Source organism: Dromaius novaehollandiae, chromosome 1 (assembly GCF_036370855.1).
Source record: "Dromaius novaehollandiae isolate bDroNov1 chromosome 1, bDroNov1.hap1, whole genome shotgun sequence".
In the NCBI taxonomy this organism is placed as follows: Eukaryota; Metazoa; Chordata; class Aves; order Casuariiformes; family Dromaiidae; genus Dromaius; species Dromaius novaehollandiae.
Genome location: NC_088098.1, coordinates 171,151,724 through 171,223,812, shown reverse-complemented (window position 1 = coordinate 171,223,812; position 72,089 = coordinate 171,151,724). Strand labels below are relative to the sequence as shown.

Genomic DNA, 72,089 nt, shown 5'->3' with positions numbered 1-72,089 from the left:
ATTTTTTCTCCTGATTGAAGAATTGATTGTAACTTTTTAGTGACATGACTTTCCATATTGCATTTCAAATTGACAAGTTAGCAATCAATAATTTCAAGTATTCAATTAATTTCAAGGTATTCAATTTTTTTCATCCCCTAAGCAGAATTATATCTGCTGTATAAAAGTATAGGAAAATTAATATAGTACTGTTAAAATTATTTTTCATAGGGAAAGGAAAACATTAGAAGAGTGAAACAGAAAAATTAAATCAAAAGGACTTGGAATGATGAATGATAATACTTCTGTAACTAAAGTGAACTACTTAATATCAAATAGAAAAAAAACTTTAATAGCATAGATATAAGGCTGAGAAAGGAAGGAGAAAATAAAAAAGAGAGAGAGACTAAGAAAACAAACGAGAAATCAAACATAGGTATATAAAAGCAGAAAATGCTATTTCTTTAAGACACGTGAACTTTAACCACACATTTTACGACTATGATGACATGCATGAATTGTTGAATATTATAAAACTCTATAACCAGGTTAAATTTGTCTAAACTTAAAATGAAAGAAAACAGGTAGTAGAAACACAAAGCATCTGCTTGAAAAGGTATAGCATCTGAAATGAAGACCTGAAAGACAAGAAATCTCCACTAACAGAAAGAAAGAGAGCAATTAAAAGAGAACTGCCGAAACATACCTTTTCCTGTCCCCACTAAATAAATGTTTAATCAACGTAGAGGGGACAAAAAGCTCACAGTCTACATAACAAATATAGTATATTCAAAGAGAATTTCTGAGTATTCACTCTGGTGTAGTTAATAAACTCAATACTGTTTACTTCCTTTTGTTTTCTCTTAGCCCTTTCATCTTCTCGACAGAGGCATTACACAAGCACTTATGCAAGGACAGTTTCAGGCTAAAATTTTTGGGGAGGTAGAAATTTTAGCAGATATAGTGAGCCTTTAGGATAATATGTAACCCAACATCATCCCATTTCCCACTTAGATTATAAGCAATTGGGAATTACTAAGCATTGCTCCAGAATTATTGAAACAAAGGATCATGTTCAGAAGCTGTTACCTATCCCTAAGAAGATAATTGGGAATAAAGCAAAACAAAAAATGTCTGTTTCTGCTAAGAAAAAGACTAGGGATGGCCTCAGATACATCTGTAACGGTGAACTAAACTGACCAGGAGATAAGTAGGAAGACAGAATATGATCCCCTACAGCACTGAATTATTAGGATCACCAAAAAATCACAAGGAATCATCAAAAAATAGCATGGAAAATGGACCACTCCCAATATGCAGTTTAGTAATGGCTGATCTGTTTTGGAGGGTGACAGAATTCATTATTATGGATATAAGCAATTCTACAACACCTGGTCTCAGTGGCAGGAAATAGTACAGGACATATCCAATTTACTGGAAAGGGCTGATGAGAAACTGATCAGAACATCCTGGAAGAATATGGCTGCAAAGTTTCAAGAGAAAAGCTAAGAACAGAAATTACTTGGGATAAAGATGTCACAGGTGTCTTCAGGGCTCAGGACTGGAACTCTTAGAATACAATACTGATATGTTACTTTAACTGAGGAGAATATTTTTCTATGGAACAAGATTTCCAAAAGTAGATAGCTCCTTTATGGGAAAATAAGAACTACGACTTAAATGGGATTTGTGGACCATTGTGTACAGCTGCTTCATCTCACAGCCGAACTCTGTAGAAAATCCTTTTTTTAATAAAATACAAGTAAAGTCTACCCGAAAACCATTAAATTTTTGTGCTCTACTTTTTTATTGGAAGATTATTTAATAATATAAGTCTGATGTTTTGAAACCTTCTTATGGTTTCCTACTTCTAATTATTCACAGTCAATTTCATAGACTCACAGAACTATTGAGGTTGGAAGGGACCTCTGGATAATCATGTAGTCCAGTCACCCTGCTCAGAGGAGGGTCAACTAGAGCAGGTAGCTCAGAGCTGTATTCAGTCGGGTTTTGAATACTTCCAACAATGGAGACTCCACAACCTCTCTGGGCATCCTGTTCAAATGTTTGAACATCCTCAGAGTTAAAAAGTTTGCTCTCATGCTTAAATGGAATTTCTTGTATTTTGCTTTGTGCCCATTGCCTCTTGTCCTGTCACTGGTCAGTACTAAGAGCCTGGCTCAGTCTTCTTTGCTCCCTGCTCCATCAGGTATTTATACACACTGATAAGATCCCCCTTCAGCCTTCTCCAGGCTGAACAATCCCAGCTCTCTCCAGATTTTTAATTATCTTAGTAGCCCTTTGCTGGACTTGCACCAGTAGCTCCATTAACTCTCATACTGGAGAGCCAAGAACTGGACCCACTACTCCAGGTGTGGCCTCAGCAGGGCTGAGTAGAGGGGCAGGATTATCTCCCTCGACCTGCTAGCAGTGGTCTTCCTAATGCATCCCAGGATACCATTGGCTTTCTTTGCACAAGGGTGTATTGCTGGTTCATGGTCAACTTGCTGTCTGCCAGGTCATCCACATCCTTTGCTGCTAAGCTGCTTTCCAGATGGTTGACCCTCAGCTTGTATTGGTGCATGGGGTTATTCCTCCCCAAGTGCATGACTTGACATTTCCCTTTGCTGAACTTCATGAGGTTCTTCTTTGCCTATTTCTCCAGCCTGTCAAGGTCCCTTGGAGTTACAGTATAATCATCTGGCCTATGATTCACTCCCCACAGTTTCAAATTGTCTGCAAACTTGCTGGGGGTGCACTCTGTCCCGTCATGCAGGTCATCAGTGAAGATATTAAATAGTACTAGCCCCAGCATTGACCCCTGGGGGTACATGACTAGTGTCTGGCCTCCAGTTGGGCTCATCACAACTATCTGAGCCCAGGGGTTCAATCGGTTTTCAGTCCACCTCACTGTTGACTTATCTAAGCCAAACTTCATTGGTTGGTCAATGACGATGTTATGGAGGCAGCGTCAAAAGCCTTACCGAAGTTGAGATAAATATGTACATCTCCTTATCAGTCAAGCCAGTTTTCTCATTGTAGAAGGCCACCAGGTTGATAAGACATGATTCCACTTTCATAAATCCATGCCAACAGCTCCTAGTTTCTATCTCGTCCTTAGTATGTTTGGTTTCCAGGAGGATTTCCTTCATCATCTTTCCAGGGATCAAGGTGAGATAGACCATCCTGTACCTGGAAGGAGGATTCTCCTTCTTTTTCTCTCGAAGATAAGAGTGACATTTGCTTTCTTCATTATTTTGTGTCTTAGTGCTTTTTTTTTTCACTTCTGATATATTTGTAAATAGCAAGGAATACTATCATCAGCCTATATTTCTCTAGCCATAACACAAGTGTATTGTACTCTCTTAATTTCTTCTCCACTTCCACTTACAACTTAGCAGGCCTTCCTACAACAAAAAATGACTGGAAATACCTCATTCATATATCCTGGGCTTCAATTGGCCTTATCCAAAGCTCTCTGATGCTGTCATTCTGCTGTTACTCTGATGCTGCCACTTGCGCTGTGATCAAATGGTACTCCTTTTAGTCAGATACTTACAGTCAGGTTTCATCTTAAAGAACAGTTATTTGCTATTACTCTATAGTTGCTGCACTTGTACGATACCCCTCTGAATTTTGTTTTTTTTTTTTATTCTTCTCCTGCCTTTGTGAAAGGCTGCTGATCTGTACTGCTTGCAGTTCTGCTCCATCAGTAAAGCCTTGCATTTTACATGAAGTCAACAGATGAAAAACATAAACAAGATTATTCTGAACACCAGCCCTTGAAAAACAAACTCCCCTGCTAGCATCCTGTCAACCAGTTAGAACATGTTCATTTTTAAACAACTCTTGTTTCTTTTTATATACCTGCTAAAAAATGTCCCACTCCCCTCCCCCCCACCCGCTCAGTTTAACTAATCATTTCCACATGGTGCTATCTCCACTACTTTTCTGAAGGAGCGATATGTAGTCTACTATAGTTCTTTTCTCTAGGGAAGTCATTATCAAAAAGAAGTACAATTAGTCTTTGGTTTTCCACTACAATTTATTTTCTATAAAATCGCTAAGTCTTTAATTTTTCTGCCCTCAAATATTTATTAAAAGTCTTCTTTACTACTAAGGTCCTGAACATGTCCCACGGCACCGTTGCTGGGGCTCAGCAGCATTTGCCCCAAGACTTGCCCCAGCTGCTTGCTTAGACAAGAGTTTCTTGAATCACTTCTCCAATACAAAAAATAAATTCCAAACAAACATGGCTGGATTCCTAAGCAGTTTTCTGTAAGCCAGCCTAAGAATTTTATTTACACTTGCACTGTAGCTGTTTTCATTTTCATTTGCTTTAGAGTATCTTAGCCTGGAAGAACGTACTCTATACATTTTTCACCTGAAAGAATAACACCAAAGACACAGTCTATATTAATTTAAAAAAATGAGTCAAAATCAAACATCACCTATGGGAAAGTTCCATCTAGGAAAAAATTAAATGGAAATTCTTAGAATCAAAGAATTTTTGAACTGACTTCTGTAGCAATATCTGATTCATGTACTCTTCTACGTGGACTGGCAGATACACCTGTTTAATTTCATTTGCATGCACACTATTTTGAGCTCTTTCATATTTCCTTTATAAAGAATCACAGGTAGACTCACTACACCTGTTAGGTATGCTTCTGAAATATCAAATGACAGCAAACAAATGTTACTAGATGCAGTCATGCAACAAAGCTGTAACAATTCCTTTCCCTGAGAAGGCTAATAAAGATGCCTCTTAACAGGATGGAATTTAAGGGTCATATATAATCAATCCTCCTTAAAAGTATCTTCACAATTAAAAACATTGCAGTGAAGCTATTAGTGCATAAAAAACTCTGCATGTTACCCATTGTATTGCTTATGAAGCCAGGAAACAAAATAAATGAGTGCTTATATTAGGGAAAGAAAAGTTTTATTTTCCCAAACTTTCTGGAAATTCTGATGAAATGTAAAAACCTTTTCTATTAATATGAAGATTCCAGAAATATACCTTTAAGAAAGGTAATGCCTGGAAAAAGGTAAATGCCACACCAACTTTCAAAAAGGTCAAGAAAAAGGATGCTGTTCAGTCCGACTTCAGTCCATGGGAAGCTTATGGAGTAAATCCTCCTGGAATGCATTTTCAACATGTATCAACATTTGAAACAAAAGGAAAAAAAAAAAAAGGTTCATTGTTGCTTTGCATAGCTGTCTGTCCCTGTGAGGTCAAGCTCTGCTGGTTCTTTGGCCAGGTGATCAGTCCATGAGTCTTCTAGGGCTCCAGTTGGGTCATCCATGGGTTGCAGTTCTGAGGAGTAGGCTCAAAAGTGACAGCCTTCTGGGTTAGCAACCAGGAATATGCTGTGTAGATCTGGGTTAGCACCCAGAGCCTGCCAAATATATCAAGGACTCCAGGGAAAGAACATGAGCTAGAATTAGATCCCAGGAAAATTATGGAGCAAGTCCTCCTGGAACACATTTCTGGACATATACAGGAGGCCCTACCAATAGTTTAAACTCAGACGTGCTTGTCGGACAGAACCTGACTCTTTGTGTGAGCAAATGGGACTCAAGAGCTATGCGATGCCCCAGTGTTTCCTTAACAGAAATTTCATCCTTTTCAGGATGTGAGAACTGTGATCAAGCACTTGACAAATCTATTTTTAGCGGTTCTCATTTGGTAAGGTCCAAGGGCTTTAGTGCTTGTCTTCTTCATTGTTTATGTGGGTGGCTGAAGCACCTGCCACACAGTCAGGTGCAGATGACCTCTCTCACTTCCATACTTTCTCTGTTAACAGGCTACAAGGAGGCAATAAGGCCAGGCTGGATTTACTGAACCCAAAGGACACTGTCCTGCCTAATTAGCTTCTCCTCTCCAGGTTGTGCAAGACAGAGGAAACAGCGATGACACACCTAGCTCTGACTTTGCTAGCATCTGGACTCAACATTCTCCACTTTGTGGTCATCCGAAGAAATGTGAACTACAGAAAGACTGTAAAATTGAAGTGCTGACTGAAGTGCATTCATGGCCCATATCATGATAAGGACATATCAGAGTGGCTAAGAGACATTTCCCATGATCTAGTGTGGCTCTCGGATCACACTTGAGTTGACATCCAAGTGTGGGAAGAGTAGATTCCTCTGACCTTCCTCTTGCAGTGAAGCACTGATAGACTATAACTTCATGGCTGTAAGAAAATAAAAGGAATGGATACTTCAGAACTTTTAGACAAATGACTCCTTCCTACTAAAAGAAAATAATTTTAGATTGTTGGTACAAATGAGCAGCAATATGAGTTTGCTTGTAAGATACAGACTTACAAATAAGTTTTAAAATAAGACAAAGGGGTGGGGTGCGAGGAAAAAGAATAAGTTTAATTTAATGGAATGCTCCTTATCATCAGTTTGTCTACATTTTTTTTTACTCCACATTTTCTTTTGTCTTCCCAGGTAGCAGCTCAGCAGATATTTCCAGAATTCTGAAAAGCAGTCTCCACTGCAGCATTATTTTGAAGTAAATAAAAATATTCCTCTTCTGTTTCTGCAAAGAGGGCAATGCAATTATGAAAGAAAAACAGTAGGTGTTCATTGAGAACAAAATCTGTCAAAAATATTTTTAGCTGTTTTGCATTTCTTCTCTGACTGAATTACAGTTCCACACTTTTTAAATGAAAGCAATAAATTCAGTGTTGTTCTCACACTGAAACAGCTATGAAAGACAATATACTTATTAGAATCTCTACAAATTGTTTTGCAGGGTACTGGCATTCATGCTAAAGAATTTTCGCAGTGAGGTTATTTTGCTGCAAGGGCAAATTGTAAATAATTAAATTGTAATAATTTTCAAGGTATTAATGTACTACACATGCCTTTCTGTTGCAGTGTCTTTATTTACCTAAATCAAAAGAGAAAGAGAAAGAGAAATAGTGAGTTCGGGAGGAGCACGGTTTGCTACCATGGTGTTGTATCCAGGCAGTGGTGCAACGTCCTTTTAAGACTAGCATAGAGTTATTTTACCCCTATGTGTACAATGTGATATTTGGTACTCCATAAAAATTCAGACTAGAGTAAAGGACTGTAGCAACATAAATAGGATGGAGTTCTTCACCTGGTCTAGTTAACACCACCTGCTAAACGAGTGAAACAAAGATATAACAGAGCCCTTACTCAGTTCTTCTTGTGCTTATTATTATTTAGTATACGAGTGCTTTCACATTCTTTATTTGACGTAAGTTGAATTTCAGAAATAAAGTTAGTACCATATATAACACAAAGCCATACAGAAATCTCAGGGTCTGAATAATTTAGTGCTGCAGAGCAGAAGAACCTGAAGCATTTTAGATAAAGTTTCTTGGCAAGCTAAACAAAGCAAAACAACAAATGGGATGGAGACACCCTTTCTGCTTGCAGTTATGGCTCAAATGTTTGAATATAGATAGATAATAAAGTTTTCATCCAGCATGTGAAGACCAGAGTTAGCTTACTGCAATAACTGGATCACAGTGCAAAACAGGTTAGTTTCAAAGCTCTGGAGAAAGAAGCATCTCTTTCTTTACTGCTTGTGTGGGTCCTAGAAGATACCCATATACTATTATGAGTGGGGCTCCTTAATGGTCCAAAGTAAAGAATAACTTTAAAGAAGGCCAGAGCAAGAAAATGTCAATGGTACTTTAAAAAAGAAATGTTAACGTTATGCTAACACCTATGTTACACTGTTTTAGCCCTGTGCTAATTTTCACTGTCATTCAATATTTCAAGACTTTGTAACATGGGAAAAGTTAAGACTTGCTTTCTAGTAAGCCAATTTTATTTTGAAAAGATTGTAAGATTAATTCTATTACAATATAAAATACTTGTTTTCTTTTTATAAAATGCAAATATTTACATAATGACACATAGCTGTGCTATTTCTTGATCACAAGGCAAGTCAGAACAACTAACGCAACAAATATTCTGCATTTAAACACAACTCCTAGTTTGATACAAACATTTTCGAAAGCCTTAACAGGAAAATTTTGTTGTGTGCTTCAGCCATGATTTCATATAGAGAAGGTAATAATTATTGTACAGAATTTATTCTTTTGTGCATAGAAATGCTGAATTTTTTACCCACTTTAGGGTAGAAAAAAGGTGCATAACTACTTTTGATTTTGCTTGCTTGCTTGCTTGTTTGTTTGTTTGTGTCTATGGAACTTTCCTTAGTTTAGTTCTGACTTTTTTTTTTTTTTTGAAAAAGGAAATCTTCCATATAATTATATGAATGACAGAGAGATACATGTAACTGTGTGTGAAGACTGACATCAATATCTTTTCATGTATTTAATAATTGTGTATAATTGCATGAACCTATCCATATATTTATTCTTCTGTGTTTTAGAGTTGACTAATATTCTCCACCAGAAATCAAAGGAGAATTTTAAAAGCATTTGACATTCTAATCAATATTTCTAAAGTTCTCTCTGTAATAGTAAGACTGCATGAATGTAAGTTATTTGGATTTGATGCCTACCTCGGTGCAAAGAAATTTTCAGCTTTCTTAGCCATTCACCTAGACTGTCAGATCAGAAGAGCACAGTACTGTCATTCTAAAGTTCATAATCATTATATGCAGGTGAAACAACAGGTTTAATGATTTAAAATCTTTAGATGAAAGCAAAAAGCTATCAAGAATGTATTTCACAAATGGTCCACATCAATCAACTGATAAGTTCATTTAAGACAAGCTTCTCCCACCAAAACAACGCTTAAACAAACATGAAACAAAGTCAATCATTCTACCACTTATGTTAAATAGTTCCTCTCTAAACAGTGGTCTTTTTAGTTGCAGGAAATATAGAGTATCCGCTCAAAATTATGCATTGTATTATAGATTTGGCTCATGTACTAACTAGATGGCTATTCTTTTTATTTTTATCCTTAAGCACCTTGTATATGCAGTGAAGAATGTACTAAATATTGATCTTCTTAATATACCATATTTTGTGACAAAAGGAAATTTTAAATTATTAGTTTACTTCTCTCTGTTGTTTCACACTATCTATTAATCACCAGTCAACAAACATAGAATTATTTTAAGATAAACAGTATAAATGTATCAATGTAATTATGGTTACTATTCCAAAACTTCAAAATGCACAAAAGGAAAATATTTCTAGTGACTGGTTTAGATTAAATATCAGAGATGTGGAGAAGATTTCAGATTTTTTAATTTTTGAGGTGTTCAAAGGTTATCAGAGATGATTAGAATATTTATCAGATAACTTACTGGATTGAGGCTGAAGCAAGCCAAACTTTTTTTTTTCCCCCTATTATTCAGCATCCTTAAGGAGCTGAATAAAAAAGTTTAAATACATATTCAAATAATGCACTTGATGAATGACTGGAAATAAAACAGTCAGATCTGTTCACTCTTCAGAAGCAGGATCATTTGGGGAAAAATATAGTGCAGTTGGGTCATAGCTTAAAGGTTTTTGCAGCTACTCAGCTATATCTTCGTTTTGGAAGTTATGTTATTTTTAAAATACTTAGTAGGAATATTTTAAAATAAAGTAGAATATGCTTGTATTCAAATCCCTTCAAATAAAAGCTGTTCCCTGGACTCATTGCTGAGGTTGTTCGTCATTGCAGTTTCCCTTTGTACAACATTGAGAGCTCTCAAATGAAAATATTCTTCCAAATTTTACATGATAAATTTGATTGTGGGTTAGATTTATGATGAAAATTAAATAGCAGAAAAGGACTGTTGGACTAATTTTTCAACTGAACCGAGCTTTGCTTGTTACAGCATTGTAAACAGCATACAAAACATTACTCTGATTTTGTGACAGATCTTCACACTTTAAATGATCCAATGCTGACGAACAGTCTTACTAATTAATTGTATTTCTTTACCTAATTCTTATTCTCTCTTGCCTCAAACTTTAATTGTAAAATCAAGAGTCATAATCACCTGTTTCTTAAGGTAAATGGCTAGTCCTGGACCATGGGTAGCTTTCCTAACAACTCTGGTTACAGGAATAATAAATAACTTGGTGCTGAATAATAGAAAATTATTTCCATATTGTTCAAAAAGCAATCTGAAATTCACTAAATACATGATTATCAAAACAGATTCATCTAATAATTCCAGATTTGTCTTACTTTCCTAACAGAAAAAAAATCTGTGTGTGTGTGTGTGCGTGTGTGTGTGTGTGTGTGTGTGCATGCACGTGCATGTTCGAGAGAGGGAGAGGCAAGGAGAGCAGGGAAATTACTGAAAGGCTGTGATGTTTTTCTTATAGATGAAGAAATAGAAAAATAGAACTAGTTCAGAACACCAGTTTAAAAAAGAAGGCTGGAATGTTGAAGGAAAGACACTGAGAAGGAAAGTAAAAACAGACAAAATGATTTCTAATACTTTGAAGATTTAATAGGGCAAATGTATGATATAAGCTGAGGTAGTTATTCAAGATTTTGAAGAAGTATATGTCAAAGGAAAATGAATCTGATCAGTGAACTGTTAGTTTTCATCTTCATAATATTTGTATTTTTAAAATGTGGTATTTCCTGTATTTCACCTTCTACCAGGGTTGCATTGAAATGATCTTTTACAAATAGTCTTTAAAAAAAAGTGTATTTTGATTTCAGAAAAGAACAAAACTCCAAAATGTTTAAAGCAAGCCAGCTTACTATAATTAGTTTTTGAGACTACTGTAGTGGAGGGCTGCAAGTAAGGTCAAACTCATTCATCTTTCTTGTAGACTGCTCTGTCTAAAACACCATGTTCGTGTTTTAAATTTTATATAATTAGGTTGCCTACTTTTGCTTTATGACATTGCACATAATGAAGTGAAAAACAGAGTTTTATCCTCTGGTTATTAATGCAGCTTTTACTTTTGATATTGAAACTGATACAGGAATACGCTAGAAGGATGAAATCCTAAACAAAGCAAAAACACCTGCAATTTAAAAAACTGTAGAAATAATAATAAAAAAAACTTTCTTTCCTGTGCGGTATCATGGTTTATGCTGAAATAGACCTGGGAGGCCTAAAATGATTTTTTTTTCTGTATGAGCTAAAAATCACAGTCTCCTGTGGCTGCATGGAAACTTTTATCCTACTCTCTCTTTCTTGCAAGACAAGAAAAGGATCTGATAATATATCATTAGCAGAAGACTATGGTTTCTTATGGTGTGATTATACACCCTACTATATAGTGCTTGTGTTTTCAGTTTATAGTTCTGTGATAACCTAAGGAGACAGCCAGTTTCCTTAAAAAACAGTATATTGGACGGCTGGAACAGATCTTTTTTATCATTCAAGTCATTTTGGGGGGCAAGATATGGAAAGGGTGAGAAGGGGAGAACAGAACAGATCTGTGAATTCTGAATCCTCTGCTTAGGTAACATTGATTTTTAAAAAATGGAGCCATCTCTTTGTGATTCTTGAAACTGCTCAGACCTCTTGATGCTCACCTCACATTTCCAGGAGCAAGTGACTGTCAATATTTATAACAGAATGAAGAAAAGCATTGCTTACTCACTCTCTATTCATGCAATTGTTCTTGCCTCTTTACTCATTTTTTTCCACTTCCTTGATCCTTAGGGGCATGGTTTGAGTACACTTTTTTTGCTGGTATTCTGATTGCTTCTGCATCCTTGTATTTACTATCAAGATTTCAACAGCTCCTTTTTTTCTCACCTATATGTATGTTAATTTGGGGACAGGCGAGAGTCACGTAATCACGGGGAGGGGACTGGCTCCAACTGGCCCTGGCCCTGCTGAAGGGAGACTGGGCACTGCCAGAGGGTTGGGGACACACATACATTGTGTACCTAATGAATTAAATGAGGTCCAGGACTTCCCAATGAGAAGAGGCATCCCCACAGGGTGATTCAGATCACTAAGTATTTGCTGTAGAGGCTGCACTGCCTGATGAATAGAGATGATGTTTGAGCTACAAATAATGAAAATATTTCATGATCCTGACATATTTGTCTTCAGCAATATCATTTACCTCTTCAAGTATTTCTCTTGCTGTGGTCAATGGACCTAGGGTCTCAAAGAAGAGAATACACCTTCCCAGGAAAATTGCCGTGACAAAACTTGAATCACATCCATCTTTTTACTAAGTATTTCATTTTTCGTAAATGAGATTTGAGATCAGTCTTATCACTCATAGGATCAAAAAAACATCTAGCTATTTTCTTCTTGGATCAGCCAGGATGGCTTTGTAAGTGAGGTAAACATATACTGGAATACCCGAAGCACTAAAATAAAACTGTGACAGAAGAAAGAATCCTCCAAAAGAGAGACACCTCAGCCATCCACATGAGTCGCTCTCTAACCCTGAACCTGGAGTCCGAAGAGCTTCGCAGCTCCCAGGTCTGAGAGCATGACCTGGCCACACGCCAAGACCTGAGCACGCACAGGACCGCAGCACGCTCCTGCAGGAGCAGCAGGACAGTGTGGGAGGCAAATCTAGCTTCCTCACAGCATAGCAGTTTCTGCAGGGAATGGCAAGTAAATAAGCAATGTGGCTGTCGTAATGTCACCTGTCTCTGATTCTGGTTGCTTGTGATTTGTCCTATCAATCAAAGTCAAGCTGCTTCAGCTTACAGGCAATGAAGAAAACATGCACAAAATAAAAAACACAGTACAGAGAAAGGACTTTAGAACAATTAAGAGAATTATAAAACAGTAATGGAAGAATTCATGTTGCAGAAAGTCAATCTGATTATCATGCAGTTATCTATTTCTTTCCTAGACAGCAATGTGTCAGCAAAATCAAAAAGAAAAAAAAAATTACACTTGACAGTCAGCAGTAACTGCTCTTATCTCTGTGCAGCAAGAGGTCCAAAATATTATGGCAACAAGAATCGCATGTCTCTAAAACTGTCAGCCTGCACATTTTTTACAGAATCTGAGGTGGACTCTCAGCCTGAGTGTGGAAAGAAAGCTGGCTTATATCTAAAAACAATGCAGAAGAGATATTTGTGGACTTGTCATCCACAGAGTAAGAAGTTATGAAGGCTCCAGTACCCATACTTCACAGCCTTGGAGAAACTCCAAAAATAAGCAACTGCACCGGAAGCTGGACACAACAGTAAGGGTACAATATGGATGCTGCAGGAGGGGCCAAATATACGGAGTCTGTGATCTTACTAATGTGAGTCCAGTACTGTTTGAGATGTGTTTTTAACTATTGCAACATAGGGTTTCAGCACTGGAAATTTGAAGAGCTGGGGTTTAAAAATGCAGCAGCACTAGCACACTCAGTGTATGAGATGAGCCCAGTACTATCACATGCTTATTATTTTGTCAAAAGAACTGAACCATGAAACCAAGAAACCAAGGTGATGAGAAATGATACTTGAATAAAAGAAATAACTGTAACATCAGATGAATCATCTAAGCCATTTTGTCATTTCTCCTTTGGCCTTCCCCCTCCCCACAGTTGGGCTAAGTGACAGTACTAAAGTAATATACTGTGTTTTCAGTCAAAGAACATATCAGTGTTGACATAGACTTCATGACCCTGAAGAGTTCAGATATATAGCTAACACTCAAATCTAAATCCATGTTCAGCATTTGTCCTTTCAACTTGACTTATTATTATTGTTGCTGTACTGCTCTTTTTCTCAGCTATCAAAATTTCTTGCTTAAGAGCAAAAAGAAACTTAAGCTCACATCCTTTTTTTAAAAGGCCAGTATACTCCCAGTAGCTGACAAACAGAAATGTACAATAGTTAATCTGAGAAATTTATTCAAATTCTGCAAACTCTTACAGGCATACATATATTCAGAAAAATAGCTGGGTATGTCTGTTAGTATGAGTTGGATTATTAATGTGCCTTAAGTTAAATATTTATTTGAAAAAGAAGGAACTTTCTCATGCTGATAACACAATGAAGATCACAGTGGACCTGAAAGGATGCTGGGTGTGAAAAATTACGCTGCAGTGTCATAACAGCCTAGGAATAGTTTTCCCCTTCCTATGGAGAAGAGACTGCTATGCCACATTAATTCTTGTCTCTCTCTGGGGATCACATGCAGACTGGTTTCTAGAAATACCTTAAAAAGCTTTAGAAATTAAGTATCTAGTATGGAAATGCAACCTGGTAGGCCCTAGAGTAATCACAGAAAAAGGCAGAAAGATACCCTGAATGACTACTTCTGAACAGTAAAGTAGGCCAAAAGAACAGCAAGGTTAACATGTTTTTTACTCTTTTGAGACAAGCAAAATAAGTATTTCATAGTAGTAAGTTGAAAAAAATTGTTGTTGCTTTCCTTCTTTAGCTCCATATCTAAGTAACAAATCTTTTATTTAAAAAAGAAAATGGATTTTAATTCCTGTAGAAATAGTTCAGGTAAAGAGATGCACCCTTAGCACAATTCCATAGACCTGAAAGACCTGAAGCTAAGACCTGCATCTTCAGTGGCTCAGCCTGTGTCTGCTATTTGGTGTTTTTGTTCTGTTTGCTTGCTTGCTGTTTAGGATCTCTCACTCTTAAAGATCTGCATTTATTTGTTCATTCTTATGCAAAAACTTTATGGAAATTAATTTAATTATATGTGCTTGGAGACATCTGCTTGTCTCCACAGTCTTTAATCTGGTATCAAAATCCTTCATAAAAAAATTCTTCTTTTTAAGTTAGTGACAGACTTTCAAACTCTAACTCAACTGACTGTCAATGAACACTGAAGCCCCAAAGCAGGCGGGCTGGAGCTTTGAAGCTCTGATTCATACATGAATTCCTTTTCTGTAGAAATCAGGGTGCAGATATTGGCACATCTGAGTCTCACACCCACTCCGGAAACAGAGTTAAGTTAGGATATATACTCCAGCTGGGGAGATCAAAATTTTGGAGTTAGGTCAAAGCTTTCTTCAAACAGGAAAAGGTCATACAAGATTGGTTAAACCTAGGTAATATTTTTCGTAAGAACAGAAAAAGTTGCAAATGCACAACTGGTAATTCATTTTCAGAATACTTCTTCTGTCTGAGCAAGGAGAAAATCTGCACAGAAAGTCTGCACAAAGTATGAGGAATGCTACTAGACCACAAACACATCTCCAGCACATAGACAGGACAGACAGTCCCACACAGAGTTCAAAATATTGGAATAAAATATTATCTGTAAACTAATGAAGGATAAGCATTAAGAAAATGGAAACAAATAGTAGTGTCAGATCAGTAAATATTACTTCTTTTAGCATATATTCCCAATAGAAACTGAGTGGCATCTTTCATTTTTAATTAAGTCTCAGACTAGACACAGGGCTCTTGCAGCATTGCCTCTGGATGATTGTTTAGTGACCTTGTTTGGTGTTTATTAAATTTTTTAATGACATCACTAAGAAATGTTTTCATTTAGCTCTTTCTTTGACCAAGAGATTTCATATATTGGTGAATACCCTTACTCTGAATCATTGCATCTTATCATCTAAGTTTGGTTTTAATACAAACTTTATAATTAACCACATCAAATAAAAGTAAAAAATGCCAGTAGTGGAAAAAGTTGTCTGTCTTACTGAGTTGTACATTGCAGTATGGTTGCTTTACTCAACCACCTAGACCTGCACACATGTTGGTGACACACTGATGTGGAACACAGGCATTATTTTCCATGTATACCTCTGAAAGACAGAATTGATAGGTGTCGCGGCCCGAAGGGAGTCGTTCAGGACAACCTCCCTCCCCTTGGGGCCAAACAACCAAGTTCGTGATGCCCTTGGACTGAATTAAGGTGAAACCACACCAGCCAACCAGTTTTAAGATTTATTAAGACAAAATGGAATCAACTAACTACACACCTCTCCCATCACACATTTAAGAAAAAGAGAGGAAAAAAGGAAGACAGAGAGAGAAAGATAGATATCACCACCCGTGGATCCCGCAGCGTCCCCTTAGTCCTCTTCTCTTGGGAGTCTCCACGGCGGGGTGGGTGGGGCAGAGGGGGGAAGCTCCGATCTGGTTCTGCTGTCTCCGCTGGAGTTCTTCAGTCATCGCAAACAACCCTGACACCCTGACACACCCTGACACACCCTCACACCCTGACACACACCCACACCCTGACACCCACACCCTGACACACACACACCCTAACACACACACACACACACCCTGACACCGACACCGACACCCCCACACACCCACCCCCCAATACAGTCTGCAGTTTTTATAGGTTCTTGCCCCACCTCTGGGAGGTGCTTCCTCGCTTCCCATGCAGATTAACTGTCATGCGCAGGGCTGGGGGCATCTGGGGGTCTCCTGCTCATGCGCAGATGGCAAATGAGTACGTGCAGTTCATGCCCTAGAGATGACCTTCTGCCCTTTTCGCGCCCTTTTTACCTCGTGCAGATGCACGAGGTTGTTTACCTCACAGATGGCTCCCGGGGGCGCCCACGCGGCATTGCCCGACGCGCCTTGGCACCAGCGGCTTTCCAGCAGCAGCAGCAGCAATGTCGAGACAAAACCGCATGTAGAGAACCGGTCCTCTACAATAGCAAAGAAGAAGTTGAAGCCTTGTTTCTATTATTTCAGGGTCAGAAGCTAAGTAGTAAATTGCATTCTTTCATGTACTGTGTTTTTTGCTTTCTTGTCCTTTCTCACCCCAGATTATGGAGGAAGGAAGAAAATCATGAATGAAAATGAATCCCTTACAGTTCATACACTACATCATGTTCTGGTACAATTTTGCAGGAATCCATGGTGATTCTGGATATGCTTGAAAATTTAGAAGATTTTGACTCCTTGCTTATGTAGGATAGTCACTTACATTAATAACTTAAGTGGGATATTTATGGAGCACAGTACCTAAGGGTTTCTAAGGGTTCCTAAGTAACCCTGCTTACAACTAAGTAACCTATCCTAAGTACCCTAAGGGTTTCTCTCAGTCAAAGAATCACAGCAAGATTTTCCTCATTACATAATGTATTTTCTCTCTAATTAGGTAATAATGGGCAATCTTTCATAAACAATAATTATTTCCCCTTGAGCATTTAGAGCAAATATGCACAGACTGCTACATGTAAAACAAAGTATTCAGAGTAGTTAAGCACATATTGCTCTGGCTTCCAGCTGGCCATGAATTCTTTGTAATTAGCAAAATACCCAAGGTTCTTTTTTTAGTTTCTGGTTTGGCTTCCAGCTTCTGTTAATGCCTTGCAAAAACTGGAAACTGAAAAATAACAAAACATTGTGTATGTAAAACCTTTAGACGTACACAAATATAACATTTAGACAGTTAGCGGGGTGGTTGTTCAAGTTTCCATAACTATTCAGCTCAACTGTTCCTCTGGGTACTGCACATTATCTGGTGGTGATGATACCTACTAAAACCATTGAACTAACCATTACACAGATGTTAATCTTGATTTTTTTGATGGGGCTGCACATCATCTGGATCTTTAAGTTGGATCTTCCTGCTCCTCTGCCTTAAGTAAACATATCAGAAGCACTGAAAGAGCTTCTACCCTCTAATGCTCTTTTTTATAAGAATAAAAAATAAGAAGTTAACTTCTAGCATGGAGAAAATTAGATATAGACAATATGGGCTGAAATATGAAGGGTATTAAAAAAAAAAAAAACATTCCCCTGGCCCTGGACCCAACAGGTCCAGGATAAGACCTGTGCTTTTTCTTAGACCAGTAAATTTAAGAATCATTTTGGGTTGCCACAAATTCTAATAGGCCTCCTTGTGTTTCTAGAATAAAATATTCCTTCTTTGCCTCTGAAAGCTGACTGAACGCCTGTTCCTGCTCCTCCCAAGTATTTATCAGTCTTGACTTGCTTGCTATAAAAGTGTTTGTTCTTGTGCTCCAAAAGCTTTTTCCACCTGAGCTGCTCTGCTGCTCTCAGATCATGTGCTGTCTCCCTCTCTGTCTAGAGTTTTCTGCTTGACTTTGACCAGGAGGAGAAAGCCTTCCTCTTTCTTGATCTGTTAAAACCTTTTAATAAAACATGCCCTGGAAACAGTGGCCAAAGAAACAAAAGATACATACCAGTATTCATAAACCAAAAAATTAAACATTCGCAACATGATGTTCTTAAAAAGAAATCTCTTTAGGATCTATATATTGATCAAACACAGTCATTGTTTCCACTAAATAGGACTTACAAATGGAAAAATATAGCATGAGAGAAGATGTTGTCTTTCACTGTTTTTGTTACAAAGAATATTCTAAAAATAAAGATGCAGCTAATAAAACCTGGATTTTTTTTGGCGGGGGGGAGGTTTCAGGGATTTTGGAGCTAAACTGACATACTGATTTTTATTATATGCAAGATGATATCAAATATTACATAATTAAGTTTAATAAACCTCCCTAATAGACTTCTGTTTTTACCTTATGGATTGCTAGGAAATACTCTAGATATTATAATACAAACTTAATCATATTTCTACTGAAATCAGTGGAATTTATCACTCTTTTGGCTGAAAATCTGAAAAAGAATATATGACCAATTTAGAAAATCTTTTCTAAGGAGTAGTATGAAGTTCGAAATTATTTTCATGAACTGCAATATTTCTGTTTTTAGAAAAAAGAGAAGAAAGAAATCCAACGCCAGCAAATATTTTCCTAAGTACCTCACCTTCCTCTTTAAGAATCTAGACCAATACATAATGAACTTCTCTATATTATTGTATAATGTAATTTGACTCTGATTTTGCATAATTTTACTAAACTAGGATATAGGTATATCCATATCTAGACATAGTTACTCCAGGATATGACTACAATCAACTACAGTCATGGACTCTTTCTGACCTTTTACTGTAAAAGGCTTCTGGAGTGACTGAACTCCTAATTTAGCCATCATGGTTAAATTCCTCAACTTGGATACAGTAAATTGAGGCCAATGTAAGTATATGTTTTTTGGGTTTTTTTGTTTTTAATAATATCACCACATTTGAAAGCTATTTTAAGTATGGTTTCCATCTCTGTTTTTGCATATACACACATGCATTCATATAGGTATGCACATGTGTATATATACATATAAATAAAATCTTGTGTGTCTTGTTCTTTAAACAGCATTTGTAAGATGAAGGAACTACAGTGGAGAGTTACAGTATAAGTAACCATTTGGGATAAAGAAAATAAAGCTAAACACATGCACGTATGAAAGCTGCACTAGGTTTTGGGGGTTTTTTTTGTTTTTTTTCCCCCAATTATCATCATTGACGATAAGGCTTATTAGAGTTATTGGAGAGATTTTGAACTCACTAAATTAATGTTACTGAATTCTTGTATGTTGTCATTTGAGTGTGTACTTGTGTATCTACTTTTAATTTGCTCTTGTAATAGCTTCAATTTGCCCTTATAGTAGAAACCTCCAGAAAGCCTGTTAATACCAGATGTGCAATAGTGGGGAAAAAACAAAAAAAAAGTCTGCTTTGTTTCCTCTGTTACAATGCCCTGAAGGTGTGGTGTTATCAAAGAATAATTCTGGCACTGTTAGGCCTTAATTGCTTAATTATTAGATGCACACTTCCTGTCTTCAGAACTCAATTGCTTTGTAAAAACCTGCAGTAGATAAACTACTGTTTAAGTTCATTTTTTTACAGCCTATATCCAAACTGAGACATTAAATTATCATATATTGAAACTTGGTTTAGAAAATGCACTATAAAAATAAATAAAATAAAAGGATAAGATAGCCAGCCAACTTCTGATGAGACTATTGATTCTATTAAAAATTACAACATTATCACTCACTTAAAAGATCAACAAATATTCCTGCATGTGTACCTTGATGCATTAAAAATTGGCTAGTGCTGGTAGGAAGAGACCTACTTAAAATTTTTTCTGTGTTCACAGAGTAGCTACCACAGATTGGGCTACCTTAGCCATATGAAGGCCGTTGTCCTTCCCTTCAGGCCCTTCAGGGTGCTGAGTTTGAAGTCTGATGTTCTGCTTCACCTTTTCCAGCTCATCTCCACTCAGTGAGATGTGAATAACTCCTATTGCTGATTGCTGACCAAATGCCTGCAACATTCTTGCAAAGCAGAACTTCATAGTGAGAAAGTGGTGACGTGAGCTGGACTATAGACAGCTGGAGAATTTTCTCATCCCTATCCACTAAGATCCTCTTCTCTATACCTTTTAAAAGCTCGATCATATATTAGCTGCATAGCTGACGCAGTTCATGAGGCCTCAAAAAATAAAGGTCAAAACATACAGACAGTTTGATAATGGAGTACTTAAAACTGATTTTTTTCTTTTCGTCTTTGGAATTTTTGCTTTTACACTTGCTTCTGCTGCTTTAAGACACTGTAAGACAGAATAATAGTGGTAATGTAACTGAATGGAAAAAAAAGGGGAGGGGAGTCAGAAGGTTGATACAATCCACTTTATTCAATTAAACGCATCTGCATCACCTCATACCACAATAGATAATAGAATGATTGAAGAATTTCCTACCTAATAATGAATGCATTATCATGGGGTGAAGCCCACCCAGAAACACCTTCCAAGCAAATGAGACCTTGAGTACATCTACTCATCTCTAATAGACTAGATAAACAAGTAAGAGTAGAAAACAAAGAAGCAATAAAGGAACTTTCCAATGTAACTGCTGCTAACTTTACATTTTTGAAAACATATTTGGGGTGGGTGACCAGTGGGTGACAGAAACCACAGGGACAATGGCTAACTGGCCTTAGTCAAAGAGACTGACCTGGTGCTACATCATTAGAAAGGCCATTGGCAACTTATATAGACAATCTAATATAAATAGTTACTAAGTGATTTCTATAAACAACAATGAACAGATAAGACAATAGCTTCACTGCGGGGGTGGGGAGTGTGTGGGGGGTCTGACTTGGCCTGGAGGGGCTAGGGAGAAGACTAGTGTGAGTGTGTTGCAGAATAAAAACCTTAGAATAGGGGTTGCTATCCATCTTCTATGCCCATCCTGCTTTTTAAATAAATTCTAGATTATGTCATTGTGGTGTGGATCTGTTCTTGCAGCCACCCTGCCCAATTCCCCCAGGAATAATTAAAGCAGAATCTGAGACAGTGTTTATTCTGGGATTTCGGGCATAAAGCCTGAGATTATTGGAGTCTTTCTAGCCCTTATATCTATCTGAGGTTTTCAACAACTTCCTCAAAGCTTTTCTAGTAAATGATTCTCTCCTAGCTATTATATGTCTCCATCGCAGCCTCAGTATCCATTTTCTTATAATCATGTTAGAGGTTAAAACTCAATTTATTATGTATCACCCATGTCTATATACATATATGCAGGTTCTTGGACATACTTAATGCATACTTTTGCATTTTATGTTTTGTGATGAATCCACAACTTTTAATGAAAGGAAGATAGCTTTATTTCTCAGAGTGACCATGTGTCATCACAAGAAGGCCATTTTCAGGGCAGAAACATTGTATTTTCTGTGTTCTTCTTACATAGACATTTCTGCAAATTAATGCTTATGAGACTAATATATTATTTCTTTTCCAAAGTAGGGTAATTCATGCAGAAATTATAATCAGCAGAAGAAAATACAACAATAAAATACTGCCTTAATATTGACAGTGCTCACATTGCAAAGGAGATGCACTGCCACTTTGGTGAATGCACAGTTTTTCATAAAATGCATTCACCACTACATGAAAAACATACCTTAAGAGGAAAATGTGTTTCAATCACGTACCTACTCTGTGTGTCTTTCTAAGTCATACAATCAGTGCAAAGCTATAGGCTGAGGTTGAAGTTATAGGTATAAGTTCATTAAGTAAAGTTCTATGTCAAACTTTTTGCCCAAGTTCAGGCCAAATGCTTGTTGTAGGCTTTTCTGATCTCCAAGTTATGAATGTAGATAATTTGATACCAGGCAGGTAGTAATAATATTTTTCTAAGGAATGATTAGCCTAAACATGTCCTGTTAGTAATGCAGACTTTCTCAATCAATTTCATTCAGTCAATAGTTAAATCCAAATCTTTTCTTGATGAGTCAGTAATAATCATACACGTGCAGGTGATATAAAAATGAGGTTAACTAAATGGGTGTTTTTCTGTTGATTGCCTCTCTGGTTTCATAGGTTTGAAATACATTTAAAAAGGCTATTATTTTCCAGAGTTTCACAGACATAAAATATTATAGATATATATGTGCATCAAGATCTGTTCTTATTTCTAGACCTAGATGTTAAATAAGTCTTTGGGAATTTCAGTTACTTGATATGCTCCTTTCAGCAGCACTTGTCCCCAGAGTTGTTTGACATTGTAAAAAAACTCTTAAAAAAAGAATTGTGATCTTATATATTTGGTTCTAATTCTAAATGATAGTCTATACTGAAATACAGAATTATTTTGTTCTTAGAACAATTAAGAAAATTAAGCATATAGAATGAGAAATTAATAACAAGGAAAGCCACATTTAGGTTTCCAAAACAAATGCACTTTTTTGTTCTCATAATAAATCTACCGTGTTTAATTATGGAACATATGGTTTTACTGTAATCTTAGTGACTTGTTTTCTATTTATTTATTATTTGCTTGTCTTTTAGTATGGCTAATTAATTATGAGTTAGATCTATTTAAAATACAGTAGTCCAATCCAATGCGTATGACACTGAAATTTGAATCTCATGAAAAGTCAAGAATTTCAACCTACAGAAGGACATGGTTTTAGGACATAAATGCAGGCCAAATATGTTTTTTCTTTTTTTTTTCCCCCCAGCATGTAGCGGGAGAATAATGCACATTTTCATTGCTTTCATTTTTATTCCAGTGATCCGGACACAATCTCAATAAAGCCACTAGAAGTTGTCTTCATAGGTAAGCTGGTGTATGTTTGCTCCTAAAGTAATCTTTATTCATGAAAAATAATATCACATGATCATAATGTGCTTATCCACAAATAATACTTACCACGCCTATATGATAAATATACATTAACTTAAAATTTCTATTCAAATATAAATGCACTTAATGATAAATAGAAATCTAGTGAATGAATTTAATTGTGATGTTGCTAAATATTTAAAGCCACGATTAAAATACTACTAAATTTTGCAGTTCTTACTTGAGCAAACTTATCCATTTTGATGTTGGCTTTATCTGAATAAAGGCTGAATGGCTTAAGCCTTAGGCATTACCATTGTAAAAATCCATCATATGCTTAATAATAATAGCTTTTGAAAATTTTCAGGTGAAACAAAATCCCTGTATTACAAGTCATTTGTACTCAGGGGAAAAAAAAAAAAAAAAAAAAAAAAAAGGAAAAGGCTTATTATATGAATAAGGGAGTGAAATTGATTTCTTTTTTAATTATGGTAAACTGCTAGAGAGCATACATGCATAACCATAAATACCTTTTTGTATCCTGGTATGATATGCTGCATTTTTATGATGCATAAGTAATTCTTCCTAAATAATAATATAAAAAGGCAACTTCTTGTCATCTTTGTTCGGCTCTAGATTAAAAGAACTGAAAATGCTACTGTGTCTAATAAAAATTCATCACCTCCTTTTCACTGTCATATTCTCCTATACATGTTAAGGCGGAGGTCAAGACAGGTGGAAGAAAAGTTTAATATTTTTACCTGAAGAAAGTTCCATTACAGTTTAAGTATTCAGTGGAGCCTTATTAGAAACATATTGCTGGAAAAATGTAAAAGAGAATTTGAGCACACATTAAGTTAAAACTGTAGGAAAGAGATTATTTTAAAGACACAGATATGCTTCCTGTGTAGTTCTTGGTTCACAAGACAGGATTTGGGGGGGGGTTGTTTGTTTTTATTCTTCAGGAATACAAACATCTTGTGGAAGCATCTAATAGTATTAATATGTATACTTATCATTATTCGTAGTACACATAGTGTTTCATTCTCTGCTTTCTGTTTCATCAATTTGACCTCAAATTTCATTATACTGAGTTACGACAAAGTGGTGCCTTTTATCCGCACAGATCTCCACTGACTTTGAAAGTAAGCTATCTCTTTGGATCAGTGTGGAATGTGAGCCAGCACTGGAGTGAAACTTTTATAAAACAAAACAAAACAAAATTTAATATATTGAAATATAGAATTAAAGTGAGACAAAAACCAGTCAATTCTGAAAACTTATTTTTGATACACAAAAGATTTTTTTTTTGTCTGGGAGTCCTTTTTTCAGAGAAAATTTCCTCACTCTTTCTTCGTGTGTGTGTTTGTGATCTAGACTACTGTGCTCCTTAAGTCACCGAATCAGTTCTCATTAGTACACCATTCATTATTTTAGTAGGTCATCTACCAAATTATTTCTAGTTTTTTTAAATGTTTTCCTTTTCAAGGAGTAGTTCCACACTTATTGTTAATCTTGTCCTGTCATCAGTGTTTTCAGTTGAGATCAATACTTTTTATGTTGTTCCTTTTCTTCTCTTTCTTCACCACACTAATACACCTGAAGAGAAAAACTATCTTAAATGTTCTAGATACTTCTCAGAGTTTTGTGGATACATTACTAACAATTGCCAATGACACAAAAGTAAAAAGAGTTTGATGAAAACCGTAATAAAAAGGAATTCATAATACAGAATAAAGTCAGAGTTTTTGTCATTGTGGCTTTGTCCTTCTCAAGAGTCATTGCATCTCTGCTTCAAAGATATTTCATGACTATGCTGCTTGACCCATGAAATTGCCTTTTTCTACTTATGCATATGTTAACAAACATTGATTTATTGTGTCCTCCTTCTGCTGTATGGGTCATTGGCAATGTACCATGGTGTAACTGTTGAGGGGGGGGAGTGTTCTTTTTTTGTTGCTCCTTTTTTCTAATTTCTTTTAACATAATGATTATGTTAATTCAAGGTTATATTGTTTATAATAAGGTATGACACATTTTGTGTATAAATAGTATAAACTTTTTTCACTTGTTTACTGTGTGAAAATCCACTTAGAACTATATTGTGTGCTTTTTATCTCATTGTTGCAATAGGTATCAAATAGTCTCTAAAATGCATAAGTGGAAGAAATAGAAAGAGATTGAAGGTTTGGGGAGGACGTAGAAATGTAAAAGTAAGATTGAGCTGTTAAATGGTGTAGAAGGTTTATGCTTGAAGCATAAAAGAAAGTCAAGGAAAAAATGGAATAATGAACTGCCTCTAGATGGAAAAGTCCTATAAGTCATTCTTGTCTTTGACTAGATAAGCTTATTGTAATGTAGTTAGAAGAGTTATTTGATTTTGCTATTCTTCACTGGTGATCAGACCTAAAGAGTACATACTTAGGGGCTGTTTTGGGTTTTTTTTTTTGGTAGAGATTTTAGATTTAAGCTTTTTTTATTATTATTTTAAATTATGTCATAAAGAATCCATACCAGAGATCAGGAAAGAAAGATAACCTTTTCAGGTATTGTAAAAAGGAGGGGGTGATGTCCTCATATGTTTCTTCTAAAGCACAGTTCCTTTTTGTTCTAATATGGATTCTTTGAATTTTTACTCCTTATGTGAAATTTAACAATTGAACAGTTAGGAGGTAAAAATATATGGCTTTATAGTTCTGAAGAAAGCAAAACATATTTCTTCAAAAATTAAGAATAATATAACTCTTAAACACCCAAATGCATATTATATCATGGAATAAAATACTTTTATATTTTAATATGAGTTTGACCTTCCCTGCTGGTAACTATTTATTTATTATTCCTTGGTATTTCCTTGCACTTTATTTTTGTGATATAATGGGCACTAAAGACATAGAAGTTATATTTTTTGGCTTGAACAAAGGAACTTTGCTCCACTTCTGTTCCATCATCTTTTGTCTTCTATGACAGTTAGGACAGTCACAATATGCTGGGTATACTTTCTGGATAAAAATAAGAATTATGATATTGTGGATTTATTTTCAAACTATTTTTTCCCCCCTCAAAGCATGTAGTTTTACAAAACTAAAAAAATTTTTTGAGATGTGTCACTCAAACAAAGGGTTACCTTTCTGTCTATGACTCTGAATCATTGCTACTCTGAGAAGTAGAACATCTACAAAATAGATTGCTTCCAGCTAAGCTGTTTCCTTATTTTCTATGGTTGAATGATGTCTTAGTGATCATTAAGTGACAGGAAAGAGCCTTCTTGTCAGACACACTCTAAGATGACTTTCCATTGTTGCATTTTGCTCTTTTGTAACATCTTTTGTAGTTGAAAAATAGTTATAATTTTGCTTTTATAGAATAAATGTGTGTTTTCTCTTTTAAGCTTGTCTGGTTTTAGGAGTGAAAATGACACTGGCAAACAGTAAGTATGACTTCTCCAGAATTAGTGGCTCCTTGCAGAATAATATTTGTAGATAAACCCACAGATGATTTCAAGATTTGCCAAACTCAAAGGTTTACTGTTAACAACTAGTATTGCCAGCTTCTGGGTGACAAGCAGAAATATCTCCTGACAGGTGTTTCATACCAACATTTTATTAGCAAACAAAACTCAACAAACCACATCTCCTACTACTGTTCCTAAGATCATCACATCTATTATTTCTTCTTTTTTTTCTCCTTCATTCCCATAATTATCATAATAGAAATCGGTATAAAATATTAGAAGCTAGAAAATTTGGTACTACTATAGTGTGGAATTTATTAATAATTATGCTAAAGAAAGTACCAAAATGTTGAGAAGTATGGCTTGAGCACCCAGTTATACTGATAATTGATATTTCCCATAGATTTTTTTTTTTTGGCTCATTTGTAAATATTCTGAGAATGACCTGTTAATAGTTTCAGAAATGTTGCTGTACTGCAAGTGGCATCTGTGTTACTGTCACAGGGGGGACGGTGCAAATGACAAAATGCAGTGCATCTGGATACTGGGGTTTATTTAAGAACCGACTAGATTAGAGCTTTTACTCTGGTTCTCTCTCACATGCACCCACTCGCCTCTCACACAGCGTTGTGTTCACCAGGTCTCAACTTCCCTTCCCTGCAGGGAAATCACTGCTGCTCCGGGAAGGTCAGGCAGAAAGTTGTGTCAGTTCCTGATTTCCCCTTTCTCAGAGATACCAAGGTGACTAGCCAAGGTCCTTGGACATCCACTAGCACATTTTTCTAGTTTTTATTTGTTTGTTTGTGTTTTTGTTTGCGTGTGTGTTAAGTGAATTCTACAACAAACAAACAAATATGTTTAGGCAAGGCTTGAATAATATTCCATCAATGCTGGATCTGTTTATTTCAAAGACCTAGTCACAAAATCAGACCTGCTGGTGTCAAGAAGAGTAGCAAAATTCAAGTTTCTAAGAAATATCAATGCACTAAATGTACTGTTGTCACTTTCAGAAATTTCATATTTGATATATGAAAATTTGATGTCATTAATATTCCAATTTAAGTATTCTAATGCTTAACTCCTTAAAATGAAACATGGAAGACTAAATATATCCTAAGTGTAATAAGCCTAGAAATGTGATTAAAATAAAACTGGCCATTTTATTCTTGACTTAATGTGTAAGGAGCCATAAGAATATAATCAGACCTCATTGACTTTGGCCTTCTATTAGCTATTGAGAGGTGACTAATAATGTCAGTAAATCATACAGTATAACTGAACTCTCACTATTAAGTGAGATTTTTACAGCAAATATTTTTTATGGTTTTGATCTTACTTTTTTCTATTCCTTTTCTGTAACACTATAGATACTACTTCAAAATGTTTAGGTGAAAGAATATGTATTGCACTAAAGTCCAAGACATACCTTGTTCAGATTAGTGACTTATTTCTAGGGAAAACAAACTGCAATGCAACTGGCATACCAATACTTTTAAAGACAAAATTTCTGGGACAAGGCTGTCAATCTCTTAGATAAGGTCCATATCATCTGAGCAGTCTCAAATGACTAGGGTGGAAACTACCACTTTGAGTGACTGCTTATTAATATATTGTAAATACACTGGCCTATGTGATCAGACCATTTTCAAAATTCTTTTACAAAGAGAATGATTTTATTATAAAAAATACTTCCATAACAGCTTACTGAATTCTTTTCTGTTTAATGCTTGTTGGGGGAAAAAATAAAAAGATACTGCCACTGCAAACAAGATCAGTAGTAAATATTATCCCTTCCACAACTCAGTTTTAATGTTCTATGTTATTTCTTTAATTGTAAAACTTATTAATTTAATTAGCATTTTAATTATGTAGTTCTACTTCTAGATCCCAGGTGTCTCCTTAGCTTTAACATTTACAGTTCTGTCTTAAAGGCATTCTCTTGGTGAGTTCATTAAGAAAATCACATTTTTATTAAAAAGTTAGATTGAAAGATTTATGCTGATTTTCAAGTACACTTGAATTCTAAGTTACCTGTTCTCTTCAGGGACATTTTCTAGCAAAGTATAAAGCATGTCTGAAAAATTCTGGAACTAATTGTATATGTCTCTTTCTGCTGTCTTTAATGTAGAACATAGTTAATGAGCTCAGAATTCAGTTACAAATGCTAAAACTATTATGATATTTAATCAAGCAATGAGATAAACGTAAACCAATAGCCTTTTTTTCCCTGTTTTTTCCTTTTTTTTTTTTCCTGCAAAAACAATATATTTGAGAATGTGAATATGTATTCTGGTATACCTAAATCAATCTAAAAAGCTCATGTCTATAAATAGCTGTATCACAGCACCTAGAGCTATCTAGGCCTAGGGAAATAAATCTTTCACTCCTGCCTATGCCCCCCCAAAAAATCTAGAAGGCAAAACTAAAACCTCTAAGAGACCCTATCTTATTATGACTTATGACTTGTTCTTCATCTCATTCTCTCTTCCACCAAATACAGTAACACCACCACCAGCACCAACACCACCCGCAAATTAAAAAAAACAAAAAACAAAAAAACCCCCAGGAAACTGGAACCAGAGGCAGGATCAGGATCTCTGGCTGGTCAGGAATTACCACATGACCACAGAGTACACAAATGGCTCCATTTTCTGTACCCTTATTCTATTTACCTAAGTGGTACATGCTCAAGGGTCTGAAACATTTCTATAGGTTAGTGGCTAATCCATCTTCATTTTAAGATGAGGTCTAAACCAGTATCGGGCACAAGAGAAAATGAATCAAAGAATTGCTGAGGTTGGAAGGGACATCTGGAGACTGTCTAGTGCAACCCCCATGTTCAGAGTAGGGTCAACTAGAGTAGGTTGCTCAGGGCTGTGTCCAGTCCAGTCTGTAAAGATAGAGACTCCATATCCTCTCTAGGCAACTTCCTCCAGGGTTTGACCACCATCACCAAAAAAAAAAAAAAAAGTGTTTTTTTATGTTTAAATGGAATTTCCTGTATTTCAATTTGTGTCAATTGCCTCCTGTCTATTCACTGAACATCACTGAGAAAAGTATGGCTCAGTTTTCTTTACATATTCCCATCAGTTATTTATACACACCGACAAGGTCCCCCCCAAACCTTCTCTTCTCCAGGCTAAATAATTCCAGCTGTCTCAGTCTCTTCTCACAGGAGAGATGCTCCAAATCCTTATCTTTGTGGCCCTTTGCTGGACTCATTCCAATATCCATGCCTATTTTGTAGTGAGGAGCCCAGACCTGGATCCATTACTCCAAGTGTGGCCTCTCCAGGGCTGAGTAGAAGGGAAGGATCCCTTCCCTCAACCTGCTGGCAAGGCAGCCGGCATCTTCCTACTGCAGCCCAGAATACTGTTGGCCTTCTCTGCCACAAAGGTGTATTGCTGGTTTATGGTCAACTAGATGTCTACCAGGACCCCATGTCCTTTTCTGCAAAGTTGTTTGGCAGCTGGTCATCCCTCAGCCTGTTCTGGTGCATGGGATTATTCCTCCTCAGGTGCAGGACCTGACACTTCCCTTTGCTGAACTTCATGAAATTCAAGGTCCCTGTGAATGGCAGCACATCCAGTTTGTCAGCTGCTCCTCCCACTTCTGCATCATCTGCAGACTTACTGAAGGTGCATTCTTATTGTCTATGTCATTAATGAAGATGTTAAACAGCGCTGAACCCAGTAGTGGCCCCTGGGCACACCACTGGTCACTGGCCTTTAGTTGTGCCACAGATCATAACCCTTTAAGCCCAGCAGTTCAGCCAGTTTTCAGTCCACCCCACTGTCCATTTTTCTAGCCCATATTTTATCATTTTGTCTATGAGAATGTTATGGGAGATGGTGTCAGAAGACTTACCTAAGTGAAGATAAACAATATCTGCTGCTCTCTCTTCTTTCACAGAGCCAGTCATCTCATCGTAGAAGGCTGTCAGGTTGTCAGGCATGATTTCCCCTTCATAAATCCATGCTGACTACTCCCAATCACCGTCTTGTCCTTCATATGATTGGAAATGTTTTCCAGGATTATTTTGGTATTCAGAGAATTTTCCTTCCACATTCTGCCTTTTTAATCAATTATGCTGTTGAGGGCATTTTTTTCTATTATGAAATCTTCCAATATTTTAGAAATTCTGGATACTAAACTGACACTACATTTCATCACAAGTAGAACAGTAGATGTGATGGCTGCATTGTTAGCAGAATAGTCAGTGATTCTGGCAGAGGGGCTTCTTTTCACAGGCATTGGATAGACAAGATAAGAAATGGAACATGTCAAAAGAAGAATGATCAAATAGTAGATGTTGTGTTTGAGATATGACTGTTGAAGTATTTTTATAATAGTGAAAGTAGCATCAGGTAAGGAACAAGGAAAAGTAAGTACCTTGGCCTAGAAGCTCTGTAAGACAAAGATTAAGGAAGTAGGAGTCTCCACATTAGACACTATGACTACATTTATAAATCCAACATGACCAGGGCACAGCCTTGATCTCAGATATGCAATCATTCAAGTTGTTTGACTGTTATTACGCTTCTTGTCACAGTTTTAGCTATGCCAGTCAAAAATCTCCCACATACAGTTTCCCTCAGAAATAGTTCCCCGTGTGTAGTTTAGCTGTAATCATCTGCGGCGGAAAAGAGAGAAAAATGTATGCCACTTAAATGCTAAGCCAGAGATCGCTTCTTGCTCTGTTTTACCTATTATTATAAAGATTGCTACTTAACTTTTAAGAGTGCTCCACCCCCAATTTTACTCCAAAGGCTAAAGTTATATATACTGTGCACTGCAAGAGGTAGCTGTCTCAGAATAATAATAAAAGTAGTAACATTGATTTAAAAAAAAGATAAATTTCAAGCCGTTTAAACTTAGATCCCAGGAGGATACAAACAGGGGCATAACCTGCTTCTCTTCACAGCCCATAGTCTTCTGCGTGTATAGTGCAAATGGGTGCCTTGGCCCAGTGAGGATCCAGAGGGAAATTCATTATAGTACTACAGGAAGCTAGTGTCTTGGCAATATTTTACAAATGTATAATTTCCTCCTGATTTTGATCAGACTTATCACTTAAAATCTCCATAAATATGAAACAACTAAAGAAATCGAGATTATAGACAATTATTCTTTACCCATATTCTTTATTTCTCACAGTTACAGCTAAGTTGCTTTCATATGTTCCATATATGTTAAGCTCTCTTTGTTTTAGTAATGATAACATGGTCCTAATCTTCCATTTTAAAGGCCTTACTTTCTCTCTAGTCATTGTCCTGAGTTAAGTGTCACTTACTCAATGTCTATTGTTAGATTGCTATTTATACGTCACTCAGAAAGTAATTTATAATTTTTCCAAGGTAAAAAAAAAGATCATATTGATCAAATACTATTAAGTACTGATCCAGAATAGATCAATATTTGTAAAACTCACCAAATATGCAGAATGTTGGACTAGTCATGTAAATTCAAAGACTTAAATTCTTTTTCCAAATGAAATTGAAAATTATGTCAAAATATCTATGCTCTGCAAATTTTATCATTGAATATTTTAGCTTATCTTCAGTTACTAAACCAAAAATATAACCCAAAGGCAACATAAGACCACGGATAACTTCTGAAAATTATACTGACCTTGTTGAAACTCAAAACAAAAAAATAAGACTAGACTTGTTCAAGACATGTTTGACAGTATTTCTACATCAATTCTGAGAATTTTGACTTAAAACCTGGGTTTTGTTTACCTAAATGCATCTAGGTAGTTATAGGACAATGGAGGCAAACAGGCACTTCCAGAGTGAAAGGATATATTCATATTCATTTTGTGTAAGTTGGTGTCTAGGGATGTCTGTTTCCTTCCATTTTTTTTAAAGAGAGGCTAGAGTGACCAGTTGAAATGGATATACAGACTGTGACTGAGTTGCCTATACATGGGCACTTAGTGCCATTTGAAACACACTTGAATATCCAAGATGTCCATATGGGGTTGACAATTACAACCAAGAAGATATATATCTTTATAAACCAAAGATCAGAGGCCAGTCAATATACTTTGTGGCATCTCAACTAACACTACACACCTATGGATTATGAAGCTGACTATCCTCTAGAGTGAGGTTCAGCTCCAGACTGAGATACCTCACTATGGGTGTCTACACATAAACTAGATGTGCAAGTGCCAAACAGTCAGTGGAGACTGTACTGAATACAAATAAATGATGATTCTGATGCACATGCACAGACATTTATTGCTACCCAGGTTGCCTTCAGGTATGTCACTGCTGATTTATTTCATCTTTTCTTATAACTGATACATAGATATATATTACTTAGGAAACTAGAGATCAGTGTGATGGATGTACTTAAAAGACTGATAAATCAGGCCAGTTTTAAAGGTTAAAATAAAACCATACTAGAGTGACATTCATTAACAACATACTTCATGCTGATAGTTCTTCCTCATTATCAGTCATTATCTCTACCTATTCAAAGGAGTCAGTCCCACTACAGTTAGCTGTGAGTGAACACAACCACAGAGCTGATGCCATGTAGTTAGCATTGATGACTACTGTCATTGAGGATTTTAATTGCTGCAATCAAGGTGGCTAGACTTGAGAGCTCTTCCACAAGAGAAGCTGAAACCAAAGTGGGTGTCTTCTTTCTTCTCCCTCCCCCAGTCTGGGGTCTTATTCTTTTAAAAGTAGTTTGACTTTTTAGACAATTCCCAGTCCTTGGTCTCCAACCCTGGACTACATGTTGCATGACGCTGAGTGAGGAGTTACTTTCCCAAGCCTGAGAAGGTGCCTTATCCTGTTGCTCAACTGTTTTTTTCCTTCCTTAGCTGCTGTTTCTTTCCTTAAAGCTAAAGTGTCTTTTCCCAGCTCTTGAAATTTGATGTTGTCATTTGTTCTCATTGATACGTTAGTAAGTATTTCTCACCAATCTCTAAAATAAACTGGCATGTGACCCTAGCAAAATATTAAAGCACTGAGTTTCTCTTTGTCTCATTATAATAAAGTAAATCTGAATTATTTCAGGCCCACTGATTACATGATCTTAATTTCAAACTGTGTATATGTAAAAATTAACACAATTGATGTGAAATGATATGAGATTTCAGTGAGCCATGCAGGAATGAAGAAAACATTTTCTCAACTTATTGTAGTTTTTCACTCAGCAGAAGCTAACTAGACTTCTCCATCTAATTAATTGAAGCCTCTGTATAAAACAAGTGCATTAGTAAAAAACACTGAATATAAGTTTGAGTTATACTGGTCAGCTGAATTTTCATATACATTTGATTATGATACTTTTAACTACAAAACAGTGGAAATCAGTTCTGTCTAGTTACTTCACAGTAAAAAAGCTTCTGAAGTACATACTCTATAAAATTCATCTACATATTCCAGGAACACTTTGAAGTGAAGAAACACAATGAAGATGCTTATTTTTGGCCACTTTTTTTGGGGGGTGCATTGGATATAACTTAAATAAAAATAGCCTAAAAGGAAATCACATTATTCTCTTTTTGTCCCCCTATCTAAGCCTGATGTGCATAGACTATACATCACATTAATTTCATGAAATGCAGAAATGCATGAAATGCATATGAAATATGAATTCTCCAAATTTGCATGCGCTACCTATCTTGGAATGAGACAATGTCTGAGGAATGCTTGATGTCACCATAAAGATGAAATGAGTACTCATAAAGCCATTCTGACTATGTCTGTCATACTACATGTTTCATCAGAGCAAAAACTCCCCTCAGCTCAAATTTCCCAGTCCGCAGTTTTCCCAAGTCATCTATAGGACTTTCCTTGTGTGTGTTGTTTTATTTTTTTTCCCTGCTGAACACCATCTGTAATCCATGCTTTATTAACATTATTTAAGGTAGACTGAAATTCCACTGCATAGCTATCCATCTCTGTTAACAGTGAATTTGTGCCTAGAATGTGAGTTTTTTCACATATTTCAGAAATGCTAGTTGTATTCTGAAAAAAAAAAAAGTGGTAACAGCTTTTATTCTATGTTCAGAAAGAATTACAGCTACAGTTCTCAGGTAACAGTTCAAGATATCAATAGATTTTAAGTATACAATCATAAAAAGTAGTGCTTAGTTATAATAATAATAAATAATAATAAATAATATTAAATAATATAATAACTCCTGTTGACCTCTTTCAAAATCCTTGTGTCTGGAATATGATGAAGCCAAAATACAGAGCAATCTATGCAATACTGTGGAATCTCAGGGGTACTGTCCTATTTACTATCCTGAGAACAATTTAGGAACTGAAGAGGGAGAATAGCTGTGCTACAGGTATGAGACAATGGTCTTTGCAGTAAATGAAGATATTCCAGCCTGTACTTTCTCTTTTCTGCCCATCTGCCTCAGACATGTGCAGTATTGGTTAGTTCCGCTGCAGTTTTTTAAATCTGTGGGAGGACAGAAAGAGATGGAAGGGAAAACCACCTTCAGTGGTGGCTTGGAAGAAGAGTGAGGAGAAACATTTATGACAAAGTTTTTCATCAAAAATAAGTGCTCTGGTCAACTGGATTTATTTCTGATTTTGCCTCGAAATGGCACAACGCTACATTTCTAAGAAAAAACCCTCAAAATATAAAAAGTTAAATTCCAATATTTGCATATTTTTAGAAACAAGAATTAGAGTTCTCCCTTCAAATCAAACTTTATCTGGAAATTTTATAAAATTATAAAAAGATTAAATCATTCCATCTCCCCTATGATTGTTTGTGTGTGTCTGTGTGTGTGTACGTGTATGTGTACGTGTAAGATTGGGTATATTTAATTCCTAGTCCCTATATTTCCCGCTTTTAAAGTGGGATTCAATGGAAATGATAACGATTCATTAAATTAACCAGAACTAATAGAATTCCAAACCTTTTCTCTAACAAATAGTGCAGGATAAAATATATATTTTTATGTTTTTGAGCTTTTTATTATTATTTGTCAAGGTGTTAACATATTAGTTTTATATTTTACTTTTAAGTCAAGCTAACTGATAAAATGCTGAAAGTTTGTTGGGAGGAGATTTGGCACATCAGCCGATGTTTACTTTTAAATAGCATATCCGTTGTGCATTCCATTTCATTGAATACTTTAGCAAAAACATGCGAGAAATATGTTGAGGCCGGTTTCATCCTCCAAAATAGCCAAGCTATAATCTGAGCATTAGGATGCAGTAAAACTCCATCAGCATGGAGTGGCATTTTATAGTCCCCACATACTGAATTTCAGCCCTTCAGATTTTTCTTTGCAGAACTGGCCTTGTTCCCTGCTCACTCTGTGCTGTTAGCCTAGCACTAATCACTGTGTGTCTCTGACAGAAAAGACATTTTCTGGAAAAGGAGGAGAGTAAGAAATCTATTAAGTTCCTCTAACATTTGACACATTGTGACTGTATCTGTAGCTATTTATAAAAGGAATCAAGGAAACATTGCCTTATACTGTAAAAATAAATGTCTAGATTTCTAAATCCAATGGAGCGCTTAAGAACATGTTTATCTTTAAATATGTGTATAATCCCACAGATGTTAGAAAGCTTTAGTTAGTCTTTTGCTTAAATTTTCAGATGAAATATTTTGATGAGCCATGGTGTTAGATGCAGTGCCAGAAAATTTTATATATGCTTTCAATATTTAAATAAATGAATAAATAAATCTATTCTTATCTTTTAAAATAAGTATTCTGATTTTTGTGTTGACATCAATATGGCTATCTAACAGCCATTCCAATGTATATCGTTAAGAAAATTTATCTGTTTAGAAAATGATATAGCTAGAACTCCTTTCCATTTCTTTCTACCTTATATTAAAAGCCATTTTTAGAATGATATCTTTTATAATTTTTTTCACTCTATCAGGTGTGTTTGCAAAGTGAATCTTGGTTGACTGAGTATGATTTTAATCAACAGAATCCACAGAAAGGGGTGTAGAAATGAGACAGAATAAAAGACATAATACCTAGAGAAGTTTGCTTTTAGGTCTTTTACTTTCTTTGAATCTTCAAAGCCCCCTGACAAGATGCTATAAAAGTGCCACCTATATGTTACTATTCCAAAGTGCCTCTAATATTTAAAAGATCTCTAGACTTTCAAGTGTACAAGGCTGTCCTCTGGGCAGTGAGTAACAAAAAAGTACCAAAATATTAAATAAAGTAGTAGCCAGAGGTCAAGCCATTGAATTTCATTACTGAGCTGTCAGTTAGACATACTGTGATGTCTTGATAAGAGAAGTCCTTCTTCGTCAGTATAGTGGACTGCGAGTGACAAAGTGAGAAAGCTGTCTAGTCTTCTCTCGGCAGAGGAATTTTGGAAAGGGTGAGAAGAGAATAGAGAGGAGAAGAAAAGGAGAAGAATGAAATTTAGCCTAGAAGACAAACTAAATTTTATCTTAATCCCAAATGTCTAGATTGTCTCTGGTGAAAAGAAGGTTGTGTATAGTTGCGTATAGTAAAAGAACCAATAAAAAACAATTGAAACACCCAAGGTAAATAACTGAACTGTAGATCCGAAGGAATAATTGGTCAAACACGTGAATCATAAAAGAGAATTCTATATCACTGATTTCCATCTGTGCTTAGAGACACTCATGCTAGAAACCATATAATTGCGAGTTTATTGACAAGTGGCAGTCAGAGGGAAGAACATTCTTTATGGTGCGCAGCTCAGTGAAGTACTATTGTATGCACCATTTAATGAACACTCCATGCCTAGTCCAAGGACTGTGCATTGTGGTACAGAACAAAATCTTAGACTGAAGTAAATGCTTTTTTTATTTCTTTTAAATAACTGCAAAACTTCTCAAATTAATTTATAATAATCTCTCTTCCCATCATGTTATAGCTGTGAATTACAGAAGAGAGATTTTCAGCCTTGTGATGCAGCATGGACTGCTCAACATCACTTAGATTTTTAACCCTAACTTTTTTCATCAAGCTAAAGTTGGTTCTTTAGGGCTGGTAGGTTTGTTATGAGTATTTAACAACTGAGATGATAACTAAATGGACTGCTGTATGCAGGACATGGACAGGCAGAAAGTCCTATCTTGGATTCAGTTGGTAATCCAGAATAGAAAGGCTTTGTATTTCAGACTACTAGTAATTATGCATTCCATTATTACTTTGGTAACATTAGTCCAGAAAACCTGATTTGGGGTTAATAATATATATAGTTCAGCTTCTTTTTAACAGACATATTAATTGAAATCAGTTGGTTTGGGGAAATAATTAAATTAGTGCTGAGGCTCACTGGAGGAGGAACTGAAAAATAAAGTTTTTAGAAGATAAATTAAAAATTCACATAATGTAATAGATGTCAGTTAGAATAACTTAAATCCTTGCCTCTGGTGGACAAAATGAACCAAATAAATGAAATTAATTTTATTTATTGTACATCACCAGATGTAGATGTGACTGTAGTATCAGTATGGAAGATAAGCATTACCTTTCCCTCCACATTGAGTCATAAGAGGGGTACACGTTTCTTCCATCTCACATCACAGAGGAAGCAATTCTTCCAAGCGGGTTTGCTAGCAACTAGGCCTGGACAGCAAACATGCATATGTAATTTTTTTAGCAGTTGCACACCTTTAAGTTATTCCTTTTCCTTGGAAAAGTACATAATTTGTCAACATGGAGGCATTAAAAGATAGCTAGGTCTTTAGAATAAATCCTCGACTTCCATCACACAACAAAATGGAATACATAGTAACATGCTGGTTATATCTAGTATGGTAAGATCATATGAAACAGGTCAGGAGTTTTCTATTTTAATTTTTCTGTATTGTGTAAATCTTGCTAGGACATCATCTATAAAAACCTTTGCATGTGACCTTCTTTAATGCATTTGCCCTTTGCAAGATCTTTAAGAATCTTAAGAGTTTTCTCCAAGAGAAAAGTAGTCTGAGATATATACTGCACTTTTACTATCAGTGAGAATTTAGCTGGCATCTTTTTCACTTCAAAGAAGAAGCACAAATTCTTGAGCAAAATATTTAATCCATGACTGTCTTTTGCCCCTCACAGATTGGTAGCTTATCTTATCAATATATAAATCATTTCCTATGAGGAACGATCCAGTATTTTCCTATTTAGTGTTGGGGCTTCTGGGAGGCATTAAAACTAATTTCTATCTAAAGTTATGTTTTTTGAATTGATCTGCAATTATAATTAGGTAAAAGCTAACGATCAAAGAAATAAGTCTGCAAAAGTATTACGGAAAAAGTATTTTCATTTCTGGTTAAGGTTCAAGAAAGGCAGCAGTTACAGCAGGGATGAATTTGGTCCTAATTCTGTAAATAAGAAATTGATATTTCACTGATCCTTATTTCTAGTATGTTAACCAAGAAAATAATTTCCTCACTTAACTTGCTGCAAAGACCACTATGGAATAAGATTTGTGTCTTCATTCTACCGTATGTAGAACAAATATAAAATAATGGTTCTTTGGGGGGTTATTGTAAACATGCCTAAATAAAACTTTTATTGTAAAATTCAAATGGCTTGGATTTGATGTTCATAAATATGATTAAATGAATTCACAACACTACTTTTTTCTTGAGAAAAAAAACCCATCAATAACAAAAACTCCTTTTTATAGAGCTATTCCAAATTATTCTCCAAGGGCTTAGAGACAACACTGAGCCTGGCTGTTCAAATTTTGTATGAGGCCAGATCTTTTGTCTGCTAAATTTGCTGTTGTTCACATAAACCTAAGGCAATGGCTTCAGTGCTATATAAGCCATAATATTTACTCAGCCAGCTTTATCAGTATATTCTTACTTTCTAGTCACCTCTTCAAGATATAGTTTCACAGTCTCTGCCTTGAATAAAACCTGCTTCACATTCAATCAATTTCTATCTCTTAGTTGATAGATTTTTTACTAAATGATACTTTATACTGAATGAACTACTTATGAAGTTATATTACTTTTCTAGATCTATATTATCTTCTGATAATTGATTGAAGACTTAGCAAAAGACTCAAAATCTCAGAAAGGCAAAACAGTGAGTAATCTTTTCTCCTTTCAGACAAAATCGTGGATGAGTCATGACTATCTGTGAGGTCACTAAGTTGTGACATTTATTTTTGAATAGTTTTGAAGTTACTTGTCATGGCTATATATGCATATAGCCATAACAAGTCATACAACAGTATTGTGTGAGGAGAAAAAAATAATTGAAAACTACAGAAACAAACACTGTGGCATTTTCAAGAGACTTTTGCAGTAAGGGGCTTTTCAAAGAAGACTTCCATAATCATGAAATCCAGTCACTTTGCTTCAGAAAAAATATATCCAAATGTAGTTGTGCTTGTATTCATCCTAGTAAAAATGGGCCAGACTGGTCTTTCATTTTCTGTCTCTTGAGTGCATGCAGGAGGTAGAACTGGAAACATCGCAGTAGTCCAAAGATTCTATCGGTTGTCTGGTTTTATAAGTACATTCACTGTTAAAAGGCACTGACCACTGCTGAGGTCCACTACTGTTTATGCAGTGATTATGCTTTGAAAGCCCTCCTCAACTGAAGTTGGTTTTGGTGGCAACATGAAAAGGATTTCTCTCAACAATAAGAAGATTGGGAGCAGGTGGCTCTGCCAGATAGTCCAAATCTTTGAAGCATGAATAAGCCTCTTGAATTCATGGCCTGAGCAGAAACTACATCAAGTGTGGCTTTACACTTGGGTAAATCTGCTTGAAGTAAAAGACAGATCAGTCTGCCCAGCTGTTTCTCCTTGAGTTTTCTGCATTGCCATGGCATCCACAACTATGAAAGGGGACTATTTACCAAACTTTTTAATTGACTGGAAGCATACAAGTCCAAGAAGAATAGAGATTAATGAGATGAACATTTCTCAACTTTTTCATTAGTATTTTAATGTGGTCAAATCACCCCTTTGAAATTTTGCATTACATACATATTTACTAGTGGGAAGAAGGCATGTAGAGATGCTCAGCTGTGCTTATCTTAAACAAAAAAATGCAAACCAAAAATATATTTTAAAAGCAAAAAAACCCTAAATATTTTTATTTTTACCAGTTTTAGTACTTATTTTGCATAATGGAAAGTGGAGTCAGATGTTACGAATGGAATTAATCTCAGATAATTTTAATCATAGAAAAGGTAGGCATCTTTTCTAAGCTTAATATGTAGGCCTTCTTAATAGTCAGTGAAGTAAAACAGGCATTTCTAGGAAATGATTCATCCTGAATCATAATAGGTGTTGAAGAGAAATACAACGAATCACCCCGAAATACTTGTCCCTTGACTCTAGACAGAATGTAAATGACTAGTTTAGATCAAATGCTTGACTTCAACATACTTAACATTAGGTGAGGTGAACCCTGTTCTGAATGTTGAATCCGAACCCACATATGAAGCCACAGTCAGAGTGTGTTTTAAATGTTGGAATCTCCAGAGACTCTTTGAGCAAATACACTGATTTATCAGGACCGTCTTTAACAACATTTTAATATTTTACATCTAAGCATAACTGTATTTGCTGCTGTCTGCTCAAATGCTGCTTTCAAACTGCTTTTGCAAAATGGTGTGATCTTTCTGGGAACCATTTATGCCCAACAATTGAACTGGCTCTCTGCCTTACCATTTTAGTGGCAGTGGTAGCCTTTGACTTGCTGCCAAAAGAGTTGTCTGTTTTGTGTAAAAATTGCTGGGTGTTGCAGGAATGAATAGCTATGAACAAAGACTGAACAAACTTTCAGGTTGCCATGAAACAAGCCTAAAGGCATTATGAAGTGCATTCATATTATGAAAATTTTGCCACTTTGGTAGTTATGACAAGACAGAATTATGGCTAAAAGGCATGGAGTTTTCAGCCTCCCTGCAAGCTGTTTTTGAAGAAAATGTTGAGGGAAAGGAATGTTGAAATTTAGACCCTCCTCAGAGTGTTACCTCTGTAAGTATAAATTATCCTGATTGATGAGTAGTAACTAATTCTGCATATTAAGCCAAGACTTCTATTCAAAATCAGTACAAAAATTTAGAATTTAGAAGCTATTATTTTCTAAATCTTACTTACAGCTTCACTGCTATACAGCATAGTATTACCAAGAAAAGAAAGCCTCTTGTAAAAATAGTGGAAGTGACATTTATAAGGAAAACTTGTTAAATATTAAAAATCAAAAGCATTTATCTGTAAAAAAAAAAAACTTTATATAAAGCAATATAAAGAGATACTACAACTGAACATTAGTCTTGATTTATCAAAATTAATATAAATAGATCTACTCATTTTCCTGAACATTTTCTTTGGTAAGAAGTTCCTTCCCTCATTAATTGTGTAATTAATTCGTATCAATGCAATGAACTTGCAAGAAACTTTAATTCCTCTTTAAGTCACTCTTAAGCTTTTAATCTGAAATTAACTAACATGAGCATAGCTGAATAAGACTATATTTATGATTTAAGATTCAAATATCCCCTTAGCTTCAAGACATGTTACTACAGACATCTGAATTAGGAACTGATACTGATTTTATGAGAATCCATTTGATAACTTAACAGTTCCATAAAGTAAAGAGAACTCCCCCTTTCAGGGAATTGTACAGTAATCCCTAATATATATTCAGGGCCACCTCTGGCTATAAATATGTTCCTATCTGCCATTTGACACTATCTATTTTCTTGTTCATTGTTCTTAAGGTAAGGTATTTTAATACAAGTTGATACCTGTGGAAAAACTGCAGTCAATAATTAAAAACTTTTTAAATAAATCATCAGTAAAGGTGATAAATCCTTTTTTAGTGTTTATTTACTTACTTAAATTCCTGAGAATTGTGTAGGAAAAACTTTACCACTAGTGAAACTGTATATTTTTCATTAGTACTTTTACAGTGACTACTCTGATCTCAAATGATATATTCTATTTTTAACTTTTAAAATAGCATTAAAAAGCAGTTCTTTATAAAATACTGCTTTTGATTATTACTGCATTATTTATGGTGTAACTCAAAGAAGAGTGAAATCAGTGTAGTATTATATGGTTAAAAAATGTTTAACAAAGGTCAAAATCAAACCTGAAATGTATGTGTAAAATTATAACAAAGAAGTAAAGATTTTAATTCACCTTTGGCCCTGCCTTTGGAATACACATAAAGAGCACAGGAAATGTCCCTGCTGCTTAACAGAGCACAGGGCAGAGAATTACTCATGTTTATGTGCAGAAGTGGAAATATGTTAATGCTGTCATTACAACATTGGATGAGACTTAGTAGCCAAAGTCTGGCAATATGCTGATGTGCTAGCATATTTCTAGACTGCAGCTGACTTCTTTCTGCAGCATGTTTGGCTTTGTATGTCTGATCTTCTCTATTGCACAGTATATATAAGCCATACTACTTGTGACTTTTCAGTTTCTTGATGCGTATTTCCTTTAATGTTCTAATTTTTAATTATTAATTTTTTAAAAAAAAACCCTAATAATCAAAGTATCAAATACTTTTATTGATATTTATTATGATGAGTTTATATCAACAGAGCCATTCAGTCCTTTTTTGTTATTATTATTTTAATATAATCTAAAAATAATCAATTAAAAATCTTCCTTAGTAAAAAATTTTATTCTGCGGGGGATAATTTTAAATTAATGATAGTATGGGTGGGTTAGCTACTTTTTATTCTTTAGATGTTTTATAAAGGATTTGGGAAGGGTTTTTTGAGGTGGGAGTAGCATGCTATTTTAATGATGAGGAGAAGTATAACAATGATCTTGTACATTAAATACACTGGTTATACTTTTATAAAATTTTTGCCCTCAAAATTGTTTTTATTTGACAGCAGAGAAAAAAAAAGACTACTAAAAGATTTCCCCTCTATGTTAAGACTCTGTAGAATGCATGTTGATAGTTCATATTATTTATTATTTCTCAAAGTCAGAAGAATATGATACTTGGATTATTCAGGGGAAAATATAAAATTGCTTACATATATATATACATATATTAAAGAATTGTCAAAAATAATACCGTGTTAAAAGCAATAATTCTTACATCACTACCTGCTTAACTATTTCTGATTTTTCTCTAGATACCAGCATTTTCCACTAGCATTTCAAAAGTAAGCAATGCACAATTGTACACGGTTGAGTACACTGCACTTTTGGGGTGGAGGGGGAACAAGAGTTAACAATGCATGACTGTAAATCCCATTCTAGATACCTCTCTGAGGAGAATTTCATTTGAGCAAGAGCAGAATAAAGTTAAAAAAAGAAAAGTGTTTCTATTGTACCCACAAATATTATGAATTTCAATATTATGTAATCAATGCATTTGAGACCCATTCCTCAAGACAATGTCTCTGAATAACACAGGAGCATGATTAGATTTCTAATGAGTATTGTATAGAACTTTAATTAAAAATGACACAATCTCAGATTAATTATGCATCCACAGTTCACTTAAACTGTATTTGCTGGCATCACAAGTTTAAGGAATGCTGTACTAGTGACTTATGAATAGCTACAAAGATTAAATTACTATCATAACACTCAGTTAAAAACTCTATGTATCGTTGTTTCTTTCTTTAGATAAACTAAAGTGTATATCCCATTAATCCTTAAAAGGTTATTTCTCAGCTTGCTAGAGAAAACGAAAGGTGATGGAACAAATTATATATACTTTCCAGCAATATTAAACCATGTCAAAAGACTTAGATGAGGGGAAAGATAGAACTTTGGTTTCAATAGCTCTGTTCTGTTCTTCCCATAAATATTGAGAAAACCAGGCACATATGCTGGGCTGTGGTTTCTTACCTTTTGATCCACTTAATCTTTTCTTTCCTTAACCATTACCGTGAAAAGTGTCCACCTGAGCAAGAAGATGGGTATCAGCTTATTGTAGCAGACCGAATAGCTGTCTGCTCCAGTCTTCTGTCTCGACAAAATGTCTGAATCCTGTCAACAGAAAGAAAATGCAATCATTCTCAAGTAGTGTTTAAAATAGTAACTGAAATTTATTTGTAGGTATAAAAATTTTTCATAAAGTAATGGTTTCTGCCAGCAGAAGAGAAATGCTTACACCTGTGGTGGAGTCCATAATATCTGCAGAACTGACTGTTAGTAGATAAAAACTGCAACTGCTGGTCTGCTCACACACCAATCTGCACTGTCCTGTGGAGACCTTGATCTGTTGCAGACCTGGAGAGCTACTGATCAGACCCTGTCAATCCTCCTATACTCTCTATGTAAACAAGCCATCATGGCAATTTTTTTCACTGTAACAACTCCGTGCACACTGAATAACAACATCCATTTTTTTAATTTGGTTGAAAGAAAATGGATTTATGGAAACTCAGATCCTGTGTTTTCTGCTGTCAAAATTTGGTGCTTTGGAACCTAATTATCTGTAGTTCCCAACCAACAACCATGACTTTTCTTTATAGTAGATGGACTGGCTTTCACAGGGGGTATGTTTTGTTTTCACTGATTTTACTTACTGAGCAGAATTATGTGTTGCTTCTATCTAATAATTTAGTTGCATCTCCAAAGATAAAAATCAAATGGGACTGCATCATCAGAAACACATGAGAAAGATTATAAAAAACAAATATGTGGACACAGAAGTAAAAATATATGAGCTATTAAAGCGGTGACTACCTGCATTTTACTTTTTCTAATCTTTATTGCAGTAGCCTTTTAAGTTTCTGCCTGATAAATTCTAATACTGCTTGTGCCAAAAATGTGAAATTCATTCTACGTTGATTCAAAAACTTGTAATGATGTTGAACTTTCAAGAACTTGTTTTATACAATATCCTGTTTTCTTAGGAAATATTTGAGAAATAGTGTTCAAAATGTTTTGAGATCTCCCCTAAACATATTTCTAGCACCTTAGCATAAAATATAACACATGCTAACATTACCTTTGTTAATTTTTAACATTTTTTTCAAAGTGTGACACAGATGCATTATAAAAATGCTTTTGGCTTCAAAAATGGGAGAACCTTGAACCATCGTGGGATGAACCCTGAAGGAATTAATTTTCCATCTTCTTCTCTGAGCTTCCAAAACTACGTATAGAAGTGAGGGTTTTCATTATTTGCATTATTTTTACTATTTTGAAGGAGTCATATGCCTACTGAAGGTACTTCAGGTCTCTAGGCTACTGAGTGGAAGTCTAGTATATCTGCTAAATGTTTAGGGTACATTTTCTGCTGTTGGTATTTGGAATGAATTTCAATATTGATTCTCCATAATTATGTATAAAGATTAAAATAAAAAAAAGCCGAGAAGAAATCAGGCAAATATGGACTAATGCTCTGTGAAGGTCGTTTGTACACAGCTTAAGGTTTACGATTTGTAACATAAGAAAGTGCATCCATTAGACATATAATGCAAAAGTCTAAATGTATGTAAATCAGAATATGAACTGCCAGGGAAAAAATTATAAATGGTTCCTTTGAATGAGCAAGTGGGGTGTCTATCACTACATAGAATACTGGATAGATAGTGATACTACTGATATAATCAGTGAAGTCTGTTCAGTTTTTCATGGAAGAAATTTTGATGCTTGCTAAGTTTCTTTACGAAGTGCTTAAACATTAACTTTAAATACACCATACTTTCCTTAAATGTTATCCAGAAGGTGATTTATCCCCCGAAATAAGCAATTACCTCTATATTCTGTTATACCAAATATTACAAAGAAACAGAATGCTTATCAGCAAAGCCAACATCAGGATTCAGCCATGAATTTACAAGTATGCAACATAAGTAGATGAAGAAGCTGTATCATTACTGCAGTCACAATTGTCTGTATTTATAATTCTCTTCTCACCGTGAAAATATTTAAAAGACTTTTTAGATTTGCCTAATGCTGAGACCGCAAAATTTACAGACTTCTTTTGTGGTGTAATTCACAGAGATTTCCACAGTTCCTCTGTTTCAATTAAGACATATAAAATGCAGATAACTTGCCTTAAATACCTCTCATTTTCTTTCTCAGTTCTAAGCGTATAGTTATTTGACATTATTACATAATATATGAGCACATTGATATCTTGGTATTTAACCAAAAATACTGTGAGTTTTAGATACTAAAATTCATCAACTTATTTTCAGATTGAAAGTTCTTGAGAAGATGAAGTATTATCTCTAGCTGATGATTGATACAGTGAAAAAAGATGCTTTCTTTTTCCAAATATTTCAGAACATAAGATTGAGCAACAACAGAATTGCTCTTAAAGTTATTGTATTTCCGTTGCATGTTCCAGATAGGAAAAAAAAAAAAAAAGTCTTTTAACAGTTGGATTCTTTTCTCAGTCTATTTTGTAGATTATCAATCAAGTCACAGAGTTCTTCATTTTTGAGGGGGGAAAGAGGAGGGAAGGGGGGTGAATGAAAACAGCCCTAAATTCAAGAATGACCAGATTTGAGATTGCTAGTGACCATTAGTGACTTAAGTAGAACTGTTCTTATCCTCCCCACTCTGGTTGGTTTGGAGAGTCATTTCTAGTAACTTAAAATTTTATTGTCCATTTACTGATTATTCTCTCCACTGGAGATATGAACAGAAGTCCCAGTGAACAACAAACATATCATCATATATAAGTAATGGCATTATAGAAATAATACGTGAAGCAAAATAATTGAATGACAATTTACTACACCTCATGCAACTTCATTGCGTAGAAATAGCTGTTAGTCTTCAACTTATAAAAAGAAGAAAGTGATTATAATGAAGAACATCATCATTAGATCCATGAACATTCAAAAATATCTTTTATCAAAGACAACACAAGTCTTCTTCTATCACGTGGTACACCCCTCAACACTTCTCTCAGATTGTTGGTAGTTACGGTCCCCTGAATCTATACAGGAAGCATAAAGAAACTTTATTATTCTCAACTCAGCAGGACTTCAGTATGCTAATTCAGAAGGAAAAAAAAAAGAAAAGAAAAAAGAATTTTGATTAACATCAGTCCTCAGTGATCTTTTTCATAAGCCAATTTTGTGCAGATTCCTCAAAGAGCTATTCCTTTTCTGTTTCTCTGGCTCTTCTCCTTATAAGCTTTTCCTTTACACAAGCTCTCTCTTTTCTGATAGCAATCTTCTTCTTGCTCAACTTCAGAGAGATAAACCCTAGCAATCTTAAAAGGCATCGCCTCTGATCTTTCCACATTTCATTTTGAATCTGGCAATGAAACTTTATGCCATCAAGCCAATGATAAATCCTTAGCGTGGAACATATCAATTTCTTACTCCAGCAGGAAAGGTTTAATTCTTACAGAAAGCTAAGAGCCTAACAAAAAATTATTTAGGCTAAATTTGGTTATTATTTTTTAATATAGGCTGTGATCCTGCAAACACTCACCCAACGGTTCAACACATAGAACACTATGTGTAGCTAATTCACTTATAGGCAAAAGATGTACTTGCCTATGAAAAGAGCTGACTGAATCCAGCAAAATGTTCACAGATACGCTGTCTCTTTTGCTAGTGCTCCAGTTTGAGAAAGTCACTTTTTCTACTGTTGCCACCACTGAAAGAGGAGTTTGGGTATACGAAAATACATAGACTCCTGCTGGGAACAGGAGAGTGAGAGAGCCAGTAATTCTCCCTCTCTCTTCCTATGAGCAGCAGCCAACCCAGCAAACTTCTCTCTCCAGAGGTCTCCTCCCTTCTTCTCTTCTCTACGCTACATCTGCCTTGCCAGTTTTCGCCATATAACCCTCTCTCTGGGGGTCACCATCTGTGCAACTTTAACCATTCACAAAGGCACTCTGCAGGCAGGATATACACAACTTTGAAGTACAAATAAATTATTTATTGCCTGATGCACACACAGATAGCTGGGACAGATGAGCTACTATGCTAAGCATTAATAGGTTCCCCATCTGCAATACAGCACCCAGTGAGTCTTTGTTGGCCAGGCAGTCATTGGTCAAGCGGAAAAAGTTCAGTATTTGTTATTCCTTGAAATTGGAGTGATCCCTTGAAATAGGGATGATCTTTTGAAACGGGGGTGATCCTTGATGCTGCTGAATTGTATCGATTTTTTTTCACCTAGGATTTTACATGTTTTATTTCAGTGTTTTCCATCTTGAAGCCTTGAATTGTCATTTCAACAATCCTACCTCTACAAGCATTTTTTATTTTTTATTTTCTTTTTATTTTTTAATGCTGGGTGATCTAAATACTTTCTTAGAATTTAGCAATTTTCTCCGAAGTTTCAGGGACCTAGCATAACAGTCTAGCCTTAGAGGTACCCCATGAGTACTTCTTATAACTATAGATTTCTGGGCCAAAGAACTACTCTGCTCATAAGGCAAAAAAAATTTGATGCAGTGTGGCAAGCAATGTGATTTCTTTCCTTCTTCCTTTTTCTCCCTTCGCAAAAAATAACGATAAAGCCATACCTTTTCAATATTGCAGTAGGATGTTCACTATACTTACATTCTTCTTTTAGCAAACTAAGCATGACATGCTTGCTTGGAGTGCATTTCAAAAATTGCTTAGTAAAATTACTGGAGGAAATGCAGCTGAAAAACGATATTGGAAAAAAATCAGTCTCAGCAATATAATATCTTCTTGTATTTTATCAACTTTACAAAGCTGTGCTGTATTAAAATAACAAAATTGCTCTCTGGTGTCTCCTTAAAATGAGTGAAATGTACCAAAAGCTGAACTACAAAAGGATGAGGTAGGGTGATTCTCCATCAGCTGCATTGTATTTGGAAGACTAGTTAACATTCATTTCTTTAGGTCATGAACAAAGAACTAATAAAATCACTGGAAATATTGCTAGCACTAGCAAACAGGGATATATGATAAAATTAATTCCTGTGTAGGGGCCAAGTGCATGATTCATTTAAATTCTTTTTTAAATCAAAGACATCTAAAAGGTTGATAAAGAAAATGTACTATTAAAATTGCTGGTTCATGACCTAAACCTTACATGGGTGAAGTAGCTTTCTGTTGTCTTCAACACACAGATATGACTAAAAACCACACCTGAGAGCTAAATAAAAATTGGGATGATTAGAACTATTTATCTGTGATATACACCTATTTATTTTAGTTCACAAATTGTCTATAAGACCCTATGAATTTTATCAACATTAAGTGAAAATACACATTTTACTTGCTCTTCAGGCACCATGGGGAAACAGTTTGCTATGGATATTCCTATTTTGAGATGAGTTGCTTTAGTTCCAAGGCTGGTTCATAAATATGGGTTTGCTCTTAGCTGAAAATGGGCATGTCCTAAAATTGGTGTGTCTACCTAAAGTTTACTGAAGTCAGTGGAACTCAGTATTTCTTACAGTTGAGTGAGTCCTGATTTCTCTCAGGAGTCCTGTGAAAGTTTGCAGGTTACTTCCTTCTTTTTAGAAATATCACTTTAAATTTTCTGAAAGATATTCATACTTTAAAAGCACTAGCATATATGTAGAAAGTAAACATAAGAAGAGCACAAGCCCAGCTGAAATACATCTCTTTAGTTCAATTAGCATTTGTGTCTGAATTAAAATATTCATAAAACTCCTGCAGCTATCCATCACAAGGAGAAAACAGGCCTGAGAGAAAAATTTAGTTTACTTTCGATGTATCAAATGTTTTCTTTTCATCTCCCAACAGTTCACCAGATTTTATTACGTTGTAATTCCACTAAATAAATCTTTTAAAGGAAAAATGATAAGTCTAAATTTTCTTCATTCAAAAGAGTTCGTGTAAACAAAACGTAAGTAATTGATGAAGCAATAAACACACAGAAACCTGTACATTTCAAAACAAACAAACTAGGTTTTGTGCTTAAAACTCTGGATTGCAGCCAGGAAATGAGAGATCATCATCTTGTAAAATAGTCTTAAAAAAAAAAAAGAAAGAAATAGCAAAGACTATGGCTTAATAATGATTACCCATACAGGATAAACCATTAAGGGATCATGAAGACTGTTGTTACAGCCTGCTGTTGCATATGCAGGGTAACTGCTCTCCTGCTGAGAACAAAAGATTTTCATATCCTTGGGTACCAAGCTTACTTAAGTAAAGTCAGCCAAGCAAAATGAGCTATACAATCCAGATCACTTTTTTTTTTTTTGTTTTAATGATTGCATTAAAGGGAATAAGAGTGATCATGCATACTGGATGAAGTACCTTTTTATTCCTTTCCCAGGTATACCCAACTGCTGATAAGAATTTCTGCTTTTCTTCTAAGGGTTTTAGTTCTCTAGCCTAATAATAACAAAGACATCCAGCTGCCAGATATACCTGAGTTCTAAAGTTATTTTGTATATTATTATTAAATTATATTTAATATAGTATATTAAATTAATGCAATTTGTTGATTCATTAAAACTGAGTTATAAGAAAAATAAAGAAACAGAAATAGATACTAGAAAACAAAAGATATGTGAAAATAGTTCTGTGACTTCCTGAATTCTGCAGAAAATAAACCGTGAGTTTTCTTGTAGATAGAGAACTAAACTGCTATGTATTTCAGCAGATAAGGGTGTTTTCCTTGAAGAAGAGGATTGAATAACGGGATGACACCAGCCTGCTGTGGAAAATAGATAAAGATTAATAAGAATCCATTTATACACCATACTTTTTGTAAGCCATGTTTCTTGAACAGCCACAAATGTAGTTGTTAATGTTGAAAGAAAATGTCAAAAACTTTTTATTATTCTTTGTGCCTATATGACTGAAGTCTGACTAAGTTTTAAAATAAATAAGAGACTAAGAGACTACATATGCTGTAATCCTGTCAAACAAAAGTTTAACATCTGAAGAAAAGTGGAAGAAAACAAATTGGTTAGTGACCAATCCCAACTAATGATATGAGTATCAAATTCACAGGAAACATATCTGTGCAAAATTTCCCTGCCTTGAACTACACATACGTATTTTTTTCTACCTTAATTGTATATTTCCAAAGGCATGACTAGATACTATTTATGTTATTGTGGGGTATATTTAGTTCAATGTGCTTTGTGTTTCTTTAATGATCACTTAAGTTTGTTTAAGAATAAATCTATCTACAACTCTACGAATCATGTTACATAAGTCATGTGGATTAGATTGCATATGCATTTTTGCAATGCTGTAACTGTATAGTTACACCAATGTCTGACCAAGAAGGATGTAATACCATAAGCACAGAAAAAAGAAACCCTAATGAACCTATTTTTTGTGTTAGCTTTCAGAATAATATCAAGGAATTTGAAGTCATTTCTATCTAGAACAAGCTCCTGTACTACCACTATATATGCAACTTTCTAAAAGAGTTACTTGGAAATGATGATCCACAGGTTTAACAAGGAACTGAAATTTATGCTTCCTTAAGCCTTCTTCCAATTAAAATGATGAATCTGTAATAGGCTGCACTACTAAAATTTATTTGGGTTTTCTGAACAGGTATTTGTCATGTTATTTAACAAAGATGCCAATCGTCAGGTCCTCAAGGGCACCACAAGTTCACCCCCGGCCTTCCCGCAGCCCCGCGCAGCCCCGGCCCCATCCCGGCCCAGCCCAGGGCCGTCAGTCGCTGCCCCATGACACCACAGCCGTGCCAGCTCCAGCCCTGCCACAGCCTGGCCCCTGCCTGACCACAGGACCCCTGGCCCTGGCACTCCAGTCAGCGGTGCCTCATGCCCCCTGGGGCTGGGGCTGCTCCGGCTCCCCCAGGACCCTGCTCCCTTGGGGCAGTGGGACGGGACCTGGCAGCCAGCACCGGCCCTGCTGGCAGCATCCCCCACCAGGGAGCCCCCCAGCCCCTGTGACACCTTGACATCAATTAACTAAAGGCCCCAATAGCAATTATCCAAAATACCATTTAAATCCATTTAAGTCCCATATTAAAAGAGTTCAGCAATTCAGTTCTCTAGAAACATAATTTATATAAACAGTGCCTTCTGGTAAGAGACACGTTTATCTCTAGCTTAGTATAAAGAGTACACAATAAAGCATTGAAATTTACACCTTTTACTTTTTCCTTGCAGATTCATTATCTGATTTTTATTTAGGAAAACTATTTCACCTCCTTCTTTTACCTTATTCTAAAAAGTACTCTCTGTGTATTACTTTCTTACATACAGGAAGACGAACACAATACTTGCTTAAAAAAGCAAAAAACTTCCTGCACTAAGCCCTTGATTAAGCTCCTGTAGTTAATTTCTTACATACTTAACTATAATGCTCTCACTCAAGCCTGAGTGAGGAGGGGGAAAAAAAATTGATAAACGCCTGAAACCACAGTTAAGTAGGCTTTAGCCACTTAAATCTCAAATTGCTTTAACTAAAACCAGAAATCAGTGTCAGTTGTCCTGCCACACTCTGAGTTATGGTAAACCTATTCAACTGATGCCCCACTGAAGTGAATTAAGTGCCTGCTTGTTTAGCCTAAGCAAACTAGAGATGGGAACCTGTATTCTGTTTCGGTGCCTGTCCAGCACATCCTAAACCAGACTAGCTTGGCACAGAGCTCTGGTCTGCCTTTTCTATGGGTAGCCTCAGTAAGTCTACATTTCTGAAGAGCCTCACTTGGAGGATGTATGAGAGAACATAGCAAACACACAGATTACATATGAGTAATCACTGTTCCTATGGCTATTTGTACTCTTTGCTAGCATAGTCTTTTGTGGAACAGTTTTAAGAAGACCAAAAGGTGAGATTCTCCCATCCCTGTACATATTCTAAACAATAAACTTTGGTCATACCCTGTGTGTAACCTTCCCTCTAATAACCCAGATGATGAGGAAATTTGAAGAGTTCGAAAGTTTCACTTTAATTTACATGTAGGTTACTGGACAGTCCAGTCTCCTGTAAGACTGAAGTTTCAGGTATGGTCCTCCACAGTTTGCTCTTGCAGTACGGAATTTACTTCAGGACACCCTCTGCTAAGAATGGAGACTTCTCTAGTTTTGCTTTCTGAGGAACCTCCCTCTCTAAACACACAGAATAGAGATTCTGGATATGCATTGCTGGAATTGGATTCCACTGCTTTCTGAATGAGGTTTAGATTGCTAGTTCTGGAAAGCATCCAAGTTCAGAAAGTATTCTTAGAAACATTATTCTGACATGGAAATGCTTGAATTTCTGTTTATTTTTCATTCTCCAGCTCAAGTCGGGGAGAAATATAAAGCTTTTGCATGCTTGAATACTTAGATCTTGGGCTGTTGAAGTGAATTGTTTTGTTAGAAGATTATATTGCTCGTTTATATATCTCATGATTATAGTGTGTGATCTCTAGATAACATTGCTATAGCTAAGACATTACCTTTCAAATCTCTCAAACTATTGTTGTTTGTTTCCTACTGATCATAAAAAGAAAAAAAATAGAGAGTATTGTGCCGGCTTTGGAAAAAAAGCAGTACATGTTTTACTCCTTCATTTCATGGTAGTAATTTACAATATTATACAGTTAAACTTTTGGTTTTTGTTTTATTCTCCATTGTCAGAATTTGAGACTATTTAAAGAAGCTACTTCACAGTATATTCCCTTTTGTAGTTTGTTACTCTGCTTTGATTCAGTTGCATTGCATTTGTTGGCTGAAAGGCTTTGCATCAAATATCTACAAAAAAGCATGTATTAGTTTAACTTATGTGCAGTGATCTTCACTTAATGTTTTGTTTTCTTATGTTTCTCGTTTGTTTATTTTTATAATAGAACACTTCTGGCAAAGTGAACAGTATTCACATTCCCCATTTCTTGTACAGCAAATACTCAATGAGTAGATTAAACAGTTAATTTACCTAACTCTGAAGATGTGTTGCATAAATAGAACAGGAGACCTTTAGTTGAATGATTTTCAATTATTATAAGCGATATTTGTTCTTAAATATTTGATTAAACTGCATTCACTACGATTAATATCTCTGAACTTATCTTTTTTTAAATGGAAAACAAATAAATCATTCTGGAGACAACTTATGGTAGTAAGAATTTGGGAAACAGTCTGATGTCAGATTCAGTCTGTTGCAGAAAAGCTTACTAGTAATAGAAGAATGGAATTAAAGAAATTACAAATTGTACAGAATTCACGACCTCAAAGCTTGCCCTAGATTTTGGAAATCTAAACATACCTTTAGAAAGACTCCTTTAAGGAGTGTTCTTTGCTGTGAAAAACCTGTCATAGACTTCCTTTTGGGGCAACATCATTAACAAACCAAGACAGCAGAAGGCAAAACTTCAAGACAGGAAGACAAATGAATGGCTATAAGCAAACATGTTAGCCAGGACTGGAGCCTAATTTACTATGAACATTGTAAGGAGATATAGAAAGATATTATATAACCTGTCCTAACAGCTCTGTTTCCAGAAAAGATGAAATTCTGGAACGCTCCTTTTCGCCTGGTATGGTCTGAGTAATAAAACAAATAAATACTTGCTACTATCACTAGAATCTTATGCAAATAAAAAGACCAACTGATATGATTTTGTATCTGCCTCTCTTTCAATAGGTCTTTCTGCTCACATTTCTGTTGACACTATTACGCCATGTTGCACCATCTGCTCCTCAGTCCTGACTTTCATATTGTCTGTTTTTCTCTGCTTTTACTACTGAGTCCTATTTAGTAGATAATACTTACAAAGTGCTACAAAGAGATCGGAGTTGCAAGATGAGTCTAGCAAAAAGTTACATCTGAGATTTTGGTTCCAGCAAATTAAACTTTGTAAAAAGGAAGTTTCAGCACCCCTCTCTCCCCTGCTTATGGTCAGCATATACAGGAAAAGAAGGGAAGGGAAGGGAAGGGAAGGGAGGGGAAGGGAAGGGAAGGGAGGGGAAGGGAAAACACACCATAGCCTCAGTTAAGCAGGAAGCTAGAGCAGAGAATCACAATTGTTCTTTGAAGCCTTTTCTTTTCTGCATGCAAAAAAAAAAAAAAAAGATTCTATCCATACTGAAGAAAAAAAAGAAAAAAAAGAAAAGTTTGATGTTTTAGAACTCAGAAAGAATCAAATTTCAGCCTGCATGCCCAGCAGTTCTATATTTTAGAGCAAAGGAGACTATTCTAATCATTTATTCTCACTGGCGTGACAGAAAAGTTCAATTATTTCAGCCAGCCCATAAATTCCAGCTGAGCTGATACAGTATAGATTCACTGGGTCTAACTCTATCCCCTCCAAAAGCTTCCTTTAATTGCAAGAAGCTAGGATAGAAAGAGTATCTACTATATTAAATTTAAAAGATCTAATAGGAGTTCACAAAGCTCACAACTCCTGGTAAGTGCTTTTAGCACTTACTGATGTTACGTGAATGTGTCTTGCTGAAGGAGACAGATTGGTGAACTTGGATCTTACATATTTTTTCCTCTACACAATACTCACAACATTTTCTATATAAATTAAAAATTACAGCCCCTCAGAATACAATAGTAACAAATTGGATATAGTAAACCTGAGCTGCCTATTTTGCCATGATTCAACATGTTTAAGTAGCTGTGATTATTGCAAAACCGTTCCACATTTAATATAAATACGGAGAACATTAATGAAGTAATAGCAATGTGATTAACAGAAAATTGGCTCTGCCTTCTTTGGCTTATTGTGAGCTATGGGCAATGATGTAAATCCAACCCAATCTGTTAAGTAGAAGTTCAGTGTTCTTAAAAAAGCCTCCAGGTTTAACAGTTAGATAAACCCAAACATGAAAATAGTTCTGTTTACCCAAATTTTGCTTCCAGATTAACTAAGTAAGACAGTTGAAAATTGGGGAACTGAAGCCAAAGCAATAACGTAATATGCACTAGTCCATCCTACCAACCCTACTATGAACACTTTCTAGCACCAATATAAGCTACGTGATTCTTCCCAGACAAAGAAGCAGACAGAGCAGACACAATTATTAACAACTTTTCTACACATGATGACCACAAACACTGAGTGTCTGTGTGTATTCATTTATTTCCAGGTATAGAGGAAACTGATAGTTCTGTTTACTGATTTTAATATAATTGTCCAAAAGCTACACAGAAAGTTTAATGGATAATTCCTCCAAAAGCCATGAGATCTAACTGTGAAATTGCCTTCAGCTCCTATTTGCATTCTCAAAAGTCAAAAAGATTTATCAGGAGGAAATTCCTGCTTTTATTTGTGGGATTGGATGAGATGCTTTTAAATTCTCCTTTATTTGAAACTGAGTAACATTTTTTTAAAAGAAAAAGGGCTGAAAGGTGATACAGATTCCAGAGGGTGCTGCGTACAGAAAGGTTGAGCCTTCACAATATGTCACTCTTCCACAGGCATATATTTTGATTAGGTAAATGCACTCATCTGGTGCAATTCTAGCATAAAGAGAGGGCTGTGCAGTAAATAAGCACTATCTGAAAATATTAAATCAGTCTGGAGGTACAAAGAGGGTGAAGAATACCACTGTTCCAACATTCACGTGTTAAGCTCCTCAGGATAATTGTTTACTGGACAAAATCTGAAACGCAGGTATGGCAGTATCTATTTCTCCATCTCTTCAGACTGTGTCAAAGCTCTTGAAAATCTCTCTACCATGTTCAGAATACTGAATATGCAGACAAACCAATATCAGTATTTAAAACTGATGTAGTACTAAAAGAAACAAATTGTAAGTGATGAAAAGTCTCATGCGATTTTGACAGGATTTTTAAAAGTGTTGTTGCATATTCTTCCTTTATATGTTCTTTGAATGTTTCCTCCCCCAAAAAACTTAGAAAATAAAAGAGAATGGCCTTACGGTTCTATTACAGCCCTTTGGAAACTGTACATTGACTCCAGACCAAACATCAATAACACCTGGTGCCCTGTGTGAAATGCGTTTTTATCCCAGTCCTTTCTAAACTGAATGTAATAATTCTACTTTGTAGTGAACTACTGGCAATCTCAGGAAGGATGGCAAGCCTGATGCAGGCATACAGCGGCGTATCACAATAGCTTTCTAAACAGGACAGATTAATCTATCTAGAATTCCTTGCACTATTAGAACATAATATTTTAATAATAAAAGAAGCATAACTGTTTTGTGACTGGTCTGCTTCTAACAGTTTCTTGTTAGGTCTGCTCAGAACACAGCTTTTGGACAGGATTTATCAGAAGAATTAGGCTGTATCTAAACTAAGGAGCCTAGAGTCTCTCATCCTTGGTGACTATGGGAGTCCAAGCCTCATACTCACTTCATAGTAAGTAGAAAACATGCTCATCCATCTTGTACTCATTGGTTTCTTGCGTAACGAAAACTTGGATTTATGCATCCTGGCAGAGCTGAATGTTACTCTAGTAAGTGCCTAGTCTGGACAATCAAGTTACCAGGACATATACCAGACGTCTAACCGATTAGTTTCTCAATCTCTCTGAATCTTAGGAGAAAGACAGTCATGTATCTGCTGAGGTGCTGGAAGGTCTTGGTATGAATGGACCTAATTGCAAGGAAATACAAAACTTTCCAGCAAAAAAGATAAAAAACTATTGAGTTTAGGTCTTTCCAGTGTAAATGAAGTGCTGAAATTATTATACAACTTTTTTTATTTTAATTTCCCTAAACTATCCCAAAGTCCCATTTTATGCACTTACTTCTTTTTATTTTATTTTATTTGTTTTGTTTTGTTTTGTTTTATTTTTTTCCTGGTAGGCCAGGATACTTTCTCTTGAAAGGATATTTTGTCTCCCCAGTGGGTTTACTTGATAAATAAAGGAGTTATTTTTCTAGGAGTGGTGTTTCAATATTAAATTCAGTCTTAAAATGCTCATTGATTTAATGAGTAAGATTAGATCATGTATTTATTTTAAAATACAACATTATATAATGTAGATAATGGAGAATTCCATAATCCAACAACACAGAGAGTTTATCTTTAAAAACAGAGAATAACATAATACTGTAGAAAGAGTACTCTACATAGAAGTGCTAATACTTCTTATTTTTGACAACAGGAAACTAGATCTTTAGGTGTTATGTAGTAAAATGCTTTTCTTTAAATTTACTAAACTACAGTAATTTAAGACAGCCAAAGACCTGGCTTCAATAAATAAATAAATAAATAATAATAAAAAAATCTAAAGGCATTGGGATATTTTCAGTTTCTCTTTTAAATATTAAGCTGGACTGCATATATGCAAACCATATTTAATTGGACTTTCAATATATAATGCATATGAAATCAATTTATTATATTCAGAATTTGTCTTAAAGACAAAAGAAGTATTGAAAAGGTACTGCTGGAAGTTGAGATAGTGAGGCTGGTACTTTTCCCCATACTAAAACATTCTTTGGAATGTCCAAAATAGAAGGAAAATGATGGATGGGTCTGAAATTTAGAAGGAAAATGAAAAGTAACCTAGCACCCAAAGTCTCAGGGAACATATTAATTCATATTTTTTCATTTCTGTGTATTTGAATAGTTGTACAATTTATTTGTTAATTGCAATAAATAAATAAAAAAAAAGGAAGTTGCTGGTTACAGCAGCAACAGATGTTCTCATACAAAAAATGAAAATGTTTCTTCTGAAAATGTATCATAGAAAATCATGAAGAAATCTGTAGAAGAGGCAGATATGAACTCATTGATGGAGAACGCATTACCTGAATAAGCATGTACATACTTGTATAGAGAAGTAGAAAAGGAAAATGAAAAGTTCAGGCCACTAGAAACAGGGCACTTGAATAAAAAAATCTATCAGACTAATATATCACGCAAAGATACTCTGGTGATCCACAATTTCAAGTCAATGCGGTAACCATTAAGGAACAAAGCTACTGCTAAGACAGATACTTCTGCTATAGTTACAGGGTTCTTTTTCATGCTTTCTAACTTCTTCCTTGGACTGATTCTCACTAGAAGTACAGTGAACAGAAAGAGTAAAAAAATCCACTGAACTGCTTTGTACCAATGCACAAGTATGACAAAGTTACTATATTTATTTGTTTTTATTTTTTATTTTAGTGCAAAAATATTTTGATCTCTTTCCCATATATGAAAAACTAAACAATTTATTTTTATTTCAGAATGCTGACTCTGATAATGCTAAATTATAACAGGAATGGGCTTAAACTTCATAATTCAAGTTTGATGTCTTCACAGTTCTGGGATATTTGGAGACTAGGAATTTGTAGGAAAGTTTGCCAGTTCAACTGACTTTGTAAGAGTTGATTTAGCTTATAATTTCAGCCAAGATTTTAAAAAGCAACTAGTGTTTATAAATGCTTCTGGTTTTGATGTTCAATTTAACAGCTTTTGAACAGGCCTATTAAGACATCTTATGTTCAATAACCAGACACATAGGTTTTCTTCAGCAGCCTAAACATAGGCATTAAGTGCTTTCTGAGCTATGTGCTATGAAACATTATTCTTTTGAAAAACTTGACTTCGTTTTTTTCGAGGATAAAAATTCTCAAGCTAGCACACATTTAACACAGATATAAACACTTCTATAGACTAGTGAATATACTGTTGACCTCAGGAGCAAAGTATAATGTACACTGCCTGAAGTGTCAAGAAATTCTGATCATCAACAATTGAACCATGTTAAAGGAATACAATTTTTAGAATTTCCTGGAACTTCCAGGATTAATGCATTACTTTCTGGCCAAAGGGACAACAAGATAGCTGGGGTTACACCAGAATATTTGCTGCTCCAGCATGTATTCTTGGATGGCACATTCAGCAATATGCACAATACATTTTCACATAATTAAGCTTTAGAATAGAGGATTAGGAGATATGAACTTTTTCCCTATTTGCAACAAATTGTTGAATCTTAAATAAGCTTATTAAACTGTATTTTAATCTTTCTGTTCCTCTTATTTGCATAGTTTTTGTGAGGAAAAAAAAAACTTTCAGTGGTCTTTTTATTCATACATGTGTATGTTTGTATATATTTAAATGCTATTATAGAAAACCTAAGTACTAAACTTTGGTGGGTTTTTTTTTTGGCTTTCTGTACACTAACATCAGAAGCTTTTTTCTTACCCCACAGGCTGCATCTAAACTCTCCTTGTAACCATAAAGGAAATCAAATTTAAAAGACATACCACTAACAGTTCCATGATTAGACCGTCGTTAATAACAAGTGGTTAGGAAGGTATAATACATACGCACATACACACATTCACACATACAAATATGAACTACTATGACTTGAATTTCAAGGGGCTTTGAGAAATCTCGGAACCCGAAAATAAGAATAAGCATGACAAAGACTGTATTAAGGTTATCTTGAACCACAAATGGAAAAACAGCTCCCAGATATTGTGTCTTAATGTTGCTTAAAAGAAAATTAGCTACATGAAAGAAAATTAGCTATGTTACCATAGATGAGCAGATTAACTGAAATATACTTTGATGGATGGCCCACAGAGTGGATGTATTAGCAAATTAAAGAAAAAGAACCTTTTGTGGGAAAACCAATTAACCATTACATAAGGATCACATAATTTAAGCATGGGGAGAATACATCAAAGTATTCCTAATAACTAATTCTGTAAGTGGAGCTGTCTGTAAATTACATATATAAGACTGTAACTCACACAGCTGGATTGCTGAGGCACTTTACTTCAGAATCCCCTACGCAAAATTGATCACTCTGCTATCTGGTATTGATATTGATAGTATTACTTTATTATCATTTAAGAAAGCACATATTCTGCCACCTGTGTTTGTTCCGATAATCTGTCTTAAGGCTTGGTTACAATTTGGATGCAATGCTTGGGTGTGTGCTACGGCATTCCTGGGTTGTAGCATTTCCCTGTGGCCCAGGCTGTGTCCTGGGCACTGCACGCTGCAGCTCCCATCTGACCAGTGCCTTGGGGCTTACTGCCTGCTGGGAGGAGGCAGTTACTGAGTAAATGACCTCATCTCCAAAATAATTCCTGCTGCAGGTAGACTACACACCCAGCTCCAAGAGTTTGGGGGATCGGAAAGCAATTTACTTGGAGCCAAACACTTCCAGAGTTTAGATCCATCTCCCTTGTAAATGTCTCTCCTTTTCCCAAGGTTTGGTTGGGGGCTCAGAGACAAGGCAGAGACAGCGCAGCGGGGGTGCCTGTCCCACAGATAGCCGCAGGGGCTGGGAGAGGAGGCTCCCAGGGAGTGCTGTGAGGTGACTGCAGCCAGGGGTCACCTGGATCTTAGGAGCCACTTTGGACTGTGGCTACCAACCTGGGCCCTGGCTGAGTGAGCTCTGGTTGCCTTCACTGACCTGGACCCCAACCTGAGGGCAGGAGGAAAAATAAGAAAAATAAGCAAAAAATAAGAATTAGAACAGACATGTGACTTGATGCTGACTATACCCGAGGAACATCATCATGCATTCTGGGATGAATCAGGTGCTTAGAAAGGAAAATAATTTATCAATATTTAATAATGGGAACTCATAAATGATCAATATTCAATAAAATATGTTAATAATTTTTAATATTTAATAAACAACTCTGTAGTTATGTCATAATTTATAACATATACTACTAATAAATCAATATTTAACAATAAAATTAATGTAGTAATCATTATTATAGCAGGAAACTAGACACCAGCCTTTCCTAGCTATCACATCTTAGTTTTTTCATTCAAAGTATACCTTAAAAAAAAGCCATCTTCACTTTAAAAAATAAAAGCTTTTTCTCTCCATCAGACCACATTGTTTTAGTTCCCTTGTGATCTAGATTTTTTTTATATTTGTGATTAATTCAAATATTATTTAGTTGTAACACCGGTACATTCTCTACAAGAAAATACAATTGTAATTCCCGAAACACACTAGGTTCAAAAAATAAGAGATGACATTTTTTAGTCATAGTTGCCAGTGGTCTATGTTTTATTTTATAGACTAAAAATTCCTCTCTCATCTTTTTTCTTCATAATCATGGTGTGATGACTCATTCTCTGTTCTTCTCTACACTTCTACTGAACTTCTTACAATCCCTCCTCCCCCAAACTCCTACATCCTTTGGCACCAATTTTTGGCTTTATTTTATTTTATTCATTTATTTATTTGTGATATATAAATACTTGTACTATCTGCTTTAATATTTTCTCTCATATTTTTGCTTTGAGTGGCTACTGAAGGAAATATCTGGTTTCATGTGGGAATCTCATATGTTTATTCTAAATGAGAGTTGCATTTTTGCCCACCAGCTTCAAAAAGTTTCAGCCATCCCCATCCACTTTTCCAGCACAACAATATTCTTTTAAAGAGAAATGTAATTGTGTTGCATTTTGAAAGCATAGTAAATTATGTGCAATCAACAACGCTATTATGTAACACTGCAGAATGTACAACTAATGAAACTGTAATCACCAGACCTTATCATTTTAGCTGAAGTTCTAATTTAATAAAAGTTTCATATCCTCAAGAGCCTTCTAACATTTATTTATCATGCCAATTTCCATTACCTAATCCAAAATAATTTTGTTGATTCTCCTAAATTATACTAATAGCATCCTGAAAAGGTCTATGGTTTCAAAAGCTTTATGACAATGTACACATACACATCACATTAATATGTACATGCTGTTGTATACCTCATTAGCAAAGCCTTTTAGAATTTATAATTTAACCTCACAGACATACCTTTCTGTGACCAGGCAATAGATTCAACTGGTTTCTTAACTCCCTAAGGCAAAGAATATATCAAGGGCACTAGATTTTCACCCAGTCACAGAATCACAGAACAGTCGTGTCTGAAAGGGACCTTTGGAGATATCTGGTTCAACCCCCCTGCTCAAGCAGGGTCACCTAGGGCACATTATCCAAGACCCTGTCCAGACGGCTTCTGACTATCACCGAGGATGGAGACTTTGCAGCCTCTTTGGGCAACCTGTTCTAGTGTTCAGTCGTCCTCACAGTGATAACATCTTTTCTTGGATTCAGAAGGAACTTCCTGAGTTTCTGTCTGTGCCCATTGCATCTTGTCCTGATGCTTGTCCCTTCACTTCAGACAGTTGCTTACTTATTACATGCCTGTCACTCTCTTTGCATTTCCCTTCTGAAGCTCATTTAAATTTGACATTTAAGACTTACTTGTACCCACAAAATCAGTGGCAAGGATCCATAATTATTATGAAAATATTTCATAAGTGTTGCATAAGTGTTGCAGTGTTTTGTCTTAACTGCAGAAGTGACTTGCTGATATTGCCCCCTTTTTATGCAACTCCTAACCCTTTTTGGGGTGTGTGTGGGGGAAATGGGAGAGAGTTGCTAATAAGAAAGGTTGAATTCAAAAATCTTATATTTTTTTTCTGAAACATAAAATTCTGCTTGAGCCCCTTCCCCTTCCTTATATGTCTTGAGAACTAGAAAATTAAATGCTTCTAAACACTACTGATACTACTTTCCCTTCTAACTTTAGCATGCAAAACAATAAATATTTTGCTAAAGAAACCGGTGTGGAGAAAAAAATCATTAATAATAAATTCACTGTATTTATTAAAGCACTTCTCATATTTTCACTCTAGTTCTAAGCAGTAACCTTAAATGTATGACACTGTAACCTAATGCATGGTTGTACTGCTATACCCTTCTCCCTTCCCTCTGCCACACAGTTGCATCCTCACTCAGTGTTACATGCAAAATCCAAGCAATTTGTCAGAATCTCCTCTAACTTCTAAGCGAACTTCTATCCCACATACCTTGGGCATATTTGTTAGGCTCTTATTCAATGTCATGTAGGAAGATTTTCATAAGTGTTCTCTGTAGCTTCAGAAGAGGACATCTAACTGCCACCTCAGGCTGTACAATCAACTGGGACATCCATGTATTGTTCAGTACCTCCAGGATACCTATTAAGGCACCAAGATGACAAGAGCTTTTTAGAGCCTAATATTTGTACAGTCTCAATAGAAATCAATCCTAGATAAGACTGTGAAAAGCAAAAAGTTTTGTACTGCTGGAACTGCGCTATCCATAAAACAAAGCATCTGGTTCATTTTGTTCTTATTTCACTTTAAATCTCTTCATAGGATTCGCTGTTCTGATTCTCCTGAGGATCGCTGATACAGATCTCCTTTTTGTTACCGGTATTTGACAATAGTATCGAAGCTACCAAAAAGCTCAAAACATAAGTTAGTTTTGCTCAGCAGATCTATCTCCTAGTTAAACCTAATAGCTGAAATGTAAATTAAGTCTTATTTAGTCATTTCCTTTGCTTTCCGAAAGAAGCGTAAAGAAATATTCCTTGTTAGTGACACACATTCCTGCTCACCAAGCAAATTGTCAAAAGTATTATAGAAGGTTTCAGTTTATATTTATAAAATAAGACCCTTTCCAGTTTTGTCCAGACTCCATCTATGTATGCACAAAAGTACTTTAACTCAATGGGAGCATGTACATGAGAGTTAAGCACAGGTAAAAACATTTTCCTGAAGTGGGCCATAGTGCTTAACACTTTTCAGGAGCAGGTTAATAAACAGTTCAGTACAGCTCCTTTAAAAAAAGTGTTTTTGTCTGTCTGTCTGTCTGTTTTAGCAAGAGCTAAATAAGTTTATTTGTTACATTAATAGTTAGACTAACCCTGTATATTTTGTAATCATTGTTCTTGCCTTTGGCATGATATGTCCATAAAATTCCACACAAATGTAGGGAGTAAAAAAAAAAAAAATTAAAAAACCCCCCCAAAACAAAAACAAAACAAAACAAAACAAAAACCCTTTGTCTTCTGTTAACTGCAGTCAGGTACCTTAGCTTCTTCTTTATCTGCATTTCCAGTAATTCAACACTTTGTAAGAATAAAATACTAGAGATCATATAGCAGAAAACAATTATCCCTGTTCTATTTATATTGTTTGGTTCAGCTGGTACCATGATGTTTTCCTCCATAATTTAGCTTTTAGTTATCATGTATTCTTTGTAGCTCTAGATGATTTCAAATTCAAGGGAAAGAGGAGAATGAAAACATATGATGTTCAGACATCATCTCACCTAATATTTTTCTTTCCACTTGTCAAGAATACTACAGATGAAACTCCACATATTTATTTATGCTAGAACAGTTCATTAACTGTAAGCTGAAGAGTTTGATAGCAGATCTGTACTTCTTTTGTCTATCAAGGCCATATTCATCCCTCACATAAAAAGGTGTAATTTATCAGACACAGCAGGGGTGCATCTGGCCATTAGATTTCATAAAGACTAATCACTGGATTTCTTTAGAAACAAGCCATCATGCCATAACTGAGTAATCAAATAAACTGTTTCTACAGAAATTGCTTGTGCTTATTTTTCTCAACCTCTCTTTGCACAAGTGCTTTTAGTGCATCAAAGTCTGTCTGCACAGGCATTGGTACTGCTCTGCACAAAATCTTTTTGTCAATAGCAGGTATAGGAATTACTATACCTAGGCACTATTTCTGTGCACAAAAGCTCATATAAAGCGGAATACATAATTGTACGTCCCCCCTTCCCAAATACAGTTAACTCTCAATTCTATGCAATAACATGGCAGAGGGATAACTGAATTCTTAAAATTACAAAAACTACAAGCATATATATATGAGCCAAGAAAATTTTAATTTGGAAAAGAAAAGAAAAAAAAATCTAAGTGACACTTTTGATCATGGAGTATTAAGATTCCCAGAGCTAGAGCTGCATTCATCAGATATGTCAACAGAACACAGCATGAGGTAATGCAGACAGTGTATTATGTCTTGAAATAGTATTAAATAAAATGTCTTTGCACTCATTATGAAGTGAACCTCCACTACTGCTAAGCTATGTTACTCAAGAGCAGATTATTTTTCAGTAACTTAAATCTTCTTTGATCAAATATTCTATATAACATATCAAAGATTCATTTGTGGTTATAAAGATCTACCAATAACTAAGTATCTGTAGAACTCAAATAATGATCAGTTCCAACACTTTGTTTGCTTGTGTGTTTGTTTTATGTTTAATTTTGTATAATGACTTTCTCTGTATAGAAACAGCCCCTTCAAATTGATAATATTTTCTCAGACATACATACAGACAAGACTGAATCAAGTCAAAGAAATATAATGTACAGGTAAAACATAAATGATTTGGCAAGATGATGTTTTATAAGAAAAAAAAAAAAGAACACATCTAGCTATTATATTATTCTCCTTCCTTCGGATGTGGTATACCTTCTAGTTTTGTAGATGGTGAGGTTTCTTAAAGAAGCCAAAGCTCCAGAAGCTATTTGTTAGCAGAGATCTGATGGAGATCAGATCCTGCACAGTGGGTGAGAAGATCCATGCTGTCTACTGGGAGAAGTCTTGTGCTAGCTCCTGAACAGTGTCTGTGGGTTGTCTGGGAGAGCGCTAGTTGTTACAGGATGAAACCATGTGGGAGACATCCCAATAACTGAACTGTATGGAGATTTGAGATCCAGTGCCCAAGCCTGTATCTTGACCCAGTTTGTTTTACTGATACAGATAAGGGCCACAACTTTCTCTGTAAAAGCAGCTACTCTTAAACAACCGGACTGAACCAGAACTTTTAAAGAGATCCTGTTATACCTTCCTCTGATGTTTTTGACACTGGCTACTAATATAGAATGTATCACTGATTTACACTAACATGTCATTAGTTTATATGATCACAGGATGATACAGGTAGGAAGGACCTCAAGAGGTCTATAGTCCAGGCTCCTGTTCAAAGCAGGGGCAGCTTTGAGGTCGGATCAGGTTGCTCAGGTATTCAGGAGGGTCTTGAAAACCTCCAAGGACCTCCGTCTTCTGACAACTGCATAACCTCTCTGACCAACCCGCTCCACTGCCCAACTGTCCTCATGGGGGAAAAAAACAAACAAACAAACAAATCTTATATTCAGTCTGAACCTCTCTTGTTTCAACTAATGCCTGATGCCCCTCATCCTCCCACCACATCCCACTCTGAAGGGTCTCACTTCATCTTCCCAATGACTTCCCCATAGGTACTGGGTGGCTGCTGTTTGGTTTCTTGAAGCCATCTCTTCCCCAAGCTGAACAATTTCCCTCAGTCTGTCCTCACAAGGCAAGTGCTCCACTCCTTTAATTGTTTCAGTATAGAAAACACTTCTACAGCTTTTGTTTGTACAGAAAATGAGCAGTGCTTATATTTGTAAACATTCATAAATCTCTGTCTTAACTAGGATTAAAGTCTCGGGTTAATCATGTTAGCAGCTCTCTAGGAAATACAAAACTCTCTACATATTCATTACAGAACCTCATGTAGTTCTAGGCCACAATAATTCAAAACTGAATGTATAGGCATAGAAAAGCCAGGGCGACTGCGATTTCACAGTTAACACCATCTTTGCATATTAAAGTAAACTTTGTACCTGCAAAGACAATACTTGGGCAGCCTTTTCTAACACTAATGTCTTTCTTACACAAGAAGCTACTAATAAAAATCCTGTCTCACAACATATATCCCTTTGATCTTTAGTGGAACTGCTTATTGGTCTATTTCAGTATCAAGCTCAAACCTATTTGACAGTTTATTACAAAATGCACTCTCAACTACAGTTAGTGGGAGTATTTTCTTTAGAACAAATTCTGAGTAACCTCCCTCATCCCCCACCACTGCCTGACATTACACTAGACATTGCATCTCTAAACTCTCAAGCAGTCCCCAAGAATGATGGAGAAGAAATCAGCAACATCATGCTGATCCCAACTAGGAGGAGGAAGAAACCTCCACGAGGAACATCACACTTCTCCCAGCAAAGGTCACAGGATGCAATAACTCTTCATAATCTTCCCTTATTCCTCAAGCAGATGGAAACAGTCACCCTTAAGATTCAGAGACATTAGAAGGGAAAAGGTGCAGCCACTAGAAACAGTTTTTCTTTTTCCATGTAACAATTCTAATTGTATTATTGAGGCTTCTCTGTATGAATTTGGACTATGATTACAAAATTATTGTATCTGAACCAATAATTTGGACTATTGACTGTTTAAACATTCTCTGGAGAAGCTGCAGATTCTTATTTACACATATACGGAACAACCACATTTGCCCATAAAAGGATTTTGAGTGTAACAGTGTACATATAGCACATACTGTGTAGCTAAGAGTGAGGCATCTGTCTGGATAAGTTACTAGAAGATGATCATATTGTTTGCAGATACTGTTCCCATCTGTAAGGTTAAGAAGGCTTGAATTTTGGGATCTGCTTGTGCATTTTGCATTTAAGAACCATCAACTAAAATACAAGAACCATGCTGGCAGGAGAATGATCCTTGCAACATTTACCCTGAGCTTCCATATACTTTTTCTCTGGTCCTAGGAATCTGCACAGTGGAATAAATCAAACAGGGGTGCAGGTCTGGCATCTATTCTTTTTTATAGTACCCTTCATTTGGAGGTTGAATCTGTGGCTTTGTACCTCTAAGATAGTAGACAAGACAGAGCTCATATCTCTCATTTCCTGGCAACTGTTCAATCCTCTGGACTATTACATAAAATTTAGGTACCAGCAGCATTAGAAAGAAAGAGCACTCCTTTAACACAAATGTAAAAGGAATGATGCAGAGGATAAGAAAATTTTCATCTCATATGGATGTCCTGGAATGCAACCTTCAAGGAGTTTAGAAATCTTACCACTTATTGCGATGCTATTTATGAATTCCAAGGTAAGACGCCTTATTCATTCATTCTGAGGATTCATTTGTCCACAGCATAGCCACTGAGAGGTTTTTTGTACTCTATCCAAGACATCTATTTGAGGCAGAAAGATACTACATAAGACCAATGGGAGAATCCATGCCCTTCTGGAGTGGCAACTGAAGATCAGGTGGGATGCTCTGGGGCATCTTAAATGGCACTATGTACCTGAGCTATAACGCTGAGCTGAAATCTTCCCAAGAGTCCTTTAACTACATCAGTGTGTTTTTCATTGACTGGAATGAAAGTTTATACACAGACAGCATATACAAGCTTTGAATGTAGGTGTCTTAATCTTATTCCTACACTCAGAGTTTCTTTCTGATTGCTGGTGTCACAATTTCAATAGATGCCTTTCACCTAGGAAAGAGTATATGAAATTTCATTTGATTCTAAGCAGTAGTTATGTAGTACTAGCAGTAGTTTATGTTTTAAATAGAAATAAAATAGTACTGCAGTATTTTCTTGCAGCATTATATGCATCATATGCATTCCTGCTATTAATGTATCATGACATGCAAAACTAAAAAAACAGCATGAAGGTAAAAGGAATAGAAAATATAATTTGCAAGATTTCAAGATTGTGGAAAAAAAAACCCTCTAAAATCATCTGGAATGCCCACTTCCTAGGAAGTTTTGAAAATATGTATTTTTTAATTTATTTGGTAACTTGCCTCTTTGTAAATGTCTTGCCCATCTACTAAGCTGCTATCTTAGAGACATTTGGAAATAATTCCATTGAAAATTATTTCTAGTGTATAGAATATGAATGCTCAGTGCAATAAAAATGATTGAATTACTGAAGGGAGGGAAAGGAAATGCCATTTACTGCACATGCTCTATCAAGTTAACTTATCACTATAACGATAAAATGAAAACATTAAATTAAAAAAAAATCTGTAGAAAGAAGGCACGTTGTATATACAAAAAAAAGACAAGTTCAAGTAAAAAAGATAGTGTCAGTCCTTGAGGATTTATGCCAGATGTACATTCAGAGAAGCAGTAGTTTTGTTCAACTCTATACAAATCCACTTTTGTATTTATGTTCTTGAAAGGACTAAGATAAGTGTGCAAAGTCTGAAGATCTCTGAACTCACACAGTGTTTCTTAAAAACAGAAACCAAATGAAGGAAAGAAAAAATAAAGGAAAAAAGGAAAAATATAAATGCAGACAGGAATATATGCTGTTTGTGGAAAAAATTCCAGTATGAAATTCTAAATAAGTGTAGTGTAGGTATCTCTAGAGAACTAAAGAAGTCTAGAAAGCATGTCTGTGAACGGCAGAAGAGAAGGAAAGAGAAAAGGAAAAATGATTAAAGGTCATGGTGGACTAGGTGGAGAGTGTAAAAATGATCAATCTTTTGAGAAATGCTGAGCATTGAGCAGCTCTTACCAACTTCAGTGGGAGCTGTTGGGCTTTAAGCAGAAGACAGATAAAAGTACTAGCAGTACTTCTTTAGAGTCCTCCATATTTTCCAAAGGAGAGTCTCTCTTGCAAAACTTGCTGATAAACACTACTTATACTCGTAAGTTCTCAGGCCAGAGAAGATGGTTAGGATGGTGCGGGGTATACTAAACAGAAGAGAAACTTCCTGAGGAGAAGACTCCACACTGAAACAAAAATAAACAGGGTTATTGCTTTACCCCACAAGCAAAATAACTGGTCTGTCTCAGCACGCTACAAGATCAGATGACCATTTCCTTATGACCATTACCTTAGGAAGTGTTTCAGGTAATTTAGTTAGGCTAATTCTCTCTGTCTTAGGGGAAACTTGTTTTGTGTTTTATTCTTGCCTGATTTGCTGAAAGTTATCTGTGGACAGCAGGTGTATGCAGAAATATGAAAACCCACAAATGTTGTACTAAGAAAGGATTCTTTAGTCTTTTTCATCACCTCACGACCCCAGTTTAGGTGCTGAGATTGCCAGCGAGAGATTTCTTAGTCCATAAACCATATCCTAGGCTGTTCCTAACCTAGGAAAATAACCTTGCCACACAGATAATCTGACCAATGAAAAGTGTTATTTTTTTTAAGACCACTGTTAGTGATTGAAATTCAATGCTCTATGGCATATATAGCACAATATTACATCTAGGTAGAGTTAACATGAACTAAAGAAATAAGACTAAGTTGCAGTGAATAAAAATACATTTTGTATTACCTGTAATTCTTTTTTATTTATTTATTTATTTCATTTTGACCTTCTTTACCTTGCAGCCTGTCAATGACATGCTCTCCTCTTGAGGTCCTTTGGATTTTTCATACCCTTATATTCCAGTTGTTTAGAATCGAAAGCCATTTCTGAACTGAAAGATATAAAGGAAGTTATTATCATATCAATCACACAAGTCTAGTTTTATCATGATTTTGTCAATGGAATATTTGATCTGGTAAACTGTGTGGGGAAGAAAAAACCCCACTCTTCTCCATAAAATACCTGCTGGTTTTTGTGCTCACACCCCACTTCTTCCCTAATTTTCTATAGATTTTGCAATTTCCTTTCTCATAACCCAATATTTCAAATCCTCTGGCTTATCTTATATTCCCTTTAGTCAACTGAAAGATATAGGTAGCTGTATTTTTCCTGGAGATAATAGTTTAAATCAATCTCTATTTTTATTGAAAGCAATGAGAAATTTCTTGCATTTTTTTCTTACCAGGATTTCTATAATGAATATAAATTTCTGTAAATTTGTATTCACTCTACCAGTATAATGCTTATGTTCCTCTGTAAAACATTAATGTGAAAGACTTCAAAATTTTTGAATTTTTCTGGTCATTCTTGAGACACACACCTTTTTTTTGTTTTCTTCTTCAACTTTAAAAAGAATGAGGGCAAGGAAAGGGACATCTCACAGTGTTAATATTTTCATTTTATTTTCGTTATGACTTATTTGTATTTTATTACTAGAAGTTCAATAGTGTAACTGGAAAACATCTCTCATGAGAAACTTGCTCAAACTAGAATGTTCCCCCAACATATTTTTATTTGGACAAATATTATATTTCCATATATGTAATATATTACATATTTTAAAAGTTTGTACAAAGCAGATGTATAAAGAAAGTAAATCACAGCACTGAAAATCTGTAAGTCATCACAAACAAGAAGGTGGGCTAGTGTAACAGAGAATTTAATTTTTCTTATATTTAAAGGGAAAAAATAATACACGTGTAAAAGACACATACTAGCTGTTAGTAGAGAATGATTTTCTCTGGATGCTCTCTATAACTTTTTCCAGTAATAATTCTGATGAAAAGCTTGCCTATCAACAGACATCTACATAAACAATGCTTAACAGTCCTACTTTCTCAAGAGTGATCT

At 35.5% G+C, this 72,089-nt stretch overlaps 1 long non-coding RNA gene across 1 annotated transcript; it reads right to left on the bottom strand.

Annotated features, from left to right (window-relative positions):
• Positions 1-16,144: 16,144 nt before the first annotated feature.
• On the bottom strand, positions 16,145-44,142 carry LOC135330202 (uncharacterized). Its single transcript, XR_010392050.1, has 3 exons — positions 44,011-44,142; positions 30,089-30,226; positions 16,145-16,469 (listed from the first exon to the last, which is right to left on the bottom strand). It is a non-coding gene; the product is annotated as an uncharacterized LOC135330202 (long non-coding RNA).
• Between the last annotated feature and the right edge of the window lie 27,947 nt (positions 44,143-72,089).